General features: G+C 32.2%; 5 protein-coding genes across 15 annotated transcripts in view; 2 read left to right on the top strand and 3 right to left on the bottom strand.

Annotated features, from left to right (window-relative positions):
- The window catches only part of LOC105764308 (ALBINO3-like protein 1, chloroplastic), a 4637-nt gene extending 4303 nt beyond the window's left edge, over nt 1-334 (top strand). For 2 of the 3 annotated variants that reach the window (XM_012582847.2, XM_012582846.2), the window contains exon 12: nt 58-334. The gene's annotated coding sequence lies outside the window, so the exon portion shown is untranslated. The other variant, XM_012582845.2, reaches the window with a different exon arrangement.
- A 15976-nt stretch (nt 335-16310) lies between these two features.
- LOC105764306 (probable pectate lyase 5) lies at nt 16311-18098 on the bottom strand. Of its 2 annotated transcripts, none has more exons than XM_012582843.2 (4): nt 17940-18098; nt 17079-17828; nt 16845-17001; nt 16311-16747 (listed from the first exon to the last, which is right to left on the bottom strand). In XM_012582843.2, the coding sequence occupies exons 1-4, from the start codon at nt 18053-18055 to the stop codon at nt 16526-16528; spliced, it is 1245 nt and encodes a 414-aa protein (XP_012438297.1). In that variant the 5' UTR covers nt 18056-18098; the 3' UTR covers nt 16311-16525. The 2 variants fall into 2 exon arrangements, with proteins under 2 accessions (XP_012438297.1, XP_012438298.1); XM_012582844.2 differs by having other exon boundaries at nt 16845-16983.
- A 16343-nt stretch (nt 18099-34441) lies between these two features.
- On the bottom strand, nt 34442-38734 carry LOC105764305 (T-complex protein 1 subunit epsilon). Of its 2 annotated transcripts, none has more exons than XM_012582840.2 (9): nt 38309-38734; nt 37567-37885; nt 36775-37123; nt 36473-36605; nt 36298-36350; nt 35908-36010; nt 35173-35339; nt 34969-35082; nt 34442-34869 (listed from the first exon to the last, which is right to left on the bottom strand). In XM_012582840.2, exons 1-9 carry the CDS (start codon nt 38505-38507, stop codon nt 34699-34701), a joined length of 1608 nt encoding a protein of 535 aa, XP_012438294.1. In that variant the 5' UTR covers nt 38508-38734; the 3' UTR covers nt 34442-34698. The 2 variants fall into 2 exon arrangements, with proteins under 2 accessions (XP_012438294.1, XP_012438296.1); XM_012582842.2 differs by having other exon boundaries at nt 38243-38391.
- Nucleotides 38735-62496: 23762 nt separating this feature from the next.
- LOC105764304 (actin-related protein 3) lies at nt 62497-68447 on the bottom strand. Of its 3 annotated transcripts, none has more exons than XM_012582839.2 (10): nt 67881-68447; nt 67305-67764; nt 66416-66562; nt 65103-65195; nt 64835-64954; nt 64384-64494; nt 63708-63833; nt 63517-63615; nt 63197-63295; nt 62497-62515 (listed from the first exon to the last, which is right to left on the bottom strand). In XM_012582839.2, the coding sequence occupies exons 1-9, from the start codon at nt 67925-67927 to the stop codon at nt 63215-63217; spliced, it is 1284 nt and encodes a 427-aa protein (XP_012438293.1). In that variant the 5' UTR covers nt 67928-68447; the 3' UTR covers nt 62497-62515; nt 63197-63214. The 3 variants fall into 3 exon arrangements, with proteins under 3 accessions (XP_012438293.1, XP_012438291.1, XP_012438290.1); XM_012582837.2 differs by lacking the exon at nt 62497-62515 and adding an exon at nt 62528-62978 and having other exon boundaries at nt 67881-68445; XM_012582836.2 differs by lacking the exon at nt 62497-62515 and having other exon boundaries at nt 62528-63295; nt 67881-68445.
- A 1198-nt stretch (nt 68448-69645) lies between these two features.
- The window catches only part of LOC105764303 (D-cysteine desulfhydrase 2, mitochondrial), a 4601-nt gene continuing 2157 nt past the window's right edge, over nt 69646-72089 (top strand). For 2 of the 5 annotated variants that reach the window (XM_052625818.1, XM_052625820.1), the window contains exons 1-4: nt 69646-69813; nt 70611-70934; nt 71484-71526; nt 71658-72005. In XM_052625818.1, coding sequence (XP_052481778.1) covers nt 69742-69813; nt 70611-70934; nt 71484-71526; nt 71658-72005 — 787 coding nt within the window. In that variant the 5' untranslated portion in view covers nt 69646-69741. Of the gene's footprint in view, nt 69814-70593; nt 70935-71483; nt 71527-71657; nt 72006-72089 lie in introns of all 5 variants that reach the window. The other 3 variants (XM_052625821.1, XM_012582835.2, XM_052625819.1) reach the window with 2 other exon arrangements.

The following is a 72089-nucleotide window of genomic DNA, read 5'->3' as shown; positions in this document are numbered from 1 at the left end:
CTGTTAAATTGGATAAAGGGTGGCTGATTGAAACTCTTGCTATTTCCATCCATACAGCTCATCAACCATCGCTACTACATTAGCAATCAAGTATCTCTGGGCTTTAATGGCGTTTCTTTAGATGGAAGGTATGTTGCCTTTTGCTGATATGATATCTGGTTCATTTCACACACAACGCATTTGCAGAAACAACTAAACAAGCAAAGATACTAGAACATGTAAGATTTTGAGGTTTGACATGATATAATACCTGTTATAAGTTGTAACTTGGAAGAGCTCAAACGTTACATTACTGGTTCGATAAAATGATTATTATCGTACAAGTTCAAAATTACGAGTAAATGTTCTGATTTATGCTATGTTCAGCACACTCATGCTTGAATTACTCTCCCAATAAAGTTGTCCCATTTTTACTTTTTGTTATCAATATTTTCAACTGACTTATTATTTAAAATATATTAGTGATAATTTTCTTTTGATTAAGTAAAACATTTAAAACAACTGAGGTAGAAGACTAAAAATAGTCAACTGAGGTAGTTGTACCAAAGAAAATTGCTTGGTAAAGGTTTATGTAGCTATGCCAATGCAGGGCGGAGGCTATGATTGTTTCATCCATCTTTACATGTTGAAAACAACCACGTTTATCATAATTTTCTTAGCTGTTCTTACTATTTTTTTAATTAAATATTATAAAATTATTTCTGTAATTTATTTAAGAATATAATTTTTAGTAAACGTATAATATAAATATCTATCAAATGTATATAATGTATTCACGTATTTATTTATTTTTATAATTAAGGTAGTTTATAATATATAAAAGATTTTCAGGGTTTATGACCGGCCTAAGAAGTAAAATAGTAACAATATAATCGAGGTATGAACTAAATTGAATAAAAAGAAAATTTTAAAGATTAAAGTATAATTTTACAAATTTATGAAAAAGTGACACATTTTGCAATTTTACCATGATTAGGTATTATCAAAGGACATAATGCTATGTTTTTACACATAAGTATGCTGGATGTCCATGCATGATTAAAAGTAGTGATTAGAATGAAATTTGTTGAATTTTGATTGGTTGATAAAATAAATGGATGAAATTAAAAAGGAAATGAAAATGTGGATTATTCTAATGGGGAAGGCTCAACCACAGCAAGTGAATGAAAAATGCATTTTTGTTTATTTTATAAAAAAGGAATGATCAAATTTCCTTATGTTTAAATTTTAAAATAGTTAGAATGCATTTTGATTTTTTACCATCAAAGATTATTTTGAATATTTAATTAAAATAAAAGAGATATTTTGATGGATTAAATATTAAATCATAAACATTAGTTTAATTAATTAAATGATAAAAAAACAAATAAAATAGATAAAAGTAAAAGAAATATCTACAAGATAGAAGAAAAATCATTCTCTTCTCAACGTGGGGTACATAGAAGGAGAGAAAAGAAGAAGAAAAATTTCTATTTTATTCAATTTAATCCTTTTTATTTAAGAATATTTTCTAGTTTAAAAATATTTGAAATTTTATGAAAATAAAGAAAGATTTCAAATCCAAAAATAATCCAATAACCATTATAGAAATCAATTATGGAAGCTTGAAGATGGATGTTGGAAGTGGAAAAGAACATGGGTATTTGAAGTAATTAATGGATAAATTAAAGTAAGTTGTTTAAATGATGATGATGATGATGATGATGTAATAATTCAAGTGTATACTTTAATGTATATTTATGAAGATCAAATATGTGGATTTAATTTGTATGTTATTATTGATGGAAATATTGTGTCAAAAGTACAGAAAGAATGATGGATGATTTTATGTTAGTAATTAAAATAAGCAAGGTTGGTAAATTTATTAAGTATATGAGAAATTAAAGTAATGAAGTTATACTGATGAATGATTATATTATTCATGTGTTAGAATGATGGAAAATTATTATTGTATGAAAAAATGATGATTATTTGGAATTAGGAAAATTTGAACTTAAAAAGTGAGATATAATAAGTGATCAATTTAAATTGAATATTTAGTAAATTAAGTAAATGATGATTTGAATTTTGATTAATTATATTAGATAGATTAGAAACGACTCATATATGTATAGAATTAAAATTTAATGAATAAAGTGTTCAATTCGACAAAAATAGAAATAGGGATAAAATTGTAAAGATTTCAAAATTTGAGTTTGAGGACTGAACTATAAAATAAGAAAATCTAATTTTAGGAACTGAATTGTAAAATTGTGTAAATTTGGGATTTTAGGACTAAATCATAAAAAGTACAAATTTGAATTATAGGGACTATTTTGTAAAAATTGTAAAATCTTAAGTATAGGGACTTTTTGTAAATTTTGAAACATTTAAGTATAAATATGGACATAATAATTATATACTTGATTCCATGAAATATTTGATAACTAAAATGCATGAAATTAAATGATAGAAATTTGAAATTGGTAAGTTAGAATGATTATGATTTGTAATGTTTGTTTGATTTGTGTATACGAAATTGTAATAAATTAGTAAGCATAATTTAAACTGAATCTTAAGGCTATGAAATAAGCTTGAATGGTGGATACATGTATAAATTTTGATGTCAAAGACGGTATTGAATTTCAAAGGTTGAAATTGACTTCAATAATAGTAAATTAGATGTTTGAATGTTATAAAAAATTTTGAAAATTTTTAATGTGACATTCTGTAACAGCCCATTTTTAGTAAAATCGAAACAGTAGTTTCGGGACCACAAATCCGAAGTCGGAAGAAAATTTATTTTAATATTATTTTATGGTCTACAATATGATAGAAATATCGTATGAAAATTTCATTAAGAAATTTTACCGTTTACATGCCTAGCTTGATAAAAAAGACTAAATTGCATAAAGAGTGAAAATTGAATTCTAGTAGTTAAAAGTATCAAATAGCAATGAAATTTAAAATTGGAGGTCCTTATATAGCAAATAGACCATTTAGAGGAGTTAGTGGATAAGTATGATTATTCATCATTAGAAATTGAAGAAAATATTAAGGTTACTTTTGGAAATTAAAGATTTAAAGTAATATTAAATAAAAGAAAAAAACTATATTTTTTCATTATCTTTCATCAAAAAACATGGAAACCCTAGCCATGGAAGCTTGAGTTTTAGCAAGCTTATTTTGCTCATTTGGGTAAGTATTCTTGTCCCGTTTTTAATAATTTTTATGTTTCCGAGATCGTAATAGCTTAATTTGGCTATATCGGGGATTTATTTACAAAATCGTTAAAGTATTAGGGTTTTTCCATGGATGAGTATAGTTGAATTTTTAAGTTTTATGATAGAAAATGGAAGGTTATTGTTAGATAAACAACTTTTGTAAAGAGAATTTTGATAAAATGATCAATTAGGGACTAAATTGAAAAGATAAAATTTTATGAAAAAATTCTGAATTTTGTGAAATACATGGGCTGCTATTGATATGCATTAAAATCGGCTAGGCTTGAATATGAATTAAATTGTATGAATTTCATTTTTCGAGCCTAGGGACTAAATTGTAATTAATTAAAAGTATAGGGGTAAAATAATAATTTTTCCAAAAATTGTGTTGGACTGAATTGAACATGAATTATATTAAATTGAGTTAAATTCATTTGTATAGATCCGGATAGACCTAATACGGAGTTAGATTGAGCCAAAGAAAAAGTATCAGACTAATAGCCTTCGTATCTACGAAAACTTATCAAGGTAAGTTCGTGTAATTAAATATTATTGTGTGTGATTATATAAATTGCCATGTGTATTTACTGATCACATATCCGACAAGTACCAAGTCCCGTTTGAACTGTAGAAATTTGAAGGATACAAATGACATGTCATTAGGGTTCCCGGATTGGTTGTGGCCCTACATGTGTTGCGGACACACCACAACTCTCATGAGCTTCCCGTTATTTGGCTCTTTTAAGCTTTCTAATATTTGGCTTGTATGAGCTTCCCGATATACAGTTAGAATGAGTTTCCCGTTACTTAGCTTACATGAGCTTCCTATTATATGGCTCGAAAGAGCTTCCCGATAACATGCTCGTATGAGCACATATGTATATGAATTGACGGATTATAGATTTGTGCACTTCGTGTGTACTACCCGTGTATCCAACGATATTTTAAATGATTCAACGGGCAAAGTTTGATATGAGATAATGTGAGTTCGAAACGAACTATTACCCATATATACATGAAGTACATGGAAATGATATTACTTGATATACTGAAGCATGAATTGGTTGTTACTTGAATGTAAAACTTGCTTGATGACCTTGTTCATCCATGATTAAGGGTTATTATATGTGATTACTTGGCTAACATGATAAGAATATGTGTTTAGGCTTTTTTCCAAGTTGGTTTGGATATTTCTTGTATGCTTACCTTATATGTGAAATAATGGTAAGTTAAATTCCATGTTATACGAACTTACTAAGCTTAAATGTCTACTCTGATTTATTTTTCTCTGTTTTATTTTTCCTTGTTTTATAGTAACTCGGAAGCTCGTTTTGGTTGGAAGCTGGTCAGAGTTGATCACACTATCCCTCGTCTTTTTGGTACATATAGTATAATAATTTTGGTTATAATGGCATGTATAAGTTAATTTGGCCAATGATGGCATGTAAAAATTTTGTTGTGATTAGCCATTTGAATGGCTTGTGTTTGATATATTTTCACATATATATATATATAGTCTTATCATGTTTGATGTGTGTTTGAAATGGTTGAATGATGGAAATCATATAGGCATAATGATGATTGATTTGATATAGTATATTTGGTCAAATTGGTAAGAATGGATACTTGGATATATGTGGTGATATGTCATGTATAAGACTTGGTTTTGAATTGATTTGAATGCCTTATTATGGATTATTAATGTCCAAAAATGTTGAGTTAGGTTGATGACAAATGGGGTGAGAAATGTGGCCAGGTGACACGGCCGTGTGTTTTCTGTATCTTTATTTTGCACAAAACGAAACGTCACACGGCCTAACACACGGGAGTTTGGCTTGGCCGTACGACCAATTCAGAGAGTTACACAGGTATGGACACAGGCTGGGACACAACCGTGTACCCTTATTTCAAATACCCACACAGCCTGAGACACGGGCATGTCCCCTAAACCTTTGAAAATTTTGATGTATTCTGAAAAATTCTTTGAGTACCCGATTTAGTCCCAACTTATTTATAAAGTGTATTTTAGGCCTCGAGGGCTCGCATAAGGGGCAATATATTTATTTTTGATTGGTTTTCGATATGAATATTATTTTATATGAAATATCTGTTTATTTGATCTGTAAATTTTGGTAATGCTCTGTAACCCTATTCCTGCAATGGATACGAGTTAGAAGTGTTACATTTATTTGTATCATAGCTACGGTTTAGTCGATTCTCAGACTAACGTAACATATATGAGTCTAGTTATATATGCCATTATATAACCTGTGATAGTGTGATATCTCCTAACCGTTTTAAAACATGTTTTCATATAGTAATGTCATATAACCGAGCTAATTCCGAAGAAGCTGAAAGTAATGCTCAAGCCTCTGTGGAAGCCTCTATGCAAAGAGTAGCTTCAAGTTGTAGGAGGCCCGTATCTGAGGGCCAATGAGGAGAGGCTAAAGAATTTTTCTTCCAAATGATTAATGAATGGTTTACTGAGTTTGTACGAACGAACCTGGCTGTGCCACAACCTCCACCCCCTCCTGTTCCTCAACTAGTTTCTGATATGCCTCAAAGTACAAAACTTATCAGAGCTGGTAAGCCTCCTGTTGATAAAATTCGTAAGTACGGTGTTGAATAATTTTAAGCTACAACTGATGGTGATCCTGAAAGAGCGAAATTCTGGTTAGAAAATACTATCAAAGTTCTTGATGAATTATCCTGTTCACCGACTGAATGTCTTAAATGTACAATATCTTTATTAAAAAAATTAGCTTATCAGTGGTGGAATACATTGATTTCTGTTATGCCGAAAGAAAGGTCACTTGGGAATTTTTCTAAACTGAGTTCCAAAAGAAATACATCAGTCAGAGATTTCTTGACTAGAAACGTAAAGAATTCTTAGTGCTTAAACAAGGTCATATGACAGTGTCTGAATATGAACGAGAATTTGTTTCATTGAGCAAATACGCTAGAGAATGTATTCCGACTGAAACTGCAATGTGTAAACGGTTTAAAGATGGTTTAAATGAAGACATAAAATTATTAGTCGGGATCCTCGAGTTGAAAGAATTTATTGTATTGGTTGATCGGGCATATAAAGCTGAAGAGCTGGACAAAGAGAAAAGACAAGGTGAGATGGAAGCCAGAAATTCAAGTAAGAGATTGACGAGAAAGTCATACTAGTCAGCATCAAAGAAATCAAAGAAATATCATGATCATTCTATTACTTCTGCGGGATATTCTGGTAGAGACAGAGGTATTCGACGCTCTAGTCCTAGATCTTAGGTTATATCTATAGCGAGTGCGGTAGTGTTAGAAACACCAAACCTAAGTGTAAGCATTGTAACAAGCTACATTTTGGTGAATGTCGAATGAAGAATGAAACTTGTTTTAGATGTGGTTCTTTTGACCACTATCTTAGAGATTGCCGGAAGAAACCTGAAAAAGATAGTATTCAAACTTCGAGGCTAAACAACATAGCTACGAGAGGTAAACCACCTCGTAATCCTAAAAATACGAGTGGTAGCCGTAATCTGAAGCACGAGCACCAGCTAGGACTTATGCTATTCATACACGTGAAGATGCTTCTACACCAAATGTTATTACTGGTACTTTTTCTCTTATTGATACTAATGTAGCTGCTTTAATTGATCCCGGTTCAACTCATTCATATATTTGTACAAATTTAGTGTTTAGTAAAAATTTACCTGTCGAGTCCACTGAATTCGTGGTTAAAGTATCGAACCCTCTAGGCCAATATGTGATGGTTGATAAAATTTGCAAGAATTGTCCATTAAGGATACGGGGTTATTGTTTCTCGACTGATTTGATGTTATCACCGTTCGATGAGTTTGATATGATATTAGGTATGGATTGGCTAACTTTGCATGATGCCGTGGTAAATTGTAAACAAAAACATATTATATTGAAATGTCAGATTGGTGAAATGCTCTGTCTCGAATCAGATAAATTAGACGGGTTGTCTAATGTGATATCAACTATGTCGGCACAGAGATATGTGAGAAAATGTTGTGATTCTTACCTTGCTTATGTATTGGATACTAAAATGCCCGAGTCAAAGATTAAATCAATGCCAGTGGTTTTTGAGTATCCGGATGTGTTTCCAAAGGAGTTACCTAGATTACTGCCGGTCAGAGAGGTCGAATTTGCTATAGATTTTGTACCGGGAACAACACCAATATCGATAACACCATACAAAATGGCTCCTAAAAGAGTTGAAAGCACAGTTGCAAGAGTTGACTAATAGAGGTTTTGCTTGACCTAGTTTTTCACCTTAAGGTGCACTGGTTCTGTTTGTTAAGAAAAAATACGGATCATTGAGATTATGCATTGATTACCGCCAGCTCAACAAAGTTACAATCAAGAATAAATATCTACTGCCTCATATTGTTGATTTGTTTGATCAGTTGAAAGGTGTCATAGTGTTCTCAAAGATTGATCTTCATTCTGGTTATTATCAGTTACGGGTGAAAGATTTGGATGTGCCGAAAATAATATTTAGAACTAGGTACAGACATTATGAATTTCTTGTGATGTCGTTTGGTTTAACTAATACCTCTGTAGTGTTTATGGATTTGATTAATAGAATTTTCAGACCGTATTTGGATAGATTTGTTGTGGTATATATTGATGATATTCTGGTATATTCCCAAGATGAGACTGAACATACTAAGCATTTGAGAATTGTTTTGCAAACTTTGCGAGATAAACAACTGTATGCTAAATTTAGTAAATGTGAATTTTGGCTTCGGGAAGTTGGTTTTTTTGGACATATAGTATCAACTGAAGGCATCAGAGTTGATCTGAATAAAATTTCAGCAATTGTTAACTGGAAACCTCCGAGAAATGTACTTAAGTCAGAAGTTTTCTAGAATTAGCTGGTTATTATCAGAGATTTGTAAAAGGGTTTTCAACGATAGCTACACCAATGACAGAAAGATGTGAAATTTGAATGGTCTGATAAATGTCAGAAAAGTTTTAACCAATTGAAAGCTCTGTTGACTGAAGCACCAGTTCTGGTTCAGCCTGACTCGGGTAAAGAATTTGTGATTTATAGCGATGCGTCATTGAATGATCTAGGCAGTGTTTTGATGCAAAAAGGTAAAGTAATAGCTTATGCTTCTAGACAGTTAAAGCCACATGAAAAGAACTATCTGACACATGATCTAGAATTGACAGCTATTATGTTTGCACTAAAAATTTGGCAACACTATTTGTTCGGTGAAAAGTGTCATGTATTTACCGATCATAAAAGCTTAAATTATCTGATGTTGCAGAAAGATTTGAATCTGAGATAGCGTAGATGGCTCGAACTATTAAAAGATTATGAGTTGGTTATCGATTATCATCCGGGAGAAGCATATGTGGTTGCGGATGCTCTGAGTAGAAAATCTTTGTTTGCTTTGCGAGCAATGAATACCTGATTGTCATTGTCTGATGATGGCTCAATTTTAGTTGAGTTAAAAGCTAAACCGATGTTTCTACAGTAGATCTGTGAAGCTAAAAAATGTGATAATGAGTTGCAAGCTAAAAGGGTACAGCATGAGTCGACTTCTGATTCAGAATTTCAGATAGGAGCTGATGATTGTTTGTTATTCAGAGGTAAAATTTGTGTACCGAAGAATCCAGAGCTTATATAGAAAAATTTGCATGAAGCACATAGTAGTAGTATGTCTGTTCATCTGGGAAGTAATAAGATGTACAATGATTTGAAACAGATGTACTGGTGGCCAAGAATAAAACGTGATATTTCAAATTTTGTATTGAAGTGTTTGATATGTCAACAAGTTAAAGCTGAACATCAGGTACCTTCGAGACTGTTATAGCCAGTGATGATACTGGAGTGGAAATGGGATAGAGTTACTATGGATTTTGTATCGGAGTTACCCCTATCTCAGAAAAAGAAAGATGTCATTTGGGTTATCGTTGATCGCTTGACGAAGTTTGCACAATTTATCTTGGTACATACAGATTTCTCACTTGACAAATTGGCTGAATTATATGTTTCAGAGATTGTCAGATTGCATGGAGTGCCAATTTCTATTATTTTAGACAGAGATCCACGGTTTACATCATGATTTTAGAAAAAGTTACAGGAAGCTCTAGGTACACAGTTGAATTTTAGTATTGCATTTCACCCTCAAACTGATGGTTAGTCAGAGCGTGTGATTCAGATTCTTAAAGATATGCTTCGGCGTTGTGTTTTAGAGTTTGAAGGCAATTGGGAGAAATATTTGTCGTTAATCGAATTCACATATAATAATAGTTATCAGTCAAGTATAAAGATGACACTGTTTGAGGCTCTGTATGGTCGTAAATGCCGAACTCCATTGTATTGGACTGAGCTCAGTGAGAAAAAGATACATGGAGTTGATTTGATACGTGTGACTGAAGAAATAGTAAAAGTGATCCGAGATAGCTTAAAAGCAACTTCCGATCGTCAGAAATCTTATGCGGATCTTCAACGTAAAGAAATAAAGTTTCAACTTGGAGACAAGGTATTTTTGAAAGTTTCACCTTGGAATAAAGTTCTTCAGTTAGGTTGTAAAGGAAAGTTGAGTCCACGATTTATCAGGCCGTATGAGATTATTGAGAGAATCGGACCTGTTGCGTACCGATTAGCTTTACCGTCAGAACTTGAAAGAATCCACAATGTCTTTCATGTGTCTATGTTACGATGATATCGATCTGACCCTTCACATGTTATTTCTCCGACGGATGTTGAAATGTAGCCTGCCATGACATACAGTGAGGAACCGATCAGAATTCTGGCACGTAAGGTGAAAGAATTAAGAAATAAAAAAGTAGCTTTAGTAAAAGTCCTCTAGCAACACACGAAATAGAGGAAGCTACCTGGGAACCTGAAGAAACTATGAGAAAGCAATATCTGTACCTTTTTACTGGTAAGATTTTTGAGGACGAAAATTCCTTTAGAGGGAGAGTTGTAACAACCCGTTTTCATTAAAACCGAAACAGTAGTTTCGAGACCACAAATCTGAAGTCAGAATAAAATTTATTTTAATATTGTTTTATGGTCTACAACATGATAGAAATATCGTATGAAAATTTCGTTAAGAAATTTTACCGTTTACATACCTAGCTTGATAAAAAGGACTAAATTGCATAAAGAGTGAAAATTGAATTCTAGTAGTTAAAAGTATCAAATAGCTATGGAATGTAAAATTTAAGGTCCTTATATAGAAAATGGATCATTTAGAGGAGTTAGTGAATAAGTATGATTATTCATCATTGGAAATTGAAGAAAATATTAAGGTCAATTTTGGAAATTAAAGATTAAAAGTAATATTAAATAAAAGGAAAAAATCTATTTTCATCATCTTTCATAAAAAAACATGGAAAACCTAGCCATGGAAGCTTGAGTTTTAACAAGCTTATTTTGCTCATTTGGGTAAGTATTCTTGTCCCGTTTTTAATGATTTTTATGTTTCTGAGATCGTAATAGCTTAATCTAGCTATCTCAGGGATTAATTTACAAAATTGTTAAATTTTTAGGGTTTTTCCATGGATGAGTATAGTTGAATTTTTAAGTTTTACGATAGAAAATGAAAGGTTGTTGTTAGATAAAAAACTTTTGTAAAGAGAATTTTGATAAAGTTATCAATTAGGGACTAAATTGCAAAGATGAAAATTTTATGGAAAAATTCTAAGTTTTGTGAAATACATGGGCTGCTATTGATAACTATGAAAATTGGCTAGGCTTAAATATGGATTAAATTGTATGAATTTCATTTTTCGAGCCTAAAGACTAAATTGTAATTAATTAAAAGTATAGGGAAAATAGTAATTTTTCCAAAATATGTTTTGGACTAAATTGAATATGAATTATATTAAATGTAGTTACAGTCATTCATATAGATCCAGATAGACCTAATACGGAGTTAGATCAAGGTAAAGAAAAAGTATCAGACTAATAGCCTTCGTATCTACGAAAACTTATCGAGGTAAGTTCGTGTAACTAAATTGTATATTTATATGTTTTAAATTAAATATTATTGTGTGTGATATGTATAAATTGCCATGTGTATTTATTGATCACATATCCAACAAGTACCGAGTCCCGTTTGAACCATAGAAATTCGAAGGATACAAATGGCATGTCATTAGGGTTCCCGGATTGGTTGTGGTCCTGCATTTGTTGCGGACACACCATAGCTCTCATGAGCTTCCTGTTATTTGGCTCTCTTGAGCTTCCCGATATTTGACTCATATGAACTTTTCGATATACAGCTCGTATGAGCTTCCTTTTACTTAGCTCACATGAGCTTCATGTTATATGGCTCGGAAGAGCTTCCTGACAACATGCTCGTATGAGCACATATGTATATGAATTGATGGATTACAAATTTGTACACTTCGTGTGTACTACTCGTGTATCCAACGATATTTTAAATGATTCAACGGGCAAAGTTTGATATGAGATAATGTGAGTTCGAAACGAACTATTACCTGTATATACATGAAGTACATGGAAATGATATTACTTGATATACTGAAGCATGAATTGATTGTTACTTGAATATAGAACTTGCTTGATGACCTTGTTCATCCATGATTAAGGGTTACTATATGTGATTACTTGGCTAACATGATAAGGATATGTGTTTAGGCTTTTTGCCAAGTTGGTTTGGATATTTCTTGTATGCTTACCTTATATGTGAAATAATGAAAAGTTAAATTCCATGTTATACGAACTTACTAAGCTTAAATGTTTACTCTGTTTTATTTTCCCTATTTTATAGTAACTTGGAAGCTCGTTTTGGTTGGAAGCTGGTCAGAGTTGATTCACACTATCCCTCGTCTTTTTCGGTAATATAGTATAATAATTTTGGTTATAATGACATGTATAGGTTAATTTGGCCAATAATGATATGTAAAAGTTTTGTTGTGATTAGCCATTTGAATGGCTTGTGTTTGATATATTTTCACATATATATATATATATGGTCTTATCATGTTTGATATGTGTTTGAAATGGTTGAATGATGGAAATAATTATGAGATAGTGGAGATTGGTGATGTTTTCCACTAAGATTAGTTAAGAACAAAATAAATATGGTTAAAGCCAACTAACTTAATTAATTAAGATTTAAACTATGTTAATTAAGGTATATATATTAAACAAAGTGGAAAGAAAGATAATGATTTTATCATCTTCATCAACCGTCCAAACCAAAGAAAAAAAAAAGAAATGAGAAAGCTTGAGGTTTTTATACATTCGACCATTCAATTTCAAGTAAGTCCTTGGTAATTTGTTTTTTTACTTTTTATGAAAATTGAATCATGAGAGTTTGATTTAGCTACCCATATACCAATTTGTAAAATCGTTAAAGTTTTTAAAAGTTGTCATTGTTGAGAATTGAATGAATTAGCTGTGAAATTGTTAGAAACTAAGTTTATCTTATGAAAAAGACTAACTTGTAAAGCTTAATTATAAGTTTCGTACATTAGGGACCAAATTGAATAAAATGAAAATTTGTTATAAAATTTAAATATAAATGAAAGTAAAAGGTCCCTAATGAATATATGTGAAATCGAATTTTAGTCTGAAACTTAAGATTGAAAGTTATGCTTGTCTCGGGTTTAGGGACTAAAGTGAATAAATTTAAAAATATATTTATCTTTGTAATTGAATGTGAATTGGATGGAAAATTGAAAATGTATATGTTTTGTAATTGTATGTAGCTAAAGATGATACTGAGTCATCGAGAGAGAAAAGAAAGGCGAAAGTCGAAAGTCGACAACGAGTGACATGAGCTTTCGATTTGTATTTCTGTGATTCAAAATCAATTTAATTATCGTATATTCATGTTATTTTTCATTTTATGGTATTGAGGTGAGTTGAGAACGGTCATTTGAATCAAATTGTGAAGATTGAGATTGAATATCGAGATTTGGACTAAATTGAATACAATAAAAAATAGTATGATTGATCAATACATGAAAATTGGTATAAAATTGTGTTGAAACATGTTATGATGAGTTGAAATCATGAAATATCGATGAATTGAAAATGATGAATCATGAATTGGAATATATAACTAAATTGGAAACCGATTACCCTATTAGTTGTTTGGACTAGACTAGATATAGTTGGCATGCCATAGGGTCAGGTTATTGATTGGAAACCATCATTTTTGGCAGGGATTTAAATAGCGGTTCGTTACCGAAATAGCGGCCATTATATAGCGGTAGTGGCACCATCTGAAACCGCTATTGCCGAAACCGCTATTATATTTTACAATAAGTTGTGTGAATTTTTTTTAAAAATTCACGACCGCGATACCCGCAATGACCGCAATAGCATCCGTTATGTCCGCAACCACGATAAACGCAATGCGACCGAAAACGCGACCGTGATCGCAATTTCAATCCCTAGACTTTTCGGACAACCTGGGGTGGTAACCCATACATATAAATTCATCATTTTCGGGAAGTTTAGGGTGACAAAATAATCACATTGTGAAAATCATTGTTGTCGAGCAACTAGGGTTATAAAAACATGATGCGACTATATAATATATGAAATGAAATGAGCTAAAAATCTGCCTTGGGGGCTGACTGAGTAATAATGAGTCAATAGGCTTAGAAATGGTTGAATAAATATATGTGTCTATACATGATAAATATGAATTGATTAAGTTATTGTGAAATGAATGAGAAATGGTAAGCTTGAGTACATATTAGTGAATTGGAATGTAAAGATCATATGCATGTTAATGGTAATGAAAGTATTTGGTATGAAACTATATGAGACTTGATTATAAATTTCACTAGGTTTGATTGTGTGCAATGGTTTTAAACTTGTTTTGTATTGGATTGAATCATGGAAATACCATTGAGTTTATTGCTCAACTACGATTTGTTTTCTCTATGCACAGGTTTAGGTAAATCCCGAGATTTTGAGAAGTAAATCCAACATCCAGTCGAAGATCCTCAACTTAGCAATGTTTGTAAAGTTCTCTTTTGCTTATTATATGACATGCACCTAATGTTTAAGCCGATTTTGGAATTTGGTTGATTAGTGTTAACTTGAAGTACCATTTTGGCATATTTTGGTTTGAATATACTTGGTATGGTTTTGATTGTGTTGTAATTAAACGTTTAAGTGTTATTTCAGGTGATTCTAACATGTACCAAATTGGACCCTTAGGAAACAGTCGGTCATGTCGCGATGACATCCTCTCAACGTCGCAACGAGATTAAACAGAGAGTTATGTTGTAATGACATCCTCAGTATATTGTGTTGCGAAGAGGAACCACCAAAGTTGCGACATCAACTCGGTACTTTGAAATCTTTACAATTTGGTCCTATTTCGCTCTCATGTTAGCAAAATTGTTTTCGTAAGTTCGTGTAAGACCCAAAAATGATTATATACCATATTATACACATGTTACTTTTACATAAATATTTAATGGAATGAAATTGAATATATATGATCGCAGTTGCTTCGGCAACGAATGTAACATCCTGTGGCTCGGACCCAATGATCCGGTTGAGTAGTGGGGTGTTACATACCCTCTCTTATGAATTTCTTCAAATGAACACACTCTAAAGAGCTTATGAAAATAATGAAGAAATTGACACTTATTTATGGGGTAAGTGTGAGCTATGAGATTGTTTTCTAGTTAATGTGCGATTAAAATTAACTTTTAATTTCTTAAAATGTATAAAGTATGTATCTTTTATTTTATTAATTTATTTGTAAATTAAAAAATTCTATTGAGGATAAATGACATAATATTTTTTTATTTAAGAAAAAATATAATAAAGATGTTTATAAAAAATGTGGACTAAAAATTAAAATAATTAAAAATTGTTTAAATAATTTTTGCACGATAATTATTATATTTTAACTAGTCACAGCATTTTAAAACAATATCAATTAATTTAACATTTGAATAATCCATGTGGTAGAAAAGTTAGGCAGCCCACTTCGACTGAGAACTTGAGACCTTGTATATAATGATAATATATACTAGTTTTCTTATTTGACTTTTATATATCAATTAAAATTATTTTATAATTTTGTAAAAGATTATTTTGTGATTGATATTATAATTAAGTTTGAATTATTTTATTGAAAGTAAAATTTTAAAAGAAAAAAGTATTAGTAATAAAAAGAAAATAAGGGTTTTCTCTAAATAATCTTATAAATACTCAAAATTTATAATGATGGTGAAAATATTTAAAATTTACTGAAATTTTATTAAAATAATATATTATATTGAAAGTTTCGATGAACGTTTAAAAACAGTTCATCACTACTTTGAATTTAAAAGGAATACTTTGAGATTTTTAAAATGGTAAAAATAATTTAACTTTAAAATTATTAAGTAAAATTATGAAAACTTATAAAATATATTTAAAACAAAATTTTAACTTAAAATAATTGACAAATATTATAAAGGAAAAGCAAATTAAAAATAAGTTAAAAGAGCCTAGTAGTGATGGTGGTGTACTCTTGATATAGTAAAAGCTTTTACCATTTTGTGTTGTTTGATCAGAAATGGATGGCTCCAAATATTTTATTAAAATATATATAGATAAATAAAAATTACAAAAAAATAAAATAAAAACTTAATTGCCATTCTTATTGAGAATAAATTTTTAGAGTAAGTGATATATGAATGTAAAAATATGATTATAATGAAAACAAAATGCAATTTATTACATATTAAAAATATAAACTAAAAGAAAAAGATTTAGTAAACAATAGCAATTTTAACTTTAGATATTTTTATTTAGTTAAAAATGCTATTTAGAAAAAAATTTAATTTCGAAGAAAAATTGCATAATTCAAGTTGTGGTATATGGATAAAAAAAATCAAAACACTCATCTCTCATTTGCTATGTATGGTTAAGATTATGGCGTCTGGAATTGTCGGACACAGTAGCTATAATAATATGCGCCTTGTCAATTGGTTTAGGTCGAACTCGAAAGGTAAGTTAGTAGCATGGAGCGACAATTCTTTCTTTTCTTTTTTTTCCTTCTACAATAACAATTTTATTCGGTTCATTAAAATTATAAATCAAATTATTGTTTTTATATTTAATGTATTAATTAACTTTTAAAATACCCAAAAAATTATTTTTAAGAAAACCAAGTTCTTACCCCCAAGCTTGCAACTGTGAAGAAGGAGAACCAACACAGTCACATATCAAGGAGCAAAACTACAGTAAGTCGTTAAGAAGGGAGACAATTTTTATGTACAATGACGACACAATTACTTAATTCCACCCTTTTTTATTGCTAATATTAGCCCACCATTATTAACCTTGGAATGCCTAGCTAGCAACGGGACCCCTTCTTGCAAACGAGTGCACCGGCTCCTGCCGTGAGCGAGTTCACCAGTGAGGATGGTCTGGCACCCAGGCTCGACGCCTTGGCGTAACTAGACGAGGTTCCTTTGCCTGATGCAGTGAAGAATGCTCCATTCAACATCAGATCCCCTTCTGACCTCCAATTCCATTCCTTCCATTTACTTTGCGGCGCATCCTCATGTTTTGTCACCTGTAATTCATTTGTAGCATGCATGTATAAACTTTGGGTTAAACCCTACTTAATTATCATTTTCTATTCTCTATCAGCCATTTGTCCCAAGTCTAACCTCTTTGCTGTTCACATTATTTGGTGCAGCAAATCTATTGCCCTGGCTGTTGATTGTAGGATCAGCACTACCACCAATTGCATACATTTCCCAGTGCGTGTAATCATTGTTCACCACATGAAAGTACCCATGCCTGCATCTGTATACAAGTTGAAAACTGAAACCCAATTTATTATCCAAAGCCAAAAAGTAATTTACTAGATTAAGGCTAATATTAATTCGACTCTATCTTACCTAGGCATTCTTTGCACAAGCCCTTCTCCAAAGTAGTTGAAGGCAATGGTGACTTGCGTGTTCTTGTCCTGCTTGTAAGAATCGCTATGGCCCAGGAGCATGACCTTATTATGATGGGTCATATAATTGTTAGAAATGGTGATGGCTGTGGATCCTTGGATGGCATCGACCAGCCCATCGGTGCAATTTGACAACGAGCAGTGGTCCACCCAAACATGGCTGCCTCCAAATATCGACACCGCATCACCGTCCGATATAGTTCTCCAACCATAATGGCTAGGAGAGTCCCTCACATAAGCATTCCCACCTCTCTTGCAATCATGTATGCTAATCCCATGAATTATAACATTGCTCACGTACTGTATAGTAATGCATGGTCCGCCGGCAATGTGAACGTTGGCGCCTCGGCCGTCGATGGTCTTAAAGGAGTTCACCAGCAATTCTTGCTTCAATTTAATCACCATGTCATGAGCAAAAACGACCCATAAAGGCTCGACCTGGATAGCAGCATGCCTAAGAGTCCCAGGTTTGGGGTTGATAGGGTCACGGTCACTGGGGTCCGTCACAACGTATATTTTTCCATGTTTGCCGCCAATGGCATGTTTACCGAACCCAATGGCACAATCAGCTAGCCTCTGACGATTCTTTTCCCAATGAGGGTCGCACCGCCAGCAGTCATCAATGGGGTTGCCGGTTCCACAGGATAGAAATCCCAGGTTCCTCCTAGCTATGGTACCATTCATGATGCTCCTGCATATATCAAACATACGTATATGTTAAGAAGAAAATATGCGACAATTTTTATTAAAAGGTAATTATAAAATTGGGAATTTGCATCCCTAATCTCTTCAATGTACATACTCAATGACTTGTTGGACTACAAGGTCGGGGTGTTGAAGTGGGGAGGAGAAAATGGAGGTGGGAGCCTGCAGGAGAGGCAACATGATGAGGAGGATGAGGGAGAATGGAATTGGCATTTTTAGGCCTTTTCTCTGCTGCGTGGAAGATTTTGAGAAATGGAGCGAAAGGGGAGGGTTATTATAAGTGAAAATATTGCATCAAGGTGAGTAATGATTGGTGTACACTACTATTGACTACTTTATCTTTTTTATTTTTTGACAGAACTACTATATCTTAATTATTAGCTTACCGGGAACTTTTAAGCCTTTACTACAACTTAATAAAATTTAAGATTAAATTCATATAAATGAGATCTTAGTGAAACTATTGAAACCAAAGCATTCCATAAACTTATTAATTAAAAATAACATTAATCATTTTAATTTCGTGAAAATTTTGATAAAATTTAATTCGGATACCAAATTTTAAATATCTAGAAAAATATTTGATATATTGTTAAAAATTTCATAATTAAAATTCAGTTGATGACAAGTGTATATAGAGAATAGTAAAAGGGTTAATATTTGATACAATAGAAGTGTACTTTTTTATTCTAGTCTTAAAAAATTATCATATCTCTCTTTTTTGAATATTTTATTAGACTCCTATATATATAAAAATAAGATACACTTATAAATTTTTAAATATTTTATTATCTATATTTGTAATAAGGGTTAAAACACACACAAAATCCCAAAATATTAATTTTCATAATTATTTATTATTTCTTTTGAAAAAGTAAACCAAAAACCAAAACAAATCTTTCAATCCACTACCGACACTGCTCTCTAAATGGAGGTTATTGTCGTTCACATTTTCTAACATCAAAAGATGAAAAGTGAAGGACAAATTGTTTCACCATCAAGGTAACTTTAGTCTTTTATGTCCATCAAAAATCCAATTTTCTTGCAATCATTCAGGTTTAATCGTCCATCATTATTCACTTCAAATCGCACGAAATGTTTATATTATCTCAACTGTGGTTTCTAGCATATTATACTCCTCACATACACTTGTTAATTTATGTGCACGTAGCATTGAGAATCAACTTGGTAATCACACATGGAAGCTTTTTTATTTTGTCATATGATAAACATAAATTAAAAAAAAGTATATTTTTTAATTGATAAAAAATATATAAACACATTCTAAATGTTTTTTAATAAATTTATATATTTTTATTTTTAATAAAATATCATCTTTTAAGTTATTATTATTTTGAAACATATATAAAATATAAACTATAAATTTATGAAAAAATACAATTAAAATATATAAAAGCCTATAATATTTTGCAAAATATATAAATATATTAATTTATTAAAAATTAAAATTTCTGGAAAAATATGTAACTATATAAAATAACGAAAAACACGTCAATAATGAATCTAGACACAAGGTTGTCCAAATGCATCTAAATCTAGACAATCTATGTCTACGTTCATTCTTGATGAAAACCATTTTTATTAATTTATATATTTTAAAATTTTATATATTTTTAATTTTAAAAAATAATATAAATAATATGATATTTTATAAAAAATTTAAAATATATAAACTTGCTAAAAATACATCTGGAATGAATCTAGGCAAATGGGTGTCCAGTGTTTAGATGTAACTAAACAATTATTTGTTTAGGTTCATTCATGATGTGAAAAAAATGATACTTTTTATACATTTATATATTTTAAAATTTTTATTTTATTTTATTTTTTATGTTTTCCACATGCATATTGAGAGTGTCACGCCTCAAAATATAGGGGATTAATAGTAATGAATAAATAAGAAATAGACTTAGGCCTAATGGTTAAAAGCTTGCTTCCTTCCCTTGTGAACTCAAGTTCAGGCTCCCTTCCTCCCATTTCATCTCCTTTTCTTTTTAACAAATATAGGGTAAAAGCCACATTCGAAATATATACAATCAGAAGTTAAGATTCAATAAGAAATGAGTAATAGTGCAATGGTTAAGAATTAGTCCACTATCCTAGAGGTCCTAGTTTTGAGTCCCCTTCCTCTCATTTATATGTGGTTAGGTGTCTAAATTAAGCAAGAAATGAGCTATGGGTTCTCAATGGTTAAAACATTAGAGTCCCTCCAGACCTAAGTTCAAGCCATTTCCTTCCCTTTATATTTCGTAATTACTTAATGATTAAAACCTTAGTACTCCTTGAAGCAAAGGTTCAAACCTCCTCCTCCTTTTCCCTTTCATTTTAATTTTAAGTTCGCCAGAACTTGGGAAAATTACATGTGACGTCCCTTTGGTATGTAAACCCTAGAAATTTAACCAATTCTTTCCTAATTAGAATTCATATCTTGCCCCTTCTCAAAATTTCGATAGAAATAGAATTCTACCATCTTCTTTTCTTTTTTCCCTAACTATATTTTCATATTGCCTCTTCTCAAATCCTAATAGAATTTTCTCTCCATATTTATATTTATTCTCTATTTATTTTATTTTTCTTTACATCATATTTTCATCCTGATTGTGATAATTACTTTGTTTTCCCAAACCAAATAATCCTACAGTCGATTGTTCTTTTTATCGATTTTTGTAATTGCTGTCAATAGCATCCCTACCTTTGCCAAGAATCGGTAAGTACATCTCGTTTTCGATGTTTAGATCCTGAATTTTCATAATATTACTATCTGACACTAATCTTACATTTGACTAATCAATCATTTACGGCTTTTGCCAAATCTTTTGTTAATCTTGTCAAATCTTGAAATAAACTGTTAATTTGCATGTAAATGTCGTATGAATGACCGAATTTAGGTGAAACAGATTAGAATCGGGTGTGAAAAACTTCAATCAGACTCCTAGTGAAAGGTGTGTGTTCTTTCCCAAGTGAATCGGGGCAAACCGTGTGTAGGTTTAGGGTTACACGGTCTCCCACATGGGCGTGTGGACCACACGGGTAGACCACACGACCATGTGCCTCTGCAAGCCCTAGGCTAGTTCGTGAACCACATGGCCTTCCACACAGTCGTATCCCTCTTATAGGGTAATTTTAATGATTTCCACACAGCCACAGTCTGTTACATGGCTTGGCCATATGGCCGTGTGACCTCTATTTTATAATTTTTCCCAGAATTTTATGAATTGTTCAGTTTAGTCCATGAATAGTCCCTGAACTATTTTTAGTGTTTTATTTCATTTAATGGAGTCTCTGATAATATAAATAATATTGGAACCCATGATCTGATTGGTTGAATTATTATTGTATATGCATGATATGTGATTGTTACATGCTTATTGTCACTATATTTCTAATGAACTGATAATGTTTTTCATACCACAGTGATACTGATTGCATGTTATACCTTTCTACTACTACCGTTAAACCAAATACATGATAAAAGCAAGTTTAATGATACTGTAATGGTCTATTATAAGCATGTTAATTGCTATTGTATCGACTTGTCACAAGCATGTTTATTACCACTGTATTGATATGTTAATAGCATGTTAATTGCTACGATATTGACTTGTCACAAGCATGTTTATTGCTACTGCATTGATTTATTATAAGCATGATAATTGCTACCGTATTGATCAGTTATAAGCATGCTAATTGCTACTGTATCAACTTGTCACAAGCATGTTTATTGCTACCATATTGATCTATTATAAGCATGATAATTGATACTGTACCGACTTAGTATAAGCATGTTATTGCTATCATATTGATATGTTATAAACATGTCATGTTGCATTGCATGGGGTGGGATGATGTGAAGGGAGGGAGTAGTCGGCAGTTTGTCTGCACGACCAGTGGTTCATCCACAACGTATTTTTAGTCAGTAGTTTAACTGCACGACCAGTGGTTCATCCACAACGTATTTTAGTCGGCAGTTTATCTGCACAACCAGTGGTTCATCCATAACTTATTAGCAGCTTTTATCTGCACGACAAGTGGTTTATCCATAATGTATTAACAAATTTTATCTACATGACAAGTGGTTCATCCAGGACATATTTTAGTCGGCAATTTATATGCAAGACAAGTGGTTCATCCATAACATACTTTAGTCGGCAGTTTATCTACACGACTAGTGGTTCATCCACAACATATTAGCAACTTTTATCTGCACTAATGGATGGTTCATCCACCAATATTTTAACGTTAGTAATTCATTTGCAACGATCAGTGGTTCATCCACAACATGGTGTAAAGGTAGATGAGTTTTGGGGAACTCCCACTATGATGTGTAGCGGAGTTAGGTAGGATCTATTCTGATAAATTAAAATTGCATCACCATTCATTAGCATGTGTATACATAAATTGTGAATTCTGAAATATTATGATATTGATGTGTTGATCTAAAGAATCGATACTCTGAATCATTATATAAGTGTGATTGTTCTCAGAATTGCTATGTTGTATGAGTCATCTACTATTTACACTGATTTACTTGTGATAGGACTTGCATTGAGCTTCTTAAGTTCACTCCCCCATTATTTCCATTTTTATAGATAACCTACCAGATTAGGACGCAGACTCGGCATATGAAGGGCTCAGCTTGAATTAATTTCTATTAAGAAGTACTTTAGATTTACTATTTGAAATTTTTGTTATCTTGGGAATTGTATCGCTTTATTTGAATTGTGGCAAGAGATTTTGATTTTAGGTTTATTTAGAATGCATGGTATTTAATTTGAATTTAAGATGATGAAACATAGGCCTAGAATTAATTTTGCATAAAACTATTTTTATTTTAGTTGATTAAAACTAAATTGAATATTACTTTTCCACTGCTAGTTTTTCAATTAAATTTTGAGGAAAAAATAAATTAGAAATTAACTAAGTTTTCAAAAGCAGTCACTGTTATGAGGAAACTTTTTTACTTAATCAGGTTTTTGTTAACTCATGAGGTTTTTCGAAAATGGGCTAAGTTTTCTTCTAAGATAAACAAATATTTTAAAATGACTGTTTTAAAAACTCCAACAGCTTACCGGGCCATTTCGATGGCCAATGTAACCTTTCGAATTTGGGTCTAATGTCTAGGTTGGTTTAAGGACGTTATAGAAAGGTTGGCACATTAGCAAAAACTATTGGTGTTAGTGCGGAGGTATCATCCTGGGTGACGAAAAACAAATATAGGTCCAAAAAATATTAAGTATCGTTTGTCTAAATTCATTCTAGATGTATTTTTAGTACTTTTATATGTTTTTAATTTTTAATAAATATCATTTTTATATTATTATTTTGAAAATATATAAATTTATAAAAAATATATAATATATAACTTATAAATTTATGAAAATATGTAAATATATAAAAGAACTAAAAAGCACGTCTAGAATGAATTTGGAGAAATTTTGTCCAGATGCATTTGGATTTAGACAAATATTTGTCTAGGTTCATTCTTGATGTAAAATTTTATATATTTTTTATTAATTTATATATATATATATATATATAAAAGTTTATATATTTTAATTTTAAATTAATAATATAAATTACATGATATTTTATAAAAGAATAAAAATATATAAAGTTGCTAAAAATACATCCGGAATGAATTTGAACAATGGGTGCCTAGATTCAAATGTATTTTTATAAAATTTGTCTTGGTTTATTAATGGTGTGAAAAATTATAGTTTTTATTAGTTTATATATTTTAAATAATTTTTATTTTTATTTATGTTTGTCACATGTATATTGAGATGCTGCCACGTTAATAAAAACTAATCATATTAATGCCAATGTATCAATTTAAATGACAAAATATAAATTCAAATACCAACTAAATACTGAATCAACAATTTCAAAAGATAAAATATATCTTAACCCTAATCCATTTATATTACCACCTGCTACCTCATTCTCATCAGCCTTTAATTAGTTAATTATATATATTCTCGTTAGACATATAAGAATAGCTAATCACCCTAGTTTACTTATTTTATATCTAAAAGCAGCTTCAACCTAATATAAAAATAAATATTATACATATTAAGGTTCAAAAGTAAGTTTACTAAATATCATGATTGAAACTTAAATTATTACTTTTCTTTCCTAATTACTTTTTGGAAGGATGCAGTGGTCATATAAACAATTATTATATGGATAAGGACACTTTATACCACAATTATTATCTTCTTGAATCTTTGCTTATCTTTTTTTTTTTTGAGAATTTCTTATCTAAAATTCTTTTATATCTTTTTATTATGAAAATTATTATATTTATTGTTTCTTAAGGAATATATTTATTCTTTTTCATATGTATCATTCATACATTTTGCATTAGTCAAAGTATTGGAAATAAGCATTGGTATCTTATTGCTTTTGTCACGGGTCGCAGTTCAAAGCCCATGACCATTGCATAAGATGCATCCCACGGAGGTCTATCAGTTTGATGGGACTCATTTGACCCATGAGAACTGATCCAATTCAAAGAACTGATGGAGAAGTCTGTCTATTTGAAGCCTGGGTGGCCCAATGAAGAAGATATAGAAAATTAGGCTACCTTGGTAAATAGGAATATTAATCTTAGAAGATTGAGAAGAATAATATCTAATAAGATTTGATTTGATTTGATTGTGTAAATCTTGTAAATCCTTAATTGTAGGGATAGGCTTCATCTCGTCCGTCGATGTAAATTTAGCTAAATTGTTGGATTTTGGGGAGCTAAACTATAAATAGAGAGTCTCCCCCTCAATTGTAAATCATCCATTGTTTTTGTATTCTTTGAGAGTGGATACTAAATTGAGAGCATTTACTCAAACATCTCTCGTGCATTGTTTTTCTATGGCTATTCTATTCTTTTGAATTTTCTTTTGGCTTAAGTTGCTTCTGCTATATAAAGAGGTGCCTTGGAGGAATTCTGTGAGAGTCCTCACTTTATGGGAGTTAGGCTGACTTAGGCGCATTTGAAACGATAGAATCGTCTAAGGCCGGACGAATTGTGAGACTAAAGTTCTAGCCCCGTGACAATTTCATATACACATCAACAAGTACATTCAAGGTTAGATCATTTACATGATAAAAACTTATAACATGATTCCATACTTGTTTAACATTCATCATATAACATGTATTAACCTATCAGGAACTATTTGCATACACATATGATTTCATTCAAACATAATTCATTCATTCAATATATCTTTCGTTTTAACTTTTGTTTTCGCTCGGAGAACTATATCAAATTGAACTCGAATACACAGGACTAATTTGCTCACACGAGCTGACATATTCGAGCTGCTCACACGAGTTTCAAACTAGGGTTGCTTACACGAGCTTTGTTCGATGCTACTAACACTAGCTTCAGAGAATCTGCAACATATGTTGGATCTCAAGCTATCATATTAATCCCTAATCAAACACCCTTTTTCATTCTTTTCGATTGAACCATTTCTTTTCCCCATTTTGGACCCAATAAAATGTCATTCGTATCCTAATTGTTTACTAAGTTCACACGGGCACTGTTACCATTTTCGTACCATTTCAAATCTTATAATATCATCATATAAATATCATTCAATAATATAACCATTTCACATTCATTCAATACATTGTACCTATTCAAAATAATTATATTTCCATACTTTACGATTTAGTCCTTTAGATGCCAACATTATTAAATTACAATTACCCTAAACTAATAGATATTCTAATATGATTCAAACATAACAAAGATAACATAGTAAGTTCCATATGAACTTACTTGGCAAAAATAGCAACAAATGAAACATTTAAGACTAATCAAGCTCTTGAGACCTCAAAAACATAAGAATTACAAGAAAAGGACTTGATTTACCTATCAAATTGTTGGTCGAATGTTGAGCACTTGAAACCCTTGTTTCTTTCTTTTCGTTTCAATGGGAAGAAGATGAACATGCAAAATAGCTTATGTTTTTCTTTTAATTTTAACTTATATACTTGGTTTAACATATAATTAATTATACTTAATTTAACTAAACCTTATTAAACTAACTTAAGCCTAATTAACAAGATTTAGCAGATATTTGTTTTTATCCACCCCCATTACACTAAATAATAGTGGTCTAATTGCTTAATTGGTCTTCCAATTAATAAAAAATCATAGAAATTAACTTTTACAATTTAGTCCTTGTCCCTTAATTAACTAGCCAATTGAAAAATTAAAGATCCAACTTTAATTAAAATTTATACTAACCTCATAAATATTACAAAATCGATCACCGAAATTGGAGTTTTGAAGCCACTATTTTCGATACCACTGAAAAACGAGTTGTTATAGAAAGGCCCTTAGCAATTTTGGCCCACACATCATGAACATTGAATAATACCTTAGAAAAATTTAAGACTAGCCCAAAATACATATCCTTCTTAGAGCCCTTCCCAAGATATCCATCCTGAGACTGGGTAGAAGTCCTTGAATTGTTAGACGAGTCCAACCCATCATCCTTATCAGTCGAAAGATTAATGTCCTCAATATTTGGGCAATCCAAAGCTGGATTCATATCAAAATTAATAGTAGGTTGCCAATCATTCTCACCGAGTTGATTAAGACTGTTATTAGAAGAAAGGCCCATATCGTCATCGTCATCTATATCCACCATCACCCTAGTTCCATTAAGTTCTTGATCCGATCCAAGAACTGAATCCATTTGATTACCCGAAACTCCTACATCATCATGTTGCACGTTTTCCATCACTGCCGCCCTTACACACACTCTCATACTCGTAGTATGTTGTCTCTTATTGATTGCATCTCTTTTCTCAAGGCCTTTATCGGAGTCTTTCTTTCGCATCGATTCATCGCACTATGACCTTGTTTCCTCCATAACCCCTTCAAACCTATCTTTATCTTTGCGTAACAGATTCCTACTATGGCCAGAAAAATCATCTTTGCCATTTATATCTGAGCTCTCAATAGGAGTACTTTGCTCAAGTTGACAATTACACCTTAAATTAGGAAGAATAACAGGGTCATTTTCAGACATCCTGATGCTAAAGAACTCTCCCCAACTTTAACTCGATGATCTTTTCAATCCGATGCAAGCTAGAAGTCACAATTTGGATATTAGCTTTCATGAACGATTTTGGAGCATTTGTATCTTCATCAATGCTAATAAACTCACCCCATTTTCTTGCAATGTTTTGGAACATTCCCAAGCACCAAGCATGAATCAAAATAGTATAGCAAGAAATCCACGTCCTGCGACTGTTTGACCGTGTCGCCTTTTATGAAAACCAACAATCTAAAATTGTCTAATGAGTTTTCATAACATTTTCCGGCCTTTCTTTATCTTCAAAATTAAGTAAAATAGTTGCTGATGCGTTTATTCCATCTAAACCTCACAAATCAAATGTTTTCATAGTTGAGTAATCAAAAAAAGTAATTCTACCATAGTTAAGTGATGACCAATATAATTTACCGTTTATCATAAATTATATAAAATTTATAAAATGGTCAATTAAATAAAACTACTGTAAAATTCAAATAAGTAAACAAATATTAAACCTATCTAACAGAAAATTCTTTAATAATTTCAACTTGAGTTTCTTTCGAAAACAAAGAAAATTCAAAATGAGGAAAGGGCATGACGAATCTCTTTTCATGAAAACCTTTCAATTGTAAGTTGAATGAATAAAAGTAATCCACTATTACTTGTTTGAATTAATTGCATCAAACATTCTCAAACTATAACCCTCAATTTAAATTAGGTTTTAGACTTTATAATATTAAACTATCCAAGTTGTATCAATTAAGTCATTCTATTATTAAAATCGTTAATTTAATCATTAAATTACACATCGATCTTATATGACATAATTTAAAATGAAATTTTAATATATATTGTAAAATTGATGGTGTAATATTAGTTTTGAGATTTTGAAACTTTCACCGTTCGCTCTCCTTTTTTTTTTTTTTTTAGTTTTGCTTTATTTTTAGATTTTACTTTTAATACTTATGTAGTAACATTTTACTTTTCTTTATATGTTTCTTTTCATTTTAAACTAGGTCACGTAATGTTTAACTTGTTATTTAATGAATAAATTAACGGTTTTAATAATAGAAAAATCCAATTTAAAATGAAAATGAAAATCATAATAGGGGATGAAATCTTTGTTTGATGTTGTAGTTATATGTGGACATAAATCACATCCTTTGGTTAATGTTATTTGTCCATAGGCTAGGCAGGTCCCCATCTCTTTCCTAAATGTTTGATTCCCACGTCTAAATCGAATCTAATATGGTTCGGTGGTTTCTTTTATTGTTCATATAATAAGAAAGTAGCTAACTTTTTTTTTTTATAGAAATATGATTTAATTTGAATAAGCTTGATCCCATTTTTTTAATTGAATTTAAATTGTTTTCGATAGAGATAATAAATATAGTATGTTTGTTTTAATCATATGCAAAAAAGTCAGAAAATTTTAATTATTCAATTGAATCAAATTTCATTTTAATGATTTTTATTTTATAATATAAAATTAATAAAAGATTAAAACACCATAATTTTTAATTTAAAATTATTTATCAAAACCAATTCAAATGGATAAAACTGGATATAACATATATATGGTTAAAATTATAATTTGATTTGATATGAATCATTTTCTTTTCCTTTTTGGGAAAACTATCACATATATAATTTGTAAATGTTTTAAAAGTATGAACTTTTTTTTATAAAATATGGTGAAAATATTAAATATTTTAATAAATTTAATTTTATAAAATTTAAAAACAACACGAAAATAATCCATACTTTTATAGAAAAGTATAGTTGGTTTTTTTTTGAATAAACTGATTATATAGTTATTTTTTTGACATAATGTTTAAAATTATTCATAGCCTTTACTCAATCTGTAAAAGGAAGATAATGTACTTCAATGACTCGAATCTATATTTCTAAATTGACAATAATACATATATTAGTCAAATTAAGACTCAATCAATTATAATTAATTATTTTTATGAGTGGATCTACTATTTAGTATTTAGATGAAGAGTAATAGTGTTACAGAATACTCTTTTATTACTTTAATGATATGCAGAATCTAAGTAATAATGATGAAAGGTGCAGCCTCATTCACTTTATTAAGCATAATCATGACTGCCCATCACTCAAATATTCTTATTCATAATTTTCCACTTTTTATATTATTGTTAAAAGTTAAAAGTGCAAATGCAGTTTATCGGATTATATATTTATTTTAATTTATCATATATCATTTTAATTTAAGAGGATATCCTCAAAATTATCTTATAAAAAACTAAATAAAATATCTTATTGCACTTTTGTAATTGACACATTTAGTGGAAAAATATTATGTAATAAATGTATTTATGAAAATTTAATATAAAAATAAAATGAAATTTTGAGTGAAATTAAAACGTAAAGATATTAAAAATTATGATAATATTTCAAGTTCAAATCTCATTTAATATATATTTTAGATTTTATAAATGATAAAAATATCTTCAAAATAATATTTGTTATTTAAAAGAAAGAATAGATTTCAGTAATTTCTCAACTATGTAATGATATATTTATTATCATAAACACCAAATTATGGAATAAACAAATTAATGTATGAGGAATAAACAAAATAAAAATAATTAAATAACACAAATTTAAGATTTTTTATACAAGGTTTAGAATAATCCATAAGGTCATAATTCCTTTTCAATCCTTAAATAGAAGAATAAACACATTTCAACATGCTTGAACTCTATTTTCTTGCATTAACAACAATATTGATGTCAACCCAAATAGGATGATAACTAAGATTATCTAATGTACGACTAAATTGTTATTTTAGGGTAATCTAATAGAATTTAAACTCTTAATTTATATATAGTTACTAGATATAGAATTTAGGCATAAGGATTTATTTGAATCTCTAACTTTACAAAAAAATTATTATTTTAGTCCTCCATTTAAATTTTCATCTTTTTAACCTTTAAACTTGCATTTTTTGTCAAATTACTCCAAAATGGATAAAAAAAGTAACATTTTTAACTTTATTGATGTGACATACACATGGATAACATGCCAACATTTAATTAATTTTTAAATTTTAAAAATTCAAAAATGTAATTACAAAGACTATAGTTTAAAGTTAAATTTCATAAATAAAATTATAAAGGAAAAGTCATATATATATATATATATATGGCTCTTTTAATCAAATTAAGCCTACACCTATGAAATATTTGTAAAAAGAAAAAAAAGGTTATAAGGGTAAATTAGTATATTAACAAATAACACTTATCTTTTATCCCATAGCAAATATGAGATAAGAGGAGTAATACATATCACAATTTTCATCAACCAAACAATAATCTCTATCTTTCATCCATCATTTTGAAATTTGGTGTTATTTAACACGACACTCTCTTTTACATCAACTAAATCAAACGTGGCCTTAGTTCTAAACCAATTTTAAGACATTTTTCACTTATTACATGCTGACATACCAACATTATTTAATTTCGTAATCAAATTATGAATGAAATATTATAGAAATTAAATAGATTCATAAAAATAATTAAGTATATTTTATTTAATACATACAATTATATATAAAAGTATTAAAAATGTTAGTAATTATTTATATATTTTACCATAAAAAAGATGTTATTGTGTTTATTTCTTAGTTTCCTCTTACAAACCCCTTCATTAAAAATATTTATGAAGCTAGTTGTGTGGTTAATTAGGTTTTGTTAGGTGAATTTGCATGAATGAAGAGAAATTAGGTACAATGACTAAATTGCATAAAGGGTGAAAGTTGAATTATAGATTAAAGAAAAATTAAAGGGACTAAATAAACAATTATGCCATTGCTTATAAATGAGACGGCATAAAATAGATATTTATAAAACTTAAAAGTTAATATATATATTATAATATTATAATATTATATCTTAATTATTAGGTATATATATTATATTATAAATTATAATAAGTAAATATAATAAATAAAAGAAACAAAAAGAAATAGAAACGAAACCGGGAGAGAAAGAAAAGAAAAGGGAAAGAAAGAAAGGAGAAATTAAGGTTTCAAAGTTCAAAGCTTAATTGATAAGTTAATTTAGTCTCTTTTCTTGTAATTTTATGTTTGTAGAATCTTAGTATTAAATAGTACTTAACCTATGTTGAAATTTTAGAAAACATTGAATTTTTAGATGTTGTTCATGTTGAATAATTTAAGTATTTTGGATTAAATTGATAGAAATTTAAGTTAGAAATGAAAAAGGGGTTGAATTGTAAAATAAATTATAAGTTTTGAGTATTAGGGATCAAATTGTAAAAATTTTGAAATTTAGGGATTTGAGTGAAATTAGAGAGTTGAATTTAGTTTACAGTGGAAATTGAATGAAAATATGGAATTAGTTTTGAAGAAATAAAGTTAGTCTAAATTTAGGGACTAAATTGGAATTTAGACAAAAGTTGAATAAAATTGGAATATTCAATGTGAAATTGTATTGTATTGATGAATTTTAATTGTTTTAATTCTGTAGCTAACGTCGTACCGGAGCCCTCGACTAAAAAGAGAAAATATAAAGTCGATAAGGAATAGCTCATAATTTCCAGTTTGTATTTCTATAATCCGAATTTAGTTGTTAATTGTTATAATTCAATTTAATGTATATGGTAAGTGTTGAGGTGAGAATTATTGTGTTTTGCAATTGAAATGGATTGATTTAGTATGTGATGAATTAATTAAATTTATATTGATTGAATTGGTATATATATTGATTATATATTGATTATTTGAATTGAATTGAATATTGGTTGTATTTGAAAAGTGAAATTAAACCCTATTAATTGTATCAGGCTGAGTCGGATATAGATGGCATGCCATAGGATTAGAAGAGTTCAGGGATTTCTTCGACTTCGAGTCGATGAGACACTAGGTATCAAATTATTACTTCGAATAAATTTGATGAGGTAATGGGTACCAATTTACTTCGACATGGCCGATGAGACACTGGGTGTCAACTTATTGCTTCGAATTATCCGATGAGGCACTGGGTGTCAAATAGGTTTGTTTTGGTTGGATCCGTGTATCCATCCGAGTCTGTGTCATGTTAATAGGGGTTATTGAATAAAATAGTATTATGATTGATACTGAGTAGTGATTTGAAACATGGTTAGAGACATATGATTTGTGTATTTATGAATTGAATATGAATGAACAATATTGTTGTTCAAATGATTTCTGTTCATATTGTGAAAAGCTATCTGGGATAGCAAATGATAAAAATTGAATGTGTTATAAATACCTTATTTATGAATTGAATAATTGTATGACTATAGTTATTGTATGTTATATTATTTTACTTTTAAGCATTCGGATTATAGAAATACCACTGAGTTTATACTCAGCGTACAGTTTGTTTTTCGTGCGCAGGTTAGGTTAAAGTCAGATTGTCGATTCAGCATCCATCAACGATCCCGAACTCAAAATGTGGTGATGTATATTTCTTTTTGTGTTGGCAGGTACCTAGGATGTCTTATGCTTGTCATTTTGGGAAGTGAATGTAAATGATGTTATAAGATGATATTGGTTATTTATATACATGATTATACGTGTTAAGTTGAGGTTTAATATGGAATGTTTAAGTTGATGCATAAGTGAGAGTGATATAGGCAAATTTGGGTTGAAATTGGTATTAATTTAGAATTGGCTTAAATGGTGTTTTATTTGATTGTTTTGATAATATATGTGAAGTACCTATGAGGTACATTGGTTAGGAAACTAGGATGATTGTTTTGACATGTTTTAAAGGTATTAAATCGTGTTTTAAAGTGATTGAACCATTGGTTTTTGAGTTGCTTGGTGCTCAAAATTGCAGGGAAGGGTAAACTTGATGTTTAAGGTTCATTTTGAATCCACACGGCCAGACACACGGGCGTGTGACTGAATCGTGTGAGACACACGGCTAACACATGGGCGTGTGTCCCCTGCACCTAGAAAATTTTTTAAAATTTTGCGAAAAATTCCTGGAGTACTCGATTTAGTCCCGATTTATTTCTAACACATATTTTAAGTCTCGAGGGCTCATAAAAAGGACAATATGATTAAATTATGATGTGTATGCTAGATGATTATATAATGTTCATATTTGATCTGAAAAGTCCAGTAATGCTCCATAACTCTATTCTGGCAACGGGCAAGGGTTAGGGGATGTTACAATAATAAAACAAAAAAAAATTCTCTCATTTATTCTTTTACAACAATCCACATTTTTAAAAAAAATACTGAATTTGAATTATAAACTTGTTTGATATACTAATTAAAATTAACTATGAAATATAATTATATTGTAATATATTTTTAAATTATAAAAATAAAACTTTACATTTTATTCTTAATTTTAAATATTTCACTTTATTCTAAATAAAATTTAATTTAATTTAATTTTTATAAGATGATATAAAATTAAAATAAATAAAATTAATTAAAATATTCTCCATGCATTTTTATTTACTTATGATTTTCACATCTATTTAAAAAAGTTTCTATCAAATTATTTTTATTTTAGAATACCAGACATACATATAAATTACATCATTGAAAATATTAATTTTCAATTTGATTTAATTTTTCAATTACGTATTAAACAAGACCTAATATTAAGTTTATTATTTAACAATTTTCAATCATTTTAAAGACGGTTAAAAATTCAGAAATCACTACAGAGTACAATCGAGACATTATGTATCATTTGCAGTACCAACATATTAATTGACACTATTAAAAATTGCTGCAGGTAAAATATTGAAGAAAACTGCTTTTAAACTATATATTTTCTCAAATGCTATTAAAATATTAAATGCAACTTTTCTTATATTTTCATCATACATAAATAATATCTTTTATCTTCTGTTTATATCCAAATAAAATCTTTACTTCAAATAATTGATGAGTAAATTGCACCCAAGATCGTCAAACTATTAATAAATTTGTGTTTTAGTTACTCAACTTCAAAAAATTACAAAATATTCACTGAATTATTCGAAAATACTCATTTAAGTCACTGATTATTTAAAAGTTTTATTTAAGTTACTGAGTTATTAATTTTTTTTCTTTTAAAAAAGATCCTGCTAGCAAGTTTCAAACTTCAAACGGTGATTCGACAATCAATATGATGAATCATCGATGAGTGAAAGAATATATTTTAAATCCAAATCGATCTATCAGTCACTGTCAGAGATCGAAAAAAAAATTGTATATATTTTGATTCGCAAATTCGTGATATTCAAAGTTATTTTATGATAAAGAAAAAACTACACAGTAAAAGAGAAAAAAGAACTTTTAATTAATACCAAGGATGCAAATGGAAAAACCATTTAACAATAATTTTAACAGTTCAACGAAATAGATACAAAACGTAAACTTACTAATAATTTAACGATTTTAAGCCAAATATTTATTTATATTAATATTTAATTAAGGACGATAACTTTATTTAGATACAAATTAAAAGTCAATTAATATAAATGCTAATTAAAAGTATAGGAAATTAACTAAAAATTGTAACATTAAAAAAAAAGGTATTTAGCCTTTTGATATGTTTTTCGAGAACTTAAAAAATATATAATGATAAAAAAATCCACATCAACAAAAAGTGGTGATCATTCTACAAATCAAACGGAGTGGCAGTTCAAAAATTTATAAGCAAATAAATTCTCCTTTTTTTCCCTCTCCAGATTGAACCATATCAAAACCATGAAAATGGGTTAACCTCTCGATGAACCAGTTTATATTAAACCTCAGAAGTCGGATGGGGAAATAACATCATCAATTTTCAAAATCATCTTAACAACCTGTGTTGCCAGTAAGATCTGCTGCTGCTTCCCGATCAGCGTCTCGAACACGTTTTGCTCGCGCATGTCATTAGTTCCGACATCATTGCAATCTATTCCAAAGTGAGGGTTATTCTCCTGCAATTTGCATGTGAAAATAAATTATCTACAATATCCTATGCCAATGAGATTATACAAATCTAAGGCATCATCATACTGTAATTACTGGTAATTTACCTTAATTTGCTGAGATTTCACTGCTGATAGTGTCTCAATAGGTTGAAGGCCGCTATTCTCGGCCAGGGCGATGGAGACAGAATCTAAAGCATCAGCAAATGCCCGGATTGCATACTGCATACAAAAGAAAATTGATATAACATTATTAGTACAACAAAAAAGGAATACCCCAAAATTTGGATAATTAAATGTGCTTCTTCGAACCTGCTCAACGCCGGGATATTTATCTGCAGCAGCCTCTACAGCAATTGAGCAAGAAATCTCGGCTGATCCACCACCATAGACAATAGAATTGTTGCGAATGAGATTCCTGGCCACACACAGTGCATCATGGATACTCCGCTTTGTCTCCTCTATCATCATCTTGTTCCCTAATGCATCATTAAACACAAAGGACGCCATCTATGAGATACATATATACACATCCATAATCTATCTAGGTTCAACTTAGGACATTCCACCATGGAATATATTCTACCCATTGTTACTTTTGGGTCTCTACAACATTGTACAGTGTAAGACAAACCCTTGCCTTCTGTAAACGGCCAACCAGTTTTGTGTTGGCCAAGAATAAAGATTTTCAAACACCTCAAAACAAGAATGCAAGAGTCTCTTGGTTTGCTTTAAGAGTATCGCGTAGGTCCCTTTTTCCTTTACACTACTCCTTTAACCAAGTCATTTTCCTTCTTTTTTTTTTTTTATTTGTTTCAAAAAGTTATATGATGAGAACAGCCTTGCTCCAAAACTGGTCCAATAAGATGCCAATGAGCCTAGACTAGCCAGCATATTTTATAACCAGCAATTTAGCAACAGGAAATTAAATACAAGCCAATTCAAGACACAAAATCAAATAAACAAATAAAAATGACTTATTATCAACCCAACATAATCCAATAAGCCATAAATAAAAACAAGATAAAACAAGGGGAAATAATCTACCTCCGCGAATAAATATAGTTACAGCCCTTGAATTTGCACAGTGTTCAATGTACAACATTTTATCTTTTGTGGTGCCAAAAGACTTCTCTCTGACCAAACCAGCCTAAAAGATAGAGTAAAATAGCAAGTGTCGGTAAATAGTTCGATACCAGTCAATTAACATGGGATTTTAAAAAGTGTAAACTTCATCAAACATAAATTGCTAGTCCAAATGAGCAGTGCTCTAGTGGTTGCCCTAACTAAAAGTCATTAAATGTTGTATCATCCCACTAGAGCATTACTGGTTGTCCTCTACATGATGCATGGAAAATTTCCAATAGATGACTTTATCTAGTTCTAGCATACATTTCTAAGCAACATAATATAGACAAGAAATGGAGTAAAACATACCCTTCCCAGCTTTTCTGGGGTCAACTCTTGGAACCTTGGCACAATCCTTCCACCTATGAACATAAATATAATAAGACCGTTGATAAGGTTGCATGCATTATTAGCAGCAAAATATCTATCTATCATGAAATTGGCTAGCATGTCTTCAAAATGAATACAATAAAAAGGAACAAGCCTGTAGCTATTGCTATGAGCTCCAACTCCACACCACCAACCCATCTGACAGCAGGCAAGTTACGGTGCATTAATAAATGATTAGCCTCGTCGTCAAACCCCCATTGACAAATAACCAAGGTGGCACCAACATCCTGCAACAGCATTACTATCAAAAGTTGTGTAACCCAAAATTGCAAAGGTAGCCAAACCAATACGCCTTTTCTCTCTCTCCAAATAGAATAATTTAAAGCATGAAAGAATGTAAAAGATCAAACCAAAAAAAAAAGGAAAATTCATTAGAACTCCAATCAGCAGTCATACCTTGCACTTCTGAACCATGTCATCAAAATACTTTTGCTCTTGCTGACGCAAAGTCTGAAACTTTTCCACTGTGTCAATGTCTACCTTATGTTTAGTCTTCGGCTTAGGTGGCTCAAATGGGCAAGTTAGTATGGCAATTTTTGCATCGTCAATTTTCTTTGGCATCTGTGGATGACTCATGTCCTTGTCGACAGTGATTCCATATACAAGCTCAGTATCTTCCAATTTCCCCCCAACTTTCCCCTCTACCTTAATCAGATCTAGATTGACATCCTTCCTCTCTAGATCAGCAACAGAGAGAACTGCTTTAACAGCAATCTCAGCCAAAGGGCGCTTGCATCGGTTCACACTGAAGAAAAAATGGTTACAATTTCAGATTACAGAACATATACACTATACACCAGTCTAGCATTGCATTCTCAATTTTTTGCAATGAATCCCAATATTAGGAGTCTCACTTCTCAGTACTAACAAGCATATGAATTGCTATCTGACAGCAAGAGATATTTTAATTGAGCTAAGTGCCAACAAATTCAGATTTTGTAACACTCCACCATAAAAACCCCAGTCACAGCCAAAACAACCCTGGCTATTTCTGTTTTGCAAACATTAAAACAAGTTCCATTCAGGTAAAATTTATAACAGAAGATTCAGTTAAAAGGACAAGCAATCAGGATTAACCAATATCCCTGCAAGTTAAGGCATTCAACTAACATTTAGATGCTGTAGAACATTGCTAGGGTCAAGAAATTCTACTAAGTAATTGACCAGGAAAAGAGCTAGGAAACTTGCATTTTGGAGGACAGAGTGGTCATGCAAGTTTGAACCAGAGGTTCTATATTTGTTGGTCCAAAATCAAACTTCTGAGCTATATGATCCAAATGCTCAACAGCTATTCTAGAAGCCATTTCATAACCCTCAGCAATCCGAATGGGATGTATCCCACGTTCTAATAGCCGCTCTGCCTGCTCAAGAAGTGCACCAGCCATGACAACAACACCAGTCGTTCCATCACCTATTTCATAATCTTGACTCCGGGACAGTTCAACCATCAACTTAGCAATTTGATTGTCAACATCCATCTGCTCCAATATCGTTGCCCCATCATTTGCTGACCTCCAAAAAGAAAAGACATCAGGAAACTTTTTGAAAACGGCCTCAGTGTGTAATTTCACTAAAAAACACCCAACACAAATAATTTTAACATTTACACCACAAATATTAACTTCAAGAAGCACAGTCCTGAAACGTTAAACTTATAACTTCAAATTAGCAAACTTCACCAAAACCAAAGTTTTCAGTCCAAAAACTAGTGAGTTTAATAAATTAACTAAAAGAATTGTTAAACTTACAAGTTAAACCTACATTTCTCTTAACAGATAACTTAGTCCTAAAGTCTACTTATCATTTAGGAATTCGTGCCAAACAGATCCATTAAAGAAAATTAATTCTCCAAAATCATACTCACGTAACCAGATACTTGGAAATCAAGGAATTTTTATTTTCTTTTAGAAAAGGCGGGAAGGGAGCTAACTGATGGTGACATCGCCGTCGGGACTTTGGAGCATCTTATCCATGCCTTTAGGTCCGAGGGAGGTGCGGAGAATCCGGGCGACAGCTTTTCCGGCGGAAATGTTGGCTTTTTGAGCTTCGATCCCTCTCAGCCTGGTTTTCTGCTCTTGCTCTTTTAGTATAATGAACGGCCTCCCATACTCGTCGAATGCCAACGCCATTTTCTCTGGCCTTTACTGTTTCCTCACACGATCTACGCTTCTTGCTTGCTTGCTTGTTGTCTAGTGTTTCATGTCCTGGGCTTTCTAGAGTTAAGTGAGACTGAGAGGAAGAATGTGGAAGATTGTGAGGTAAATGTTTTCGTTTTTCACAGTGTTTCCAAAGCCCTAACACCCCTGACTGTTTCGGTAAATCCATTCGTCACTGCTTGGCCCATTAAGATCCCACCCAACTAACCTTTTTCCCCGCTTAAATTCAATCACTCTGCATTCCATCTCTGTGTATCATTCATTCGGTTTTTATACAGTGTTTCCTTATTAAATCATGTTTAATTGTTTTCCCCTTTGCCACCCACAAGTTATAATTTGCTCTCGATTTATCATTCCTCTCTTAATTACCCTTAAGGAATTGATGATATATCATAAAGGTAACTAAATCCATAATTAATTCCTAAATATCGTTTATCAGTGTCATGGATCACGGATCAAAGCCTATGATTAATGCGCACGAAATGCCCCAAAGAGGTCAACAAATAAAATGGAGCTCTCTTATTGTAGATGGGAACTAATCTTAACCGTCGATGTAACTCAATTTGTATTGTTGATTATGAGGGAGTTCAACTATAAATGGAGGTAATCACTTCATTCGTAGTTGAATATATTTAAAAACCTTTACTCAAACACTTGGGGATTACATAACTAAGAAAAATAGAGCAAATATAAAATAAGTCTCGACAATTAACAACATTTGAGGGAGACCGTATTGAAAATTGTTCCTTAATTATGTTAACACATCAATTCATTTGTTCCTCTCTCGAAAGACATGCTTCATAGACCTAAAACCCTTAATATGAAAGAGCATCTTGTACTTATCAATTAAGGGAGATAAATGAGATTAGACATAGAACTAATAAACATAAAGTTTAACCACACATCACCATAATCTTTAATATTAGTCATATTTAGGTCCCAAATGATAAAATAAAACAAAAACCCTCGAGAGTAAAAATTATTTTTTTACTCCTCAATTTATATTTTATCCAATTGAACTCAAAACTCTAAAATAGTTCAAAATGCACCCCAATAACAAAATTAATAAAATTTAATATTTTTATCAGATTTAAGAATAAAAATTATCAAAACAATCTCAGAATATTGAAAAAATTAGTGTATATAACCGTTCATACAAGATAATTTTTATTGTTAGAGGCTTTGGCTTTAATATGATAAGATTTTGATATTTGTTTAAATTGCTAAATGTGGTACATCTTTAATTATTTACTTTATATTTGAAAATTTATAAAATAAATATAGATTTTTAGCAAAATTTCCTAATTACTTCAAGGTTATATGTATTTGCGCATACATCTCACAGATTTAAAATTAACTAACGTAATTTGATAACCAATTTAATGTGTTAACCAATATCTTCTTCCGTGCTTCATGGTACCTAAATATGCATAAATAATATCACATTTGGTACCTATATTTGTAACAGGCTGTTTTCAGTGAAATCAGAATAGTGGTTTCGGGACCACAATTCGAAGTCGGAAAAAAATTATTTTAATATTATTTTATAGTTTACATTATGATAGAAATATCGTATAAAAATTTCGTTAAGAAATATTACTGATTACGTGTCTAATTTGATGAAAAGGACCAAATTATAAAAAGTGCAAAAGTTGAATTCTAGTAGCTAGAGGTATCAAATAGCTATGGAATTTAAAATTGGAGGTCCTTAATGGAAAATAGACCATTTTGAGGAGTTAGTAGATAAGGATGATTATTCATCATTGGAAATTAAGAAATTATTAAGTTTAATTTTGGAAAGATGATAAAATAATGATGATAAATGAAATAAATAATTAAATTAATATCATTTTCATCATCTTTCCTAAAAACAAAAACATGGAAACCCAAATCATGGAAACTTAAGTTCAAGCAAGTTTATTTTGCTTAATTAGGTATGAATTCTTGTCCCGTTTTTAATGATTTTTATGTTTCCGAGATCGTAATAGCTTAATCTAGCTATCTCAGGGATTAATTTGCAAAAATATTAAAGTATTAGGGTTTTTCCATGGATGATTATGCTTGAATTATGAAGTTTTATGGTAGAAAATGAAAGGTTGTTGTTACATAAACAACTTTTGTAAAAAGAATTTTGATGAAATTATGATTTAGGGACTAAATTGAAAATATGATAAATTCATGGAAAAATTCTAAATTTTATGAAATTCATGGGCTGCTATTGATATGTATGAAAATTGGTTAGGCTTGAAATAAGGATTAAATTGTATGAATTTCATTTTCGAGCCTAGGGACTAAATCATAATTAAAAAAGTATAAGGGCAAAATAGTAATTTTTCCAAAGATGTGTATTGGATTGAATTGAATATGAATTGTATTAAATTAAGTTAAATTCATTCATATAGATCCGAATAGACCTAGTATGGAATTGGATCAAGGAAAAAAAAGTATCGGATTAGTAGCTTACAAATCTACGTATACTTGTCGAGGTAAGTTTGTGTAACTAAATTGTATATTTGTATGTTTTGAATTGAATATGGCTATGTATGTGACTTGTACAATTGCCATTTATAATCATTGATCACATATCCGACAAGTATTAAGTCCCGTTTGAACCTTAGAAATTCGATGGATACAGATGACATGTCATTAAGGGTTCCCGAATTGGTTGTGGTCCAGCATGTGTTGCGGACACACCACAGCTCGCAAGAGCTTCCCTTTATTTAGCTCTTATGAGCATCATGTTATATGGCTCTCACGATCTTCCCGATATTTGGCTCTCATAAGCTTCTCGAGTAATGGTTCTCTTGAGCTTCCCGTTTATGGCTCGTATGAGATTCCCGATAATTGGCTCGCAAGAGCTTCCCGTTATACAGCTCACAAGAGCTTCCCGTTACATGGCTTGGAAGAACTTCCCAATTACATGTTCGTATGAGCATTCCTGAATATGAATTGACGGATTACAGATTTGTACACTTCGTGTGTACTACCCATGTATCCAACTATATTTTAAATGGTTTAACGGGCAAAGTTCTGATATAAGACAATATGAATTCGAGACAAATTATTACGGATATATACTTGAAATACATGGATATGATTTGTACATATTTTATGGACACATGATATGGAAAGTATATGTACATGAAAATTTGATTATTGTTGAGCTCATACATGTTTCTTGATATTTATATGAAATATATGACTAACATGGTTGATAAGGATATGTGTTTAGACTATTGGCCAAAATGATTTGGATATATTTTGTATGCTTACCTTAAATGCAATTGAATGGTAAGTTAATTTCCGTGTTATATGAACTTACTAAGCATTAAATGTTTACTCTGTTTTATTTCCCCTATTTTATAGTAACTCGGAAGCTCGTTAAGGTTGGAAGCTAGTTGGAGCTACATCACAATATCCAATGGCTCATTCAATATAATTAGTAAAATAATTTTGGTTATAATGGCATGTATAGGTTAATTTAGCCAATGATGGCATGTAAATGTTTTGTTGTGATTAGCCATTTTGAATGGCTTGCGTTGGTATATTTTGATGTTTATATAAGTGATTTTATCATGTTTGAAGCGTGAGCTTGATTATGCATATATATGCATTTGGTTATCTAGTTAAATATTAATATTTGGTTGACATGTCTTTAGATTGCCATTTGAGGTGCCTAGGGGCACATTTGGTTGTATGTGGTAATATGTCATATTTAAGACATGATTTTGGTTTGTTTTGATTGCTTTTTTATGGCTTGATGATGTCCAAAAATGTTGATTTAGGTGGATGATAAATTGCGTGAGAAATATGGCTAGGAAATTGGCTTATTTTTATCCACATGGGTGTGTGTCTCAGTCGTGTGTGACACACGGCCAGGTGACACGGTTGTGTGTCCCTTGTAAATTTTAATTAGGGCAAAACAGAATGCTCACACGGCCTAGCACACAGGCGTGTGGCTTTTCCGTGTGATCCCTGCATCTTATTAATGCAAGTTAGCATGCTCACACGACCTAGCACACGGGCGTATGGCTTGGCCGTGTGACCCAAGTCAGAGAGCTTACAAGTTTGGACATGAGCTAGGACATAGCTGTGTGCCCCTCTTTTGAATGCCCACACGACCTATGACACGAGCGTGTCTCTTGACCGTGTGAGCCACACGACCTGACCACATGGGTATGTGCCCCTTGCACTTTTGAAAAATTTTAATGTTTTTCAAAAAAAAATTTGAGTACTCGGTTTAGTCCCGACCTATTTCTAATGTGTATTTGGGGCCTCAAGGGCTCACATAAGATACAATATGATTTGATTTTTATTAGATTCTAATATAAATGTTAAATGATATGAAATGTCTGTTATATGATCTATAAACTATGGTAATGCTCTATAACCCTATTTCGGTGACGGATACGGGTTATGGGTGTTACATTTATTGGTATCAGAGCTACGGTTTAGTCAATTCTCGAACTAGCGTAGCGTATACAAGTTTAGCTATACATGTCATTATATAACTTATGATAGTGTGATATCTCCTGACCATTTAAAAACATGTTTTTATATAACAATGTCATCCAACCGAGCTGATTCCGAAGAAGCTGAAAGTAATGCTCAAGCCTCTGTACAAAGATTAGCTTCAAGTAGTAGGAGGCCTGTATTTGAGGGCCGAGAAGGAGAGGCTAAATTTGTACGAATGAACCCAACTGTACAACAACCTCCACCCCCTCTTGTTCCTTAACTGGTTTCCGATATGCCTCAAAGTACAGAACTTATCAGAGCTGGTAAGCCTCCTATTGATAAAATCTGTAAGTATGGGGCTGAAGAATTTCAAGCTACAACTGAAGATGATCCTGAAATAGCTGAGTTCTGGTTAGAAAATATTGTCAGAGTTCTTAATGAATTATCTTGTTCCCCGACTGAATTTTTTAAATGTGCGGTATCTCTGTTAAAAGATTCAGCTTATCAGTGGTAGAATACATTAATTTTTGTAGTGCCAAAAGAGAGGGTCACTTGGGAATTCTTTCAAACTAAGTTCTGAAAAAAATACATTAGTCAGAGGTTTCTTGATAAAAAACATAAAGAATTTTTAGAGCTTAAATAGGGTCATATGACAGTATTTGAAAATGAACGGAAATTTGTTTGACTAAGTAAATATACTCGAGAATGTATTCCGACTGAAACTGCAATGTGTAAGGGGTTTGAAGATGGTTTAAACGAAGACATAAAATTATTAGTCGGGATTCTAGAGTTGAATAAATTTGTTGTACTGGTTGACCGAGCATATAAAGCTGAAGAATTTAGCAAAGAGAAAAGACAAGCTGAGATTGAAGCCAGAACTTTAAGTAAAAGATTGACGGGAAAATCATACCAGTCGACATCAAAGAAATCAAAGAAATATCATGACCGTTCTACTACATCTGCGGGATACTCTGGGAGAAATAGAGGTACCCGACACTCCAGTCCTAAATCTCAAGCTACATCTGTAGCGAGTGCTGGTAGTGTTAGAAACACTAAACCAAAGTGTAAACACTGTAATAAACTACATTTTGATGAGTGTCGCATGAAGAGTGGAGCTTCTTTTAGATGTGGTTCCTTTGACCACTATCTTAGAGATTGCCCAGAGAAATCTGAAAAAGAGAGTATGTAAACTTCGAGGCCAAGCAACACAGCTATGAGAGGTAGACCACCTCGTAATCTTGAAAATGTAAGTTGTAGCTATGGTACAACAAAAGACTCTACAGTAAGATCTGAAGCACGAGCACCAACTAAGACTTATTCTATTCGTGCACATGAAGATGCTTCTACACCAGATGTTATTACTGGTATTTTCTCTCTTATTGATATTGATGTAACTATTTTAATTGATCCTGATTCAACTCATTCATATATTTGCATGAATTTAGTGTCTAGTAAAAATTTACCTGTTGAGTCCACTGAATTCGTGGTTAAAGTATCGAACCCTCTAGGCCAGTATGTGATGGTTGATAAATTTTACAAGAATTGTCCGTTAATGATACGAGGTTATTATTTCCCAGCTGACTTGATGTTATTACCTTTTGATGAATTTGATGTGATTTTGGGCATACAATGGCTAACTTTGCATGATGCCGTGGTAAACTGTAATCAAAAGCATATTGTATTGAAATGTCAGAATGGTGAAATGCTCTGTATTGAATCAGATAAATTGGACAGGTTGTCTAATGTGATATCAGCTATGTCAACACAGAAATATGTGAGGAAAGGTTGTAATGTTTACCTTGCTTATTTGTTGGATACTAAAGTGTCTGAATCAAAGATTAAATCAGTGTCAGTGGTTTGTGAGTATCTTGATGTGTTTCTTGAGGAGTTACCTAGATTACCACCGGTCAGAGAAGTTGAATTTGCTATAGATCTTATACCGGGGACAACACCGGTATCGATAGCACCATATAAAATGGCTCCTACAAAGTTAAAAGAGTTGAATGCACAGTTGAAAGAGTTGACTGATATGGGTTTTACTCGACCTAGTTTTGCACCTTAGGGTGCATCGTTTCTATTTGTTAAGAAAAAGGATGGATCATTGAGATTATGTATTGATTACCGGCAGCTCAACAAAGTTACCATTAAGAATAAGTTTCCACTGCCCCACATTGATGATTTGTTTGATCAGTTGAAGGGTGCCACAGTGTTCTCGAAGATTGATCTTCGTTCTGGTTATTATCAGTTACAGGTGAAATATTCAGATGCACCAAAAACAGCATTTAGAACCAGGTACGGACATTATGAATTCCTTGTGATGCCGTTTGGTTTAACTAATACACCTATAGTATTTATGGACTTGATGAACAGAATTTTCAGATTGTATTTGGATAGATTTGTTGTGGTGTTTATTGATGATATTCTGGTATATTCCTGAGATGAGACTGAACATGCTGAGCATTTGAGAATTGTTTTACAAACTTTGCGAGATAAACAACTGTATGCTAAATTTAGCAAATGTGAATTTTGGCTTCGGAAAGTTTATTTTCTAGGACATATAATGTAATAGCCCGATTTTAGGCTTAGTCGGAACAGTGGTTTCGGGACCACAAATCCGACGAAAAAAAAATGTAATGGCTTAAATTTTCAGAGGTGTCGGAACGGTGATTCGAGATCACTAAATTCGACAAATGGGTAGAAAATATTATTAATTTAGTAAGTATAAGTTAAATATGAAGTTAGGAAAATTTTTGAAATAGTGAATAGTGCACTAGAAATAAATATTAAAATAATTAGAATCGAAATGAGGTATCAAGACCTCGGGATTTTAAACTGAGCCATAAATATTTTTATAAATATTTATGGAGTGTTAAAAGTTAGTATTAAAGTTTCGTTAAGAAATTTTAAAGTTCGATAATTAATTGAACAAAAGGACTAAATTGTAACAAATGCAAAATTTTGGGAAATGATTAAATAACTTAAATGATAAAAGGAAGAGGGCTTAAAGACAAATAGACCCAAGGTCTATTTGGGCTGGACAACAGAGGCATGAAATCAGCAAGAAAGTAAGGAGAATTAAGGGCAAAATTGGAAAATTGCAAAATTTGCTTAATAAAGTTAGGACCCAAGTGGAATTATCTAGATTTCTCTTCATTTTTCTGAATTCTCATCAGCTAAAACACCATGGAAGGGCTTCTTCAAGCTGGTTCTTCATATTTTTATTACAAGTAAGTTCAATTCTTGACTATTTCTTGAAATTTTTGTATTTTTATGACTTTTACAACTAGGCCCACTTGTTAAATTCATTAGTTTTTGATTTTATGAAAGAAGTTGAAAGTTGATATGAATATGTGCTGGAAGTATATGATGATTTAGCATGAAATTAGAGCTTTAAATTGTTCATATGCTGATTTTATTGAAAGAATTGAATAGAAAGTGAATGTTTGGGACCTAATAGTAAAAGAGTTTGAAGATAGAGTTATATGTGGAAATTCTGAATTTCAATAGTTGTGTAACAACTTATAATGTCTAGTAAAGTACTAATTGAGAAAATTAGATTAATTGAGGGGTTAATTGAGAAAGGACCGAATTGTATAAACTGTGAAATTTGGGGCAAAATGGAAATCAACATTTTGCACTAAAGCAGTTTTGGACAGCAGCACTAGTGTAACTTTGAAAAATCACCAAAAATTGTATAGATTGAATTAGAGGATGAATAAAATATGAAACTAAAGCTTATTGAGTCTAGTTTCTTATAAAAGAAATTATGTGAGCAATGGAATTGTAAATCATGAGATATAATCGATTTTGTGAGACAAGGTCAGAATGAATTCGGGTTCCCCTATTCTGACTTTGGAAAATCATTAAAAATTGTAAAAAAATGATTATGAGTTATAGTTTATATGGCTAGAATCTTTAATGAGTCTATTTTTAGAAGAAACAAGCTAAAACATCATCTGAATTCTTTACAATGAGATAATTAATTTTTAGTGAAGAGTGGTCGGAACTGTCAGACAGCGAAACAGGGGAAACTTTAAAGAATAAACTGTACTATTTGGCTGAACCAAAAATTATGAAAATTTTATGGTATGAAGATATGTGAGTCTAGTTTCAGGGAAAATTAACGGATCTTAATTTGGAGCTCTGTAGCTCCGGATAAAAATAATTTAGTGACTCTGACTCGGATAAACAGCTTTGAATATACATGTTAGTGAATATTGAAATTATGGTTAATGTTGTTTAAGTGTGTTATACACATTAAGGATGTGGAATGGAGAGGAGGAGGAGGAAAATTGGGAAATATATGAATGATTCGTGTATAAATGGTCATATGTTTGATTATAACTCATAAACGATGAAATATGAATGATGCTTATTTTTGTGCATTATTGGTCATGGTTTAAGCTCATGTGTGAAAATAAAGTTTCATAGTATGTGTGTATGGTATATTCAGTATATGATTTGGCATGAAATAATACCATGAATGGTTTATGAATTAACACATGTTGGTAAGCCTGATATATGAATAAATGATCAAATTGAGCGAACGCCGGATTTGAGTACTTCGATCAAGTGACAAAGTGATAAGTGGTAGCTTTAGCTACACTTATCTGATCAAGTGACAAGTGGAAAGTGATAAGTAATAGCTTCGGCTATACTTATCTGATCAAGTGACAAAGTGATAAGTGATAGCTTCGGCTATACTTATCTGATCAAGTGACAAAGTGATAAGTGATAGCTTCAGCTACACTTATCTGATCAAGTGACAAGTGGAAAGTGGAAAGTGATAAGTGATAGCTTCGGCTACACTTATCTGATCAAGTGACAAGTGAAAAGTGATAAGTGATAGCTTCGGCTACACTTATCTGATCAAGAGACAAAGTGATAAGTGGCTACACTTATCTGATCAAGAAACAAAGTGATAAGTGGCTACACTTATCTGATCAAGAGACAAAGTGATAAGTGGCTACACTTATCTGATCAAGAAACAAAGTGATAGGTGGCTACACTTATCTGATCAGGGACAAGTGATAAGTGATCATACGTAAGACCATAGTTATACTATGGCAAAGTGAAAGTGAAGTACTCAATTTTCCGTGACTGCTCCCTAATTTGATTAAGGATGGTAAGTGACAAATGGGCCCGAAAGAATTAAAGTAAATGGATAAGTGGTAGTGTATTTATATCAGGACGATGTTGTTATTCAAACTAAAGTGATATTTTCATTGCTAAATTGAGAATTTCATAAATGTGTTATTGAATGGTATAATCAATAAACATTGAGTTAAATGGTAAATACGTATTAGTTTTGAATTTGATGTCATTGAATTGTACGTGAATTAAATGGAAATTGCTAGTGATATAATTTAAATTATGAGCATGAGAAATTGCGAATTGAATGAAATGGAAATGAAGCATTAAATTGCATGAGTATGTATCGGGTCTCATGAGCCCTAATTATTATGATTATAATATTTTGAGGATATATTGTGAAAAGTTATAGAAACATGTTAATTATTTTGAAAGTTTTAATTTTGATGAAATTTTATAACTCGGTTAAATACGTTTACAAGTGTATGTGTTTTGGTAATGCCTCGTACCCTATTCCGGTGTTGGATACGGTTAAGGGGTGTTACATATAATATCAGCTGAAGGCATCAGAGTTGATCCGAATAAAATTTCAGCAATTTAGAACCAGGTACGGACATTATGAATTCCTTGTGATGCCGTTTGGTTTAACTAGTACACATATAGTATTTATGGACTTGATGAACAGAATTTTCAGACTGTATTTGGATAGATTTGTTATGGTGTTTATTGATGATATTCTGGTATATTCCTGAGATGAGACTGAACATGCTGAGCATTTGAGAATTGTTTTACAAACTTTGCGAGATAAACAACTGTATGCTAAATTTAGCAAATGTGAATTTTGGCTTCGGAAAGTTGATTTTCTAGGACATATAATATCGACTAAAGGCATCAGAGTTGATCCGAATAAAATTTCAGCAATTGTTAACTGGAAACCACCAAAAAATGTATCTGAAGTCAGAAGTTTTCTAAGATTAGCTGGTTATTATCGGATATTTGTAAAAGGGTTTTCGATAATAGTTACACGGTTGACACGGTTATTGCAGAAAGATGTAAAATTTGAATGGTCTGATAAATGTCAGCAAAGTTTTGACTAGTTGAAAGCTCTGTTGACCGAAGCACTAGTTTTGATTTAGCCTGAATCGGGTAAGCAATTTGTAATTTACAGTGACGCGTCATTGAACGGTTTAGGCTGTGTTTTGATGCAAGAAGGTAAAGTAATAGCCTATGCTTCTAGACAGTTAAAGCCACATGAAAAGAATTATCCGACACATGATCTAGAATTGGCAACTATTGTATTTGCGCTAAAAATTTGGCGACACTATTTGTTCGATGAAAAGTGTCATATATTTACCAATCATAAGAGTTTAAAGTATCTGATGTCGCAGAAAGATTTGAATCTGAGACAGCGTAGATGGGTTGAACTGTTGAAAGATTATGATTTGGTTATTAATTATCATTCGGGAAAAAAAACGTGGTAGATGCTCTGAGTAGAAAGTCTTTATTTGTCTTACGAGCAATGAATACCCGATTAACATTGTTTAATGATTACTCAATTTTAGCTAATTTAAAAGCTAAACTGATGTTTCTACAGTAGATCTGCGAAGCTCAGAAATGTGATAGTGAGTTATAAGCTAAACGGGTATAGTGTGAATTGGTTTTTGATGCAAAATTTCAGGTAGGACCCGATGATTGTCTGTTATTCAAAGGTAGAGTTTGTGTACCAAAAAATTCAGAGCTTATACAGGAAATTTTGCATGAAGCTCATAATGGTACCATGTCTGTTCATCCGAAAAGTAATAAAATGTACAATGATTTGAAATAGATGTACTGGTGGCCGAGAATGAAACGTGATATTTTTAACTTTGTATCTAAATGTTTGATATGTCAGCAAGTTAAAGCTAAACATCAGGTACCTTCAGGACTGCTACAGCCAGTGACGATACCGAAAAGGAAATGATGCGGTCGTTGAAAGCACCAAAAATATCCTATCCCTAATAAATAATGAAAAAAATAGTAAAAGGGAAGTAGGGTCAAATCCTCAGGGACTGGACTTACAAAATATATTGTTCCGTGAAATCCCAAGCAGAATCTTGCCTAAGAAAACTTGCGTTCCTGAAAAAATAAAATAAAAAAATAATAGAATTAAATGTTTGGATCTGAAAACGAAAAATAAAATAAAAACAAATTTAAGAATATTGAATCTAAAATTAGAGAAATTAAAAATAGAGTTGAGAGAAAGGAAATTCTTATGGGAGATTCAGCCTCCAGTTGTCTCGTTCCGCCTTGAGTTCAATCCTCGGCTTTTAGATGATCCTTCCCAAACTGAATAAGCCAGTTATAGTAGAAGAGGACGCATACAACCACCATTTCCAAGGATTTAGACTTATGATTTGGTGGAACCTGACTCTAGCCAACAATCACTTCTGTGGGATCGTCTTATGCTAGATCAACGCTTCTCAATGGCGAATCCTACGCCATTTTGTCTCTTGGGCTCGCCAACCTCTGACGCAGTAAGCTAACGAACCGACTGTGCAACCTTCCCAAAACATACAAAGCGACCGCCTTTGCATACGTTGAAAAGCTTACTTCTTAAGGCACATGGATGGAAGCGTCAGCCTCGTAGTGCGGAGAAACGATAAATACTCGTTGAGAAGGCTAAGTACGGATTTTAAGCCTCAAGAACCCTTTTTAGGGAATATCGATAACCTTCGGCTAGATGGGTTTAGTGGCTCATGGTTGTGGTGGAAAAGAAAATAAATATAATAAAAATAGAGATTTTATTAAAAGGAAATATGAGAAGAACAAAAGCCTAGACTTTTAGGGAGAGAGTGTTTACAGAAAAATATGGGATCCTCTTTTGAGTCACTTCACCCCCTGTTTATAGTGCTAGGGGAGATAGTCTAATCCTACTTAAATTCCTAAAAGATAAATATATGTAATTGAAGATAAATAAAGATAAAATAAAATCCTAAAAATAATCCTTAATAATTATCTCAATATTAATTATCCTAATATAATTAAAATAGAGTTTAATAGAATAAAATCTCTTCTTTTTGCATTTCAACCCTTGTGTCCTCCATGCTTGCACTTTTGGCACCAACTTTTCCTTATGTCGCATATTGTCCCATTTTATCTCTAAATTCACGCTTTTGGCCCTTAATTTTGCTTTTGCCTCAAATTTAGTCCCTATGAGATAAAAGATCATAAATAGCTCAAATTAGCAGGATCATAATCAGAATAAATACATAATTAATACATAAAAATACGTTATTCTAGAGTGTTATCAATGGGATAAAGTCAATATGGATTTTGAATTGGGGTTACCCCTATCTCCGAAAAAGAAAGATGTCATTTGGGTAATTGTCGATCGTTTGATAAAGCCTGCACATTTTATTCTGGTATGTACTGATTTTTCCATGGACAGATTAGCAGAGTTATATGTTTCCGAGATTGTCAGGTTGCATGGAGTGCCAGTCTCCATTATTTCGGATAGAGATCTGCGGTTTACATTGCTATTCTGGAAAAAGTTACAAGAAGCTCTAGGTACACAATTACATTTTAGTACTGCATTTCACCCTCAGACTAATGATCAGTTCGATTGTGTAATTCAGATTCTTAAAGATATGCTTCGATGTTGTATTTTAAAATTTGAAGGAAATTAGGAGAAATATTTGTCGTTGGTCGATTTTGCATATAATAACAGTTTTCAGTCAAGTATTAAAATGGCACCGTATAAGGCTCTGTATGGTTGCAAATATCAAAATCCGTTGTATTCGACTGAGCTCAGTGAAAAAAAGATACATGAAGTTGATTTGATCCGTAAGACCGAAGAAAAAGTGAAAGTGATCCGAGATAGCTTGAAAGCATCTTCTGATCGTCACCTTGAAAGAAAGTTCTCTAGTTAGGTCGAAAAAGAAAATTGAGTCCGCGATTTATCGGGCCGTATGAGATTACAGAGAGAATCGGACCTGTTGCATACCGATTAGCTTTACCATCAGAATTAGAAAAGATTCACAACGTCTTCCATGATTCTATGTTACGACGGTATCGCTCAGGTCCTTCACATGTTACTTCTCTAACAGATGTCGAGATCCAGCCTGACATGACATACAGTGAGGAATCGATCAAAATTTTGGCATGAGAAATGAAAGAATTGAGAAATAATAGGGTAGCTTTAGTAAAAGTTCTCTGGCAACGACACAGAATAGAAGAAGCTACCTGAGAACCCGAGGAAACTATGAGGAAGCAATATCTGAACCTCTTTACTGGTAAGATTTTCGAGGACGAAAATTTCTTAAGGGGGAGAGTTGTAACAGCCCGTTTTCAGTGAAATCGAAATAGTGGTTTCGGGACCACAAATCTGAAGTCAGAGAAAAATGTATTTTAATATTATTTTATAATTTAAATTATGATAGAAATATCGTAGAAAAATTTCGTTAAGAAATTTTACCGATTCTGTGTCTAATTTGATGAAAAAGACCAAATTACACAAATTTCAGAAGTTGAATTCTAGTAGCTAGAGGTATCAAATATCTATGGAATTTAAATTGGAGGTCCTTATATGAAAAATAAATTATTTTGAGGAGTTAGTAGATAATGATAATTATCCATCATTGGAAATTAATAAATTATTAAGGTTAATTTTGGAAAGATGATAAAATAATGATGATAAATGAAATAAATAATTAAATTAACATCATTTTCATCATCTTTCCTAAAACAAAAACATGGAAACCCTAGTCATGGAAACTTAAGTTCAAGCAAGCTTATTTTGCTTAATTAGGTATGAATTCTTGTCCCGTTTTTAATGATTTTTATGTTTCCGAGATCATAATAGCTTAATCTAGCTATTTCGGGGATTAATTTGCAAAACTATTAAAGTATTAGGGTTTTTCCATGGATGATTATGCTTGAATTATGAAGTTTTATGGTAGAAAATGAAAGGTTGTTGTTAGATAAACAACTTTTGTAAAGAGAATTTTGATGAAATTATGATTTAGGGACTAAATTGAAAAATGATAAATTCATGGAAAAATTCTGAATTTTATGAAATTCATGGGCTTCTATTGATATGTATGAAAATTGATTAGGCTTGAAATAATGATTAAATTGTATGAATTTCATTTTCTAAGCTTAGGGATTAAATCATAATTAAATAAAAGTATAAAGGCAAAATAGTATTTTTTTCCAAAGATGTGTATTGGATTGAATTGAATATGAATTGTATTAAATTGAGTTAAATTCATTCGTATACATCCGGATAGACCTAGTACGGAATTGGATCAAGGAAAAGAAAAAGTATCAGATTAGTAGCTTACGAATCTACGTATACAAATCTACGCTATTGATATGAGATTCTCGATTAATGGCTCTCTTGAGCTTCCCGTTTATGGCTCGTATGAGTTTCCCGATAATTGGCTCGCAAGAGCTTCTCGTTATACAGCTTACAAGAGCTTCCCGTTATATGACTCGGAAGAGCTTCCCGATTACATGCTCGTATGAGCATTCCTGAATATGAATTGACGGATTACAGATTTGTACACTTCGTATGTACTACCCGTGTATCCAACGATATTTTAAATGGTTCAACGGGGAAAGTTCTGATATGAGACAATATGAATTCAAGACGAATTATTACGGTTATATACTTGAAATACATGGATATGATTTGTACATATTTTATGGACACATGATGTGGAAAGTATATGTACATGGAAATTTGATTATTGTTAAGCTCATACATGTTTCTTGATATTCATATGAAATATATAACTAATATGGTTGATGAGGATATGTGTTTAGGTTATTGGCCAAAATGATTTGGATATATTTTGCATGCTTACCTTAAATACAATTGAATGGTAAGTTAATTTCCGTGTTATACGAACTTACTAAGCATTAAATGCTTACTTTGTTTTATTTCCCCTGTTTTATAGTATCTCGAAAGCTCGTTAAGGTTGGAACCTGGTCGGAGCTACATCACACTATCCAACGGCTTATTCGATATAATTAGTAAAATAATTTTGGTTATAATGGCATGTATAGGTTAATTTAGTCAATGATGGCATGGTTGTGATTACCCATTTGAATGGCTTGCGTTGGTATGTTTTGATGTGTATATAAGTTGTTTTATCATGTTTTAAGTGTGAGCTTGATTATGCATATATATGCATTTGGTTATCTAATTAAATATTAATATCTGGTTGACATGTCTTTAGATTGTCATTTGAGGTGCCTAAGGGCACATTTAGTTGTATATGGTAATATGTTATATTTAAGACATGATTTTGGTTTGTTTCTATTGCTTTGTTATGGCTTGATGATGTCCAAAAATGTTGATTTAGGTGGATGATAAATTGGGTGAGAAATATGGTTAGAAAAATGACCTATTTTTGTCCACACGGACAGAGACACGGGCATGTGTCTCAGCCGTGTGTGACACACGGCCAGGTGACATGGTCGTGTGTCCCCTGTAACTTTTAATTAGTGCAAAACAAAATGCTCACACGGCCTAGCACATGGGCGTGTGGCTTGGCCGTGTGACCCCTGCATCTTATTAATGCAAATCAGTATGCTTACACGGCCTAGTACACGAGCGTGTGGCTTGGCTGGAACAACCTGATTTTTCAGTGGTGTCGAAAATAGTGGTTCAAGGGCACTAAATTTGACGAGTAAGCTTGTAAATTTTATTATTTAATATTTATGAGTCAAATGTGGTTTTAGAAAGATTTTTGAATTAGTAATTTGTGGTTTATAAGGATTTATTAGGTCAAGTGGTTTAAAAAATGAGGTATCGAGACTTCGATTATATAAACCGAGCTGTAAATATTTTTATAAATATGTACGGAGTGTCATTAAGGTAGTATTAAAGTTTCGTTAGAAAATTTTAATGTTTTATAGTTAATTAATTAAAAGACTAAATTGAAAAAGGTGCAAAACTTGTGAATTATAAGAAATAATGATTAAATGGCTTAAATGGTAAATAAAGGAGGACTTAAATAGTAAATAAGCCAAAATAAAATGGCTGAGGCAGCATAAGTAGTGAAAATAAAAAAAATAGCCATTTAATTGCAAAATAGTTAATAAAGCAAAATTGAAATTTTATAAGTTTCTAGACATTTTCTTCTTCAATTCTCACCAAAAACAGCCATAGGAGATCTCCTTAAGCTGTTTTTTTTATATTTTACTTCAAATGAGTTCAATTCTTGTCTATTTCTTGTAATTTTTATGTTTTTGAGACTTTTACAACTAGGTCCAACTAGATATTACTTTAGTTTTTGATTTTATTGGAAATTTTGAAAGTTACTATTGATGAATACTGGATGCTTTTGATGAAATAACGTGGATTTAGAGCTTTAATTTTTTATATAATGATTTTATAAAGTGATTTTGTTAAATATTCATTTTAGGATCAAATTGTGAAGAATTAAAGAATTAGGGTTTGGTATTAAGTTTTGTTTTATCAAGGGCTACATGATAGCCTATAATATTTAGATAAATTATTAATTAAGAAAAATTAGTTCATTTGATAGACTAATTAGTTAACGAACTAAATTGCAAAAGTTGGGGTAATTATGTAAATTAGAAAAATTGAGGGTATTAATTGTGAAGTGAATTGGAACTAAAATATATGCTAATTAATGAGTAATTTTATATTTTAGATCAAGAGCCCATAGATACTTGTGAAAAAAATTAGCTGGATAGTCCTTAAACTTCTGCAAATCTTACAATTTAACCCAGGTAAGTTCGTACGGTTAAAATTTAATATATATTGAATTGATAAATGGTATTATGTATTTATTCATATCTATTGTTGAAAGTGAAATATTGTTAAAGTTATGAATTTAAATTGAATTTTCGGAACGAATGGAACGCGGGATTTGAGTACATTCGGCATTTAGAGAATTGACGGCATTGGAGGAAAATGTGGAAAATTACCCAAGTAAACCGAGGTTCAGCATTTGTTGCAAACTTTTGTGTTTACTTTCCGTTTAGCTCTCACGAGCTTCTGTTTAACTCATATAAGTTTCTGATCAGCTTTTTTGAGCTTCTGTTTAACCCTTATGGGTTTCCGTTTAGCTCTTACGAGCTTCCATTCAACCCTTATAAGTTTCTGTTTAACTCTCATGAGCTTCTATTCAGTCTTCGGGCTTCTGAAAACGATGTAATTTTATCCGTAAGCCGTTCTCTGATTTGGTAAGATTTGGTAAGATTTGGTAAGAGACTTATGAAATTTGAATTTGAAGACTTATTGATTATTTCTGCTATTCATCGATTGAAGTTGTGATTGGCAGGGAGTTTACATTGAATGATTTTATTTAATTTATGTGTTGTAGTAGGTTCGGTAAGATTTATGTTTAACCTATCGAACTTACTAAGCTTTATTAAGCTTACTTGTGTTGTTTAATGTCTTTGTAGATTATCGTGAGGTCGGAAGATCGGATTAGCACATCTAGTCACACTATCCCGCTTATTCTGGTAGTTTTTGAAACATTAATACGATTTATATGGCATGTTTAGGGTTGGTATGGATTTGACTAAAGTTTGTTTATGTAAATATTATGAATTACATTTTATAAATGTATATATATGTATGATCATATCATGCTTGATATATGTTAGTGTGGTTGAGTGATGGATAGTTATGGGTATGTTAATGAATAAGTTGGTATTGTGTGTTTGATATAAGTAATCAAATATGTGATTTGATTAATGTGGTAAATTAAAATGTTAAGATATATGTGATAATATGATATACTTAGAGCTTGAGTTTGATTCAATTGAAGGCTTTGTTATGGCCTATGAGTGTGAAATTTAAAGTGTATAGGTTGAAATCAAATATGGGTGAGAAATGTGGCCTTAAAATGGCCTATTTTCGTCCACACGGGCAGAGACACGGGTGTGTGTCTCAGCTGTGTGTGACACACGGCCAAGTACACGGGCATGTGGTCTGGCCGTGTGTCCCCTGCATCTTTAAAATTGAGAAACAGAATGTCCAGGTATTTTCACATGGCCTAGCACACGGGCGTGTGGCTTGGCCGTATGACCCCTGCACTTTAACTATACAAGTTAGTATGCTCACACGGCCTAGCACACGGGCGCGTGGCTTGGCCGTATGACCCAAGTCAGGGGTTACACGGGCTGGGACACGGTCGTGTGCCCCTATTTCAAATGCCCACACGGCCTGAGACATGGGCGTGTCTCTTGATCATGTGAGCCAGACGGCTTGGCCACATGGGCGTGTGTCCCCTGCACCTAAGAAAAATTTTGAAGTTTTGCGAAAAAAAATCTCTAAGGTTCCGGTTTAGTCCCGATTCATTTCTAATGTGTACTTTGGGCCCCAAGGGCTCATATAAGGGACAAAATGAGTGATTATGATTAGTTTTTAATATGTATGTTAAATAGTATGAAATGTTCGTATTTGATCTGAAAAGTCCAGTAATGCTCTGTAACCCTATTCCGGCGACGGGTTAGGGTTAGGGGTGTTACATTGACCGTGTGACCCAAGTCAAAGAGCTTACAAGTTTGGACACAGGCTAGGACATGGTCGTGTGCCCCTATTTCGAATGCCCACATGGCCTGAGACACGGGCGTGTCTCTTGATCGTGTGAGCCACATGGCCTAACCACACGGGCGTGTGTCCCCTGCACCTTTAAAAATTTTTAATGTTTTTCGAAAAAAATTTGAGTACTCGGTTTAGTCCCGACCTATTTCTAATATGTATTTTGGGCCTCGAAGGCTCACATAAGGGACAATATGATTGATTTTGATTGGATTCTGATGTGAATGCTAAATTATATGAAATGTCTGTTATATGATCTGTAAACTCTGGTAATGTTCCGTAACCCTGTTCCAACGACGAATACGAGTTAGGGGTGTTGCAATATTTTTATAAAATATCTAGTGTAGTACTTAGTCTTTAAAAATGTTTAATATAGTACTTGCACTATCAATATGTATCTTATTGTAGTATATGTACATTCATAAAATATTCAATACAGTACATGTTCTTTGAAAATGTTTAGTATTGTACCTGAATTATCAATATGTAGTGAAATGTTAAACCAGTCAATTAAAATTCAAGACATGGATTTTCTTCTTTTCCAAACCATCAAGTCCACATAGATAATATAATATTATGTAAATAAATAAATAAAACAAAAATCAAATCAAATCAAATCAAATAAATAAATAACTAAACATATGGTTAATAAAAATGTAGTAAATATTATATTTACATAAGCAAAATGTCATCTTCTCCATTTAAGTACAAATATTTTTAATGATTTTAAATAATATTTTTATTGTCTATGAAAGTACAAATAATAAGTTTAGTTATTTGTTTTTTTGTTTGTTTTTAGTTTTATTTAATTTTTCACATAATGTTATTTTATCTATCTGGATTTAATTATTTGAAAAAAATTGTGTCGAATTTTCGTTGGTTGGTTTAGCAATTCACTAACGTTGTTAACATTAGGTACCATAATAAAACACATATTGATAGTTTAGGCGATGATTAGATATTTTTAAAGTACAACTGCCATATTAGACATTTTATGAAAATACAAATATCATAATAAAATACATATTGATAATTCAAGCACCACATTAAATATTTTATGCAAGTATAGGTGCCAGATGTGACATTATTCCAATATATTTTAATTATTGTAAATTTAGCATGTATAATACCTGTATTTCGTTTCCATGGTTGCAACAGTCTAAATATGCAATGGTTTTGCTTAATCCTCGCAAAGTGTTTCAACGTAAAACTTCGAACTTCATGCATATCCAATTCTTCCCCAAAATTGAAAGGCCTATATATATGCATCTACATCTCTATTGTTAACTATTAATAAAAAGGGAACTCTCTATTGTTAATCATTATCAAAAAAGGAAAATCTCTTTTGTTAATCATAAAACCTTACAGAAGAACAAATGGCACGCCAAATCCTTGCTCTTACTCTCGTCTTGATTGCCCTTTTCGTGATGGTTTCTGCTGACATCAAGACCGCCGCCACCACCGTTGTTGCCGCTACACCCAACAGTAATGGTGACATTGGACACATTGGTAAAGTTGCAGGTGCACCCTCTAGTGTTGGTACAGTTGAAGGCCCTGTTGGCAGTGCGGTTGCTGGTGCTATCAGTGGTGTTGCTACTGGTCAGCCTCCTAGCAGTGATGGTGCAACCATGGTTGGGGTAACGGCAGCTGTCACCGGAGCTGCTGCTGTTGCCGGCTACTTTGTCTTCTAAGTTTGAGATTTTGGAGCAAAAGGCTGGTTGAATTTGTTGTTGAATAACAAAGGGTCCCATTACATACTAATTTTTTATCGTCATATGAAATATGTATTTTAGCTTATTATTTTCTAAAACTAAAAACTTCAAAATCATAGTTTTAGGTGTATAGATACTTGCATATTGACTGACTTAATGATAGCATGATTGCCAAAGAAACAACTTCCATAAATAAACTGATCCATAAAGAATTAAAATGATTCTTCCTAAACACTTACGTCAAGTACGTTCTTCCAGAACTTGGTTAATTCCTAAATTAAAGACCCATTTCCTTATCTTTACGAAGAAGTCTACCTTGAATTTCACAATCAGGGGGAGAATATGGTGTGTATATTTCTCAAGAGTCTATATGGTTTAAAGCAGGCTTCAAGACAGTGGAATCAAAAATTAACTCAAGCCTTGACAGCTACTGGTTATTCACGATTACTCCATGTTTTCAAAAAGGTAAGATGAGAAAATTGTTGTAATGTCGATATATGTAGATGACCTGTTGATTGCTGGTAATGATGAACGCATGATTTCAGAGTTGAAAATGACATTGCATAAGAATTTTAAGATAAAAGGATGTGGGTGACTTGAAGTATTTTTTTGGGGCATTAAAGTGGCGAGATCCAAAAAGTATAAACTGGAATGGAAAGATCGAAACCTTTCAATACACATATGGAAGAAGATTCGAAGCTGACCATAGTAGAACACAATCAAGTAACCAGTAAAGGAAAAGCTGATGAATGCAAAATCCTGTAAGAGGTTAATAGGAAAACTCTTGTACTTGACACAGACCAGGCCAGATATTGCATTGAGAGTGGTTCCATCTATAAAGAAAAATCCAACACTTGTTTGATATCGACGCAACAAGTTATTTGCAGGTTATGGCATATTGTGATTCAGATTGGGGATGAATTTGGTACTCCATATGTTGCTATCATATTCGGTATTTACAAATAAGAAGACGACATTAAACTAACAGTCTTTTTCCTCGTCCCCAGAGCTACAACTTCTAACATTGACTTCCTAATTTCTTAAACACAGCATCAACAATTGTGCTATGTAGTAGACCTGTCCATGGGCCGGGCCGGGTTCGGGCCGGGCCCACAAAAATTTCAGCCCGTTTACTAGGACCGGGCCCGGCCCGGCCCGAAGAAAAAATATGGGGCCCGGCCCGGCCCGGCCCGTTTTAAATTAAAATTAAAATTATTTTTTAATAAAATTAAAACTAATTGTTATAAAAATTAATTGTTAGTAAAATTATCAAATTATTAATTGTTAATTGTATTAATTGTTGTAATAAAATCTAACATTTGATTAGTAAATTTATCAAATTATTAATTGTATTAATTGTATTAATTGTTGTAATAAAATCTAACATTTGATTAGTAAATTTATCAAATTATTAATTGTATTAATTGTATTAATTGTTGTAACAAAATCTAACATTTGATTAGTAAAACAAACTTAATGTTTTATTATTATTATTTTGTAACACTAGTCAAGGAAATGAAAGTAAATAAACTTAAAATAAAAAACTATTATATTTTAAAAATAAAATATATATATTTAATATTTTTCAGGCCGGGCCGGGCCGGGCCAGGGCCAAAAAAATCTTGTCCAAGGCCCGGCCCATTTTTTAAACGGGCCTAAAATTTTGCCCAAGCCCATATTTCGGGCCTATATTTTTACCCAAACTCTCTCATATTTCGGACGGGCCGTCGGGCCGGGCCTAGCCGCCCGGCCCGTGGACAGGTCTACTATGTAGTAGGGTACAATTTGGTAGCTTCTCCCATGACTAGAAAATCAGTGATTGGTTTTAATATCAAGTTCTTTAATTTCCTTATGAGAGAAATGTCACTAGGTTTAGCTTCATAACTTGCCATATTGGAAGTTTGACAGTTTTTATAATAAAAAAAATCATCAAATCTTTTGTTGATACTTTGACCATATGCAAGCACATTTATTTGTAAAAGCAAATAGACGAGCAAACGTTTGTTTTCTTCGTTTGGAATTGACACCAACCTCAAAATGAAGGTTTTTTTTTTTTTTAATTCATGTGGATAGGAGGTTTTTTTTTTAATTAATTTTCAGTCCCCAAGCACATGGTGGTTGTGAGGGAAAAAAAAGATTTTACAATTAATCAATGTATTTAATCATATATTATGTTGGAGCAAAGATGTCACTATTGGTTTATCAAGTCGGGGCCAATATTCAATATCATACAAAAAAATTATAAGATAAAGCAAGACATACAGAAAAATGATGTCTAAAATTTATATAACATAATTATTAATATAATTTAAAAAAATACCATCCCACAAACAAAACACAAAGCGGTCATATCTCTTTTGGTCACATGTAAATGTAATCTCAATTGGAACTTCATTGGTCACATGTAGGCTTAGGCTACAATCAATCTCGGAAAACATGCAACATTATCATCTCCAATATCAAATCAAATCTAGCTTTTAAAATGTGAAAAATTAATATTGGGACTCAAATGCTACTTTTCAAGTTTCAATGTAGGTTTTGCTTAATAAAGTGAAAAAGATTTTTCTGTAAATATACTTTGTAAGAAAAATAAAATAAAATTGAAAGAAAAATTAATTTTCTTTACATCTATTATTCGGCAGTATTAGCGTTGAAAAATTAAAGAAATGAAAATAAAACTCCTGAAAAATGCATAATTTTAAACTAATATAAATCTCTTTCTCATTTTCTCTCGTCTTATTATTTCAATTTAGAAAGATTAATTTTATGTATTAAAATGAAAAATAATCATCTTTTCTATTGTCTTTCCTCTCATTTTCTTTCCTACCAAGCATATTTAATTTATTTTCTTTTCACTTTTCCATTCACTCGTATTCTTAAACTCAACCAATCACACTCTTAAGCTTTGCTAGGTATAGTGAAAAGAAAATTGGAGGATTAAAAACTAGAAAGAAGGAAAACATAAATACTCTTTTTCATATTTTTTTCTATCCATTGCTTGGTAGACTTCAATATGAAAGAAAAGAAAAGAAAACAATTAAAAATACATAATTTTGAACTAATATACACATCTCTCATTTTCCCTCCTCTTATCATTTCCAATCTGGAAAAATTAATTTTATTTCCACTTTTCCCCAACCAAGTGTCCAAGCACACCCCTAGAGAAATGATAAAAGAAAAATAAATCCCATATAAAGAACACCATAATTGTTGTAAAATGTACCTTAATTACAAGCAAACCATATTTGAATATCAGCCAACTTTATATGTTACACAAAAGATCAACACCAAATTACAAAATGTCAATAATAAGAAAACTGAATTTCTAACACAAAGTATTCCTATCTTGTTTGCTAACAGAAAATGCACTGGTGAAAGAAATGACACTTAAACACCACCGGGTTTGTTGCTGCTCCCACCAAAACACAACCAACCACCCTGCTCCATAGATATATTTTTTTAAATCCCTATCACATCCTATGTAAGCTGAAACTAAATCTGCAATTCCGCTCACATTTTTTTCGAACTATTTGATATCCATCCGATCAGCAAGTGTAGGCAGTGCTTGCCGGTAACAAATCTGACTGCATTCTATAGTGCTGCCATTAGGACCCTTTACTCCTAATTAAAGAATGAATGTAATAATTTTAATTTTTTTACCATTGCTATTAAGACTGGCTACCTAATATGTTCTACATCAACCGACCTCTTACAACCAATACACATGAGCACCAAGCAAAAAGCAGGAATAACTGAAATAAACTGATGAGCTTGATGGCAATTGAAATAGCAAGTCACCACCTTGAGCATCATCAGAGAATTATTTTTTCATTAATCACCTGAAAAGGAAATTTGCCTTAATACATCCCCTTAAACACAGGATTTGTGCGGCAAATGCTTGCTCCGTGTTCCTCATATTCTGCTTTTGTATGAGATGCCTGCACATTGAAGAGGTCAGGAAACTTTCAGCCAAAAGCCAAGTTTTAGCATATTAGATTAAGATTGATGCACAAGGCAACAATAATGGGAAGCGCATCAGAAAATTGACATATCAACCAAAGCAAGAACATTAGCTGACAATGGAAGCCAAACTCGATGCCATTCAGCGGCCTGTATAGAAACAAGAGTGAAAGATGAGCTTAGAAAGAGAGATACATACCGCATAAAATTCAGGTGTTGATGCAAGTACAGAACCTCCAAACCACACTGCAAATCCTTGGATAGGATGACTGACTACATTAACTTCCACAGGTTGTGCCTGGAAGGTGAAGCCCCAAAAGGAGGTTAGCACTGAGCTTTTCTTAAATGTTAATGGGATGAAAACGTAAATTAAGGCCCAAAAGTGCTTACTTTTACTTCCCCACCATACCGAGCATCAGAAGCAAGAACTCGGGCATCTACAATCTTTTTCAGATCCCGCTGCAACCTTCTGTGGAAGTCTTTGAACATGGTTGATCCACCAGATAACACTATATTCTGAAAGAGTTAAATAGTGACAAAAGAAGTGTAAAAAGATCTTATATTAAAATAAAGAAAACATGTGCAGATTTCCTTTTTCTCTTCTCAATTCATTCATTATGAACTTAACTTTTGGTCATTATCAAGAAAGTAAACAGCAATCGAAACAGCCAAGTACCAATGTCCTGCAATTAGGCTAAGGTTTTTTTTTTTGGTCTTAAAAGATTGGAATCAACTAGCTACACTTTCAATATATAGATTTATACCAAACCAAGTTAGAGAAAGGAAATTATAAAGGAAATTATAATCAACTCACGAGTACTGGAGATTGATGCAAGAGATTAAATAAAAAAACCCAAATTTCCAAGAACGACATCTGTGAAAAAACTGAAAGCTGAGCTAAGAACCAATCAAGATGCAAAGTGCATGACTACCAGTTTAATCCTTAATCATGCATCTAAACCTTCAAATATAATATTTTCTTCTTGTTCATTTAGATTTATCTTGTCTAAGAATGAAAATTTTGCAATACTCTTATCTTTTTCTTTTAAGCCTATGCATATTTCACCTTATACAAAGCCCTTCTTGTGTCAATTGGTGCTGACTGAATGCACTTATCTATTACAGCCGGCAAAGGAGTTGTAAAATTACTGTTATGGATCTCGGGATTAAACAAAACCTGTCAAACCAACCATTAGGTAAAAATCAGTAACAAGCAACATTCCAGAAGCAATTTGTAAGCAGCCAATTAAGGTAGTGTTTCTTTTCTTGGAAAACAAAGTCAATCATCACATACCTAGCTGTATCACCAAAGTAGGAAATTGCCAAAGCATGCCATTAAGAAATGTAAATAGCACAGGGCAATCAAGATTTTCCCCTTGTATAAAATGTATATATAAATCCTAGACTAACACCCCCTAAAAGTAATCTTATGAGAGTGGCATATACGTTAATATTAGGGAATTCTGCCAGTAATCTTAAATTTTAGAAATAAGCTTACAAGGAAAAATAGAACAAACCTCTGGGCCCAAAAATCGTTCATAACCAATATCGCAGGAGTATGGTGTCCCTGTCTTCAGTCGAATACCTCTCCATTGTTTGATGTACTTTGAAGGTTCTTTATCATGCTTGTTGAACTCCTGCAATACATGCAAAACATGGTTATGACCAAATTGTTAAAAGAATGCAGAACTTCTGAACATCATTAGTCATGTTGGGTAAGAATCATGAGGCAAACAATAGAGTCAAGGTGTTTCCAAAATCACAATCCAATGAAAGCAAAATAACCTTGACAATATCAGAACAAGTATAGCAATATCTCTCCTTCACTTTCCGAGCTACTTCAAATGAGTCCTCGGGTGGAACTTTCTCTCCTCTTTCCTGCAAATAACAGAGTGAAAAGGCAAGAATTCATGATTACAGGTAACATTATTTTAAAATCTCTATATCCACAAATCTAGGATACACACACAAACACACATAATAACAACTATTAGAAGATTCAATACTAAAGCCCAGTGTTTCCGAGCCTTTACAAACAAAGCCATCTTGGTGAACAGATACCGCAAGAACAACAATAATACAAAGGAAAAGTTCCAGAAGTGCCAAAAGAAAAAGATAAACAGAAACAGGAAGACACTTTAGTTTAGCTTGCCACCAGAGAGCAGTTCCTGTTCTCAAATTCAGATTAGCATCCCTTTAAAAGGCAAACGATTCAAAACAATAAACCGCATATATGTAAAATGAAATTGTGTTTCCTCAAAGAAGCCACCACATAGCCGAAATAACATTGGAAGGATGCAAGAATGTTCACAAACTGGAACAGAATGTTTGAAAGCACAGTATATAAAGGGAAGTGCATAAGCATATAAATCCCAATGTTGTCAAGGGCGTACTCTAGGTGCTAGAATCCTTATATTGCCTCATGTGAGAGGCAAAAAAAGAGTGAGAAGCACTCGCTTAAGTGAAATAAGGCGATATTGTGTACAAAAAGCAAACTTTTTGTAGAATATGCATGATTTCCTTCTGCTCTCACGAATGTTGAATACTCAAATATTGAGAGGTAGAGAGTTTGATATCATCCCCTTTCTTACTAGTAAACAAAGATAGAAAACTCCAAATCCAATCAGGCAAGCATTTTGTATGCCTATCACCTTACAAAAATTAACGCAGTTAAGAGCACCAGAAGTGTGCCTGACCAAATGCGCCTTGCCTGAAAGGGTCGAGGTGCTTTTGTTGCCTAGCGCTAAGGCGCAAGGCATAGGCATGCCTAGGTGCAAAACTTGAGAACACCGATAAATCCAACCATAGCGTTACAAAAAATAATGCAGTTAAGAGCACCAGAAGTGTGCCTGATCAAATGTGCCTCGCCTGAAAGGGTTGAGGTGCTTTTGTTGCCTAGCGCTAAGGCGCATAGCATAGGTGTGCCTAGGTGCAGAACTTAGAACACCAATAAATCCAACCATGGACAAGGCTGAGTAATGCCAAGGAGTGTATGTTTTTTCTCATCAAGACATGATAATAACCTTAAGTACTTGACAATTGAATAAATAGCAATCAATGATTTCAGATCACAAGTCATGGGAAAAAAACAAAAATACCCGCATCAGTTGTTGTATAAAGAGAGTAACATCTTTTCCTGCTATTGGTATTGACTTAATGCTGCTCCCAATAACATAACCATCTGCAACAGGTACAATATGCGTAGCCCCATCTCCAACATCCACTACCACCCCTGTCATCTCACACTACAGAAAACTGTAGGTCAAACTAAATGAAAATGATCAATATATAAGGATGATGACTGTTAGCAAGAAAAACAACACCCCAAATGGTCTGAAGCTAAATAGAAGCTAGAGCGGTTCTTTAAACACTACAAGCATGAAGTATTCAACATAACCCACAGCTTACACCCACAAGATTAGCAACAGCTATATGCCTCCATCATGGTTCTCTCTAATAATTAAAGATAAATAAACAAATAAACAAATTTAGACGTATGGAAACAGTATAAGGCAGGCACCAGAGATTAACAGTTATCGCGATCGCTACATGTTTACTGCAATTGCAGATGTATCGGATGCTATCGTGGTCGTGAATTTTTCTCAAATTTGCACAGTTTCTTATAAAACATAATAATTATAGTTCTAAGCATACAATTTTATTCTTAATGAAGAATTTAAGACAATAGATTAAGCAAAAAGTTCAGCCTTTCTTAAGGATCAGTGATATAATCTATATGACAATTCTTTCTCAATCACTAATTGGATTTAAATCAATTGCTAGTAGTCTGATGAATACCTAACCATCCTAGAACCAACTTTCACACTCAAGATTCAACCTTAAAAGGTGTAGTTTATAAATATAAAAGATACTGAAAATCATGTACAATCAAGGACCCTTATTGATTCATCCAACTTACTAGTAAACAACTAACATGAAGATGTATAATACCAGAAAACAGAACACTACAGGAAACCAGTCACAAACCTTAGATGTAGTGTACCCAGCAGCTAAAGCAAGGACAGAATTCACAGCAATATAAAGCCCTGGAACATTAAACGTCTCAAACATGATTTCACCCATATATTCTCGATTCTCAGGAGCAGTAAGTGGACTCTCAGTCAGCAAGAAGTAATGATCCTCGGGATCACACCGTAAATAATTAAAAATACATTGTTGCCAATATCGTTCCATAGCATCCCAATTATCCACTTGACCATGCTTAATGGGATGGGTAATGTTATAGTTATTACTTGATCGTGATCGCGTGAGTGCTTCATCTCCAATGAAGAAATCAAGATCTGCCATTACCCCAGCTGAATACTGAGCTAACCAATTAGATTTGGAAGAAGCTCTAGATTGATTTAGAAGAGATTCGTTAACTGCTACTACTGTTGGTTGAATAAAACACGGCTCTACATTACCCGCAAATCCCATCTTAGTAAATCTGCAAACAAATTAAAAGAAAAAAATAAGAACCAGTTGAATAATAACAAAAAATGAGATAGTGAGCACGTAGTTTAGAGTAATATCCAGTTACAAAAACGAGAAGATAAACAGTACCCAGTGCCGTTGTCGATGACGACAGCGGGGCGAGAAGTGGGATCCATCGAGAAGACAAACGGAAGGTAGGAAATCGGTTTTGGTTGTAGTGGCGGTGGCGGTGGATCTGCGAGCGAGACCCAAGAGAAAATTGAGGACAAAGGATCATGGTCATGAAGTGCGCTTGAAGAAGCGCAGATAAGGAGAAGCGAACTCCACTGTTGCCGAGGAGGATGGTATTGACTGGATAGCAACAACAACAAACTTGGATCCCAACTGAAAGCAGTGACGTTTCAACGGTATCGAATAGCAGTGGTTGGCGATATCGAAAGATAATCCAATAACACTACCCATTGCAAACCTCCCTTCCCTTCCGTAAAAATATTTCTCATCATTTTATCAACAAACTCCCTCTTTTCCTATTTCTCTCTTCATCTATACTTTTCCTAGTAATCAAATGAAATCATAAAAAGACAAAGCAACAACCACTTTCCTTTCTTTATTTTCCTCTTAAGCTTTGGCTTAGTAAAATTTTTACTAGAGCTCGGTAATATTTTCACTTTCATTTTGATTTTATCCTGGGAGCTACGACTCAATTGGGACTGATGAGATCAAACTTCTTTTCGAATTGCGAGGAAGGTTGTTACAGGTAACGTTTTACCTATTAATATAAAAAATTTGGAAGAGATGCAAAAGTAACCAATATTGGAAACAAGTTCCAAGGGACAACTTGCTTCCCTTTTGTGTCATACCATTGGTAACAAGTGATTCTGCACCAATTTCCACTTCAATTTTCAGCATGCTACTTGAAAGAGTCCAATTGAATCCATTTCTCAAGGTTTATCACTCAAGGCTGTCGGAATGAGTCAATTTCTCACTCCCAACATCGGTATTAATTTTTAGAAAACCAGCTTTTGGCTTTTGCCATAGCTCGGCTCACTACTCTCCTAATGATTGTGGCAACTCCCAAATATTCCACATCTTTTTCCATGGTTGAAAAGCATGGCATTTCCCACAAAGTAAACGCAAATAGAGTTGACCCATTACCAGAGGGGAGGAATGCACATATGATAATCACTTTAAGAAATCAAGAAAAGTTTGTTTTCCACTATCTTCATTTACTTTCTCACATACTATAAGTTAGAACTTGTAAGCAAAATTAGAGAGGCAAATTTGTTGAGTGTCAATCCTAGTGAAGATTGTTTAATTATATATTTGACTTGAAGTTCTAAGTACAAAATCTTTATTCCTTTTAATTGCTAAGCTTGAAAAAAGAAAATATTAGTAATAGATTTTTAAAATATGGAAATCAATAGCATAACTATTCAAAAATGATTTTGCTTTAGGAGGTGATAAGGTTTGAACTATGTCAAACGAGTGCTAAACAATATAGCTTTATTTGTAAATATGTAAGTTTCGAATAAGATTTATGATTCATCGTCATTATATTTATAATTAATAATTTTTAATGAAAATTAACTTTTATTATTTTGAAATTGTATATTTTATAATTAAGCAAAATTTACACATTATTATTTATATTAGTTAGTTATTCTAATACTTAATATTATTTTTGAATGAATAATTATTTTATAAATCATTTAACTATCTCAACATATAACATTTAAGATAATATTTTTATCTTTTGATAAAATAAAATTATTCTTAAATGTTTAATAAATAAAATGTTTTAATATTTTTATTACGGCTTTAGTTAGTTGAGATATATACCAGTTATTGATTAAAAAGTGGACACGTGGCATGCCAATACTCTCTCTCTCCCACCCTTTTGGGTCCTAACAAAGGGTGAAAATTACGAACACAACGACAACAAAAACAAGCGTCCCGGCCGGGTCTGAGCTAATTCAGGGAGCTGAGTGAAATGAAACTTCATTGTTGTCCCGCTAGAACTGCTTTAACGACTATCAACAAAAATGGGTTCCCTTCAGCTCAGGTTCTCTTCTTATTATCTGCCTGGAATTTTATGATTTTCTTAGTCAAAAATTGCTTTAAGTTTCTGTATTGGGGTCAGCGGATTGATATAAAATTAGTTGGGATTTGAGTGGTGTCTGATGTCTTAGTAATGTAGTTTGCATTCACTTTGGCAAGAAAGCAAAGAGTTAAATAGTGAGAACTTTAAAGTCTAAACAATTTAGAAATGTTTTAATTTTCCTTCAGATTATGGTTTTCATGGACCTCTATCGGCAGGAGAACATGTTGCCTTCAACTTCTTGGAAGTAAATAATGTCATTGTCAATGTTGCTCTCTAGAATTGTTAAAGTCTGTCATCTGTTAATTAGATTTAAAGAGAAATGTAGATATGTAGGTTTGGTAAATGTTAGAGGCAGCATATAAGAATTGAGGAGGAATGAAGTGATATCTGGTTTTGCAATTTTATGGTGTTAGATTTAAGAATATGCTCTGTAGTTTGGCCTTTACATGTGGTGGCAACTTGGTATCATATCAATCATGGTTGAAGTAGTTAATAAGTTATTTCAATGCTTTATTTCACCATTTCTTTCTGATTCCCCTTTTGCCTCTCCCTTGAAAGTAAAATTCCTTGCTTGCTTTCTCCTTGCATTGTCCTTTTGCTGCTGCAGCCATTGGTGCTACCAAGCTATTGCTAGTAGCCATTTATGATACCTAAAGATCAATACGCACTTGTATGGCTTATTGATACTTTTGTCCATCTTAGTATTGTAGTTTTTTGGGATTCATACTAACAGTTGAGCAGTGTTTTCCCAACTCCAGGCACTCCCTAACACCAAACCAAGTGGTGAAGAGTTCATGTCAAAATTGCTTCGCAGAAGGTGGACATTGCTCAGTCCTGATACCAATATTCATCAAATTACAGTTTCTTCAAAACAAGGGCAAAAAGGAGGGGGATTGTTTAGCAATTTTTCTTTCTTAAACAATAATCAGCCTCATCTTGGCAACATGATGCTTTATGAAAATCAAGGCTTATATTTCTATATTGTAAGGGATGATTTATTGCACCCCTTTGTCAATGGCAATAAAGCAAGAAAACTGGACGGACTGCTTCCTCTCATTGAAGATCATGGTGTGACTGATGTGGTAAGATTGTGCATCCATCACATTTAAGATGGCAAGCGGATTAGATTTACCTATCTTTTACATGAATATGCATTATCCATCTGGTTCCACATGTTAATTTTTCGCTTCATTCTCTTCTATGAACTCCCTTATCTCTCTATCCAAATCTGGTAGGACAGATGGCAGGTCTGATATCATTCTTTATGTGAGACGTTATATGCTTATGTGATGCTGACCTATGTTATTTAAGGGCTTACTAGACTAAGGATTAATTGTTACCATTTATTCACAATGTTTACAGGGATGTCTTGAATAGAAATAGGTTGTAATTTTGGAAAAGAAAAATTATGGAATAAACAGTTATGGTCAACATTTTGTTCTCAGGACAGGAAATATCTTACCACACATACAACCTCTAGAGTATGGACAGATATCATTGCACTGTCTCCTAGATGCACCCCTCCTCCCTGCTTTCTGTCTTTTTCTTTAAGTGAATTTTCATCGGTTTAGAGCCTTTTCAATCTTGCAAACACTGGAAACTAGATAATTTCATATTGAGAACTTTTCTAGGTTACATGTGGTGGTTGTCAAAGCGCGCATGCAGCAGCTGTTGGTAGGTATTTTCTTGTTTCAGTTGCAAGTGTAAATTCCTCTTAAACTTTCTTTCCCAGAATTCTAACAAGCTTTGTTAAATACCAGTCACATAAAGCCTTGCTTCATATTAGTCATTTGTGTGTTTTCCAGCTGTTTCTTGTGCAGAGAGAGGACTGAAGTCACACTTGCTTCTACGAGGAGAGCAGCCACAAATTCTGACTGGCTATAACTTGATTTCAACAATATATGGAAATATAACATATGTTCCAAGAACTTTTTATGCCCACAGGGAAGAAATGCTACAGACACATGCTAGTATGGTTGCAGGCCATACAGGTAGCGTCGTATATTGCAGTGATATTATTGATTCTTCTCTAGCGTCCCAGACATTTGAGTGTTCAAAGTTTGTGCAAAGGGATGCTCCTAGAGGCACCGAAAACCACTCAAGGAAGGTTGCGATAGTCAATGAAGGTGCTAAAGATGCTGTTGCATTACTAGGTAAAAGAAAATTGTAGATTCTCTATTTGGATATAATCTTGTATACTTTTCACAAATATAATTGTGTTCTTTGTTAACATCCAA

Source organism: Gossypium raimondii, chromosome 12 (assembly GCF_025698545.1).
Source record: "Gossypium raimondii isolate GPD5lz chromosome 12, ASM2569854v1, whole genome shotgun sequence".
Taxonomy (NCBI): domain Eukaryota; kingdom Viridiplantae; phylum Streptophyta; class Magnoliopsida; order Malvales; family Malvaceae; genus Gossypium; species Gossypium raimondii.
Note: the sequence above shows the minus strand (reverse complement) of the source record. Positions and strands in the feature narration are given on the sequence as shown.

Excerpts from the sequence above, each read along its gene's own strand:
- LOC105764305 (XM_012582840.2), bottom strand. The coding sequence starts at position 38,507 with ATGGCGTTGGCATTCGACGAGTATGGGAGGCCGTTCATTATACTAAAA. Across the intron at positions 36,351-36,472 it reads GCTCATAGCAATAGCTACAG|GTGGAAGGATTGTGCCAAGG; the intron begins GCTTGTTCCTTT and ends TTATGTTCATAG. Across the intron at positions 34,870-34,968 it reads TGAAATCTCAGCAAATTAAG|GAGAATAACCCTCACTTTGG; the intron begins GTAAATTACCAG and ends TGCAAATTGCAG.
- LOC105764304 (XM_012582839.2), bottom strand. The coding sequence starts at position 67,927 with ATGGATCCCACTTCTCGCCCCGCTGTCGTCATCGACAACGGCACTGG. Across the intron at positions 64,495-64,834 it reads AACGATTTTTGGGCCCAGAG|GTTTTGTTTAATCCCGAGAT; the intron begins GTTTGTTCTATT and ends TTGGTTTGACAG. Across the intron at positions 63,834-64,383 it reads CAAGAAGGGCTTTGTATAAG|AATATAGTGTTATCTGGTGG; the intron begins GTGAAATATGCA and ends TAACTCTTTCAG.
- LOC105764306 (XM_012582843.2), bottom strand. The coding sequence starts at position 18,055 with ATGCCAATTCCATTCTCCCTCATCCTCCTCATCATGTTGCCTCTCCTG. Across the intron at positions 17,002-17,078 it reads CTTGTGCAAAGAATGCCTAG|TTTTCAACTTGTATACAGAT; the intron begins GTAAGATAGAGT and ends ATTGGGTTTCAG. Across the intron at positions 16,748-16,844 it reads ATAATGTGAACAGCAAAGAG|GTGACAAAACATGAGGATGC; the intron begins GTTAGACTTGGG and ends AATGAATTACAG.